The following is a 72,089-nucleotide window of genomic DNA, read 5'->3' as shown; positions in this document are numbered from 1 at the left end:
TGATAGAGTTCTCATATTGATTTTCTCTAAGTGCCTTACTCAAGGACACAATGGTGGTGGCTGTGGGGATCAAACCAGTGACCTTCTGATTACCAGCTCAGCACTTTAGCCACTACGCCACCACCTCTCCATTTAAATGCTACATAGAGTTTTCATCTCTAAGAAATATCTCTGCTTATGTAAAACGAAGAAACGTGCTCCGTCTTTTTTTCTTCTTCTTCTTTAAACTGTGCTACCTCTGGTAAGGTGATATATGAATTTATCATTATTATTATTTAACTAAATAATGGTGTCTTATCTTAAAAAATTCTGAAAAATTTGTGAGACTTTCACCTTTTTGTTGGCTATATTGATTTCATTTTATTTCATTTCTTTTATGGAGTATAACTGGAGTCAGAGCTAGTCTAAATTACCCAATTATTTTAAGACGTTGAAACTAAATGTGTGCCAGAAAAGATGAACACACCCAAACCGATTCCCCGATGGCCCAGTGGCGTGGCCCTCTGTATTCATCACTTTGTTTGAGAGGAATAGGTCAACTCTGAGTGAATGCAAATGTGGTCTATTTGATTACATGGTTCTAACTATACATCACAGCTGACACAACAAAACAAATAAGTTGTCAATGACATATGAACTAAAACACCAGCAACATGTCTGAGAGAATTGGGCACTTTGTATTGAGAGTTACAGAGTGTGTGTTTAAGAAGCAAGGGACACATTTGAAATATCAAAAAGGCATCATAAAATGAAACTAACTGATCATTGTCCAGCATAAATAGAATTGGAAATGTAAGTTGTGCTTGTGGATAAAATATTACCAGTAGTTTAAAGTTTTCGAATCTTCATCAAACTGATCTACACTCTGAAATGTATCTACTGTAGGACTTTACACAAAAACAAAGGTAACATACTCTCATAAGGAATATTCCACCGTACAAATTCTGCCCATGAATTTAATTCTGTTAAAAGTTTTGTCAGGAATTCATTTATAAATGATTGTTTTGTTTAGAAATTATTATGTTACAAGATTAAAATGACCAGGTGTACAAACAACACTACAAATGGACAGACTTACATTGCAATGTGCTACTCAATGCTTCTCATCATTTTCCACAGCCAAGGGTGGACTGGCCATTGGGAGAACCGGGACTTTTCCCGGTGGGTTGGCCGCAAAACGGTGACGAGTGGGCTGCGATAAGCTGAAACGGGTTACCGTGTTATGCTGAACAGGAGACGACAGGCTGAAGGCAGATTTTTGACCGGTGATGGTCATTAAGCTCAGACTCTGTTTTATGTCTTTGTTATATTTAGTTCCTCTGTTCTGTATTTGTTCTGTGTATCTGTGTAATACACCGACCAGCAGAACTGAAAACATGGCACTTACATACAAAACAGGATAACATGCGAACGAGAAACACCTGGAACAGATACTCAAACAGATCAATGACAAAACAGAATCTTAATTACAGTGAGTTTTCTTCCAGGTTAATAAAGGTCAAATGAAATAAAATAGTGACTTTCTGCCTACACCGCCAAAATGTCACTCTGGTGCCGATATTCAACTTGCTTCAGAAGATTCAATTACTTTATCACATGCTACATTTTTAAATAAATCTAATTGAAAGTTGAATCATCACTTTTTAATTTAATTTGGTTGAGTAAGTGGGACACTGAATTTTTGAGAGCTGGGGTTAAAACAAAAAAATCGCAGTATGATTAAAGGTTACTTTTTACATGAATGAGGTGCGACCCATTACAGATCCACTTGTGCAAGTGATCCACTCTGCTCTATCCTGCTGTATCTCTGGAGCGTGTGCAAAACTTATGTGAACTTTTTTTACTCTTCTGAGATTTAGTACAAAGCTCTAAAGAGGAAGTCAAGCCTCTTAAACAGCCCAACATTATAAACAGCACTGAAACGGAAAGAGACAATAAAGTTTTTCAAACTACACATCGCTGAAATGTATCACGACTTTACTGTAGTAACAGTGTGATATTTTGACTAAAATGTCATGGTTTCATATTAAATAATAATCTAAAGGTAGAATCTATTTGACCGATTTTTTTAACTGTGGCAGTTGTAGTTATACTGTATTTTCTAAATGTTTTAGGCTACTTTGTTTTAAAAACAAATGCTGTAATTTTTTGAAAAACTAGCTAAATTGACCTAACCATAATAAGAAGAATCCATCCATGGTCTTACCAATGCTTTGGCATTGTGTAAGGGGAAGTACATCAAGGGGTTTTAAGTCTGGACCTTCATTGGAGTAAAATTATGGACAAAGTCGTCCTCCTGTAGAAGATATGTTCTGTTCAACTGATTATTTGCATGTATTTCTCACTTTGTTTTAGATGAATAGGTCTGGATTTGTTTTTCAACTGTGAGTAAATGTTTTCTATTTTGGCGGATATGCCTTTATGTCTTTTCTTTAAAGCATATGCAATATTTCTCATAGTTTTGACAGGTTCCATCAGGCTATTGGCATGCATATAACTGGTCTGGGTGACCAGTGATATTTTCCCTAATTGCAAATAATTATATGGCTATACTAAGCTAGTGGTAGTGGGGCTCCTGGTGGCAGTGGGGGCCCTTGTGACGCTCATTAGGCATGGCCAGCTCTGGTGATGATACGTACAGTATGGCCACCAGAACAATAAGTAGGCTTTTGACCTGTAACTTTTCAATCTATAGACGCAAAGCTGCAGCAATTAAGTGAATTGTGAAAAGTGTTCAGAGATTCTGTCAAAAAGAGCACAGAGCAGCGAGAGGCAAGACCGCTGAACAGAAGGCATGGGCAAGATAGACAGTCCGTGCTGAGCACTCTATCAGGGGCGCATTTCCCAAAACCATTGTTAGACAACTATGGTCGCAAGTTCCATTGCTAGCAACATAGTTCAATGATTTGGTGTTTCCCGAAACCATAGTTCCAATGAACATTTGCAAACAGCAATGCAAAGTTGTGTGGTTGGAGCATAGTTTCTTATTAGTTTGCTGTGTGGACATCATTTAACACCGCTGAGGATTCTATATCTTTTCATATATTTCTTTAATTCTGTCAGGACTTTGACCTTGTTAACATGCATTTAATAAAATGGCTTATTCCAGAGTTTTGCAAAAAGTGGTGTACTGAAACATCATGCAATATAAAGGAATTTGTCTTACCCCAATTCACTATGGTAAGCCAATAATAATTATTCACATTTTAGAGCTGTCAGGATGGATTCGGTGGGAAATTGCATTCTTACGTCAGTCATCTATGCGTATTTACATCATGACCATAAATAAAGAAATTATGGTCCCAGAGCCCGAGTGGTGATAGGTATGGCAGTTGTAGCCACAACAAATGAGCGACATTGACCATGAATCATTCAAAAAGGCAACCCTCTAGGAAATTACCCATTTTCAAATTAAAGAAACCAAGAACCGAGTAGAGTCTGCAAGCAAAAAGGTAAAGCAACATAGCCTGCAATAAAACACGAAAGGGCATCAGACTGGCTTTTTCAGAGGTGGTGACAATTCTGAGATCTGAAAGGATTAAAACTGACCAAGAGATGGCTATTTCTTGCTCGACAGGTAAGATATTTTATTGGACTGATAGTTTGCAAGGTAGCTCTCTTAGTGCAGTAGCTCTAATGGGCCATTTTATTAAGGACAATGGAAAATAATTAAAATTTATGCTGGTAAAACTGTTTCTACACTGGTCTATTTGCCTGCTAGCTATGTGATTGGCCTAATAGTTTCCATCATTTGACTTGATCTGATTTGACTAGTTTTTGTTTCTGTTTAGTGTTTTGGGAAATAAAATCAAAAGTGCCTTTTACTCCAGGGGGCCTTTAGCTCTGCTGTACCCTATATAAGAAAACATAACTACACTCATATTAGCTACAATGTTTAACCGTTTAGTATGCATTTGTATAGTCATTTGAATTGTAATTTGAATTACTAATACAACGTGTTGGCCAATTTACTTGTAATAAAAATGACATTTAATCAAAACTTATGAATTAAATAGATATACAGTATATGGAGCTTATCATGTGGTTTTTAGTTGTCTACTGTACACCATGCAAGCAAGAAACCTTATTACCTTCACACGCATTTGTATGCTCATAAAGCACTATGATTACATAAACCATAGTTGTATTTTATTTGTTCACATTTTTTTAAGGAAAAAAAATCAATATTTCTTATACATACATATGTAAAATGTATATGTGTAGCCATTGGTTTGTAAATAATCACACAGGATACAAAATTATTTTTGAGGGGTTTATCTAATGGCTGTTTTAGAAAAAGAAGAAGAAAAAAAACAGTGGTCGATGTGACCCTATATACAGTATATAAAAAAGGAATACTAATACATTTCAGCTCAATGAAACAGTAGAATAAAAAAACTGTAAAATGAAAGGGAGGTAGTCTCAGTCTCAGTCTTAGTCCCAGCCACAGTCCATGCTTTAACCATCTGGGTTGCACCAGCTGTGTGTAAGGTCGGACGTAAAGTTAAACAAACTAGTTATTTTGTAACTAAGTCCACTTGTTCTTAGGCAAGACTTTACTAGTAGGTCATAAGCTCTCCATAAAGTCATAATCGCATAATATGACGTTTACCTTTATTGATCCAATAACCAGCCTTTAAATTTGTACACAAAAGTGTTAGAAAACCATGAATTTTATTCTGAATATGTTACAGTTGATGTTCAAACCTTGTTTGCTCATATAACTGTCAACTGAAAGAAATTATATCCTCACTGAAACACAATATAAAAGGGCAAGCCCTCACTGACTGGTCTTTTGATTCCCTTCACCCTCAGAACAGCCTGTCCTTCTCCTGCTTTCAACCCAGTGTGATGGACTTTAACCCTCTGGGTTCTGAGGGTGTTTTGGGGCCCTGGAGGAGTTTTGACATGCCTTGAAATTTGTAATTTTTCCAGTTGCTTAAAAACATATTAATGGCTAAAGTCTGATAACACTGTATTCAACACAGACTGGGCTAAAATAATATGTGAGGAACATGCATGTACATGTTTGTATTTTTGAGAAAATAATGTTTATACATGGTTTTTGAAAAAACATAAGTCACTGAAATAAGGCCATATAACACATACTAAACATTTGTCCACAAGACTTTTGAGAACTGGATCTTGTAGCCTAGAGATTTTGCTACAAAATGATGTGGAAATCATCCTGATCACTCATTCATAGAACACAATATAGTAATTGAACTTTTGTAAGACAATTTTAGTGTTGAAAGGTAATATGCGAGGAGGCATGAACTATCACAAATATTTATGTAATTCACACCTGAGGAGACAAAGACCCCTTCCCTGGGCCTATCAATGAGGAATGTGACAGAAAGAGAATGAATGTGAGGAGACTTAATGATCAAAATCAAGTTTTAAGTTAAAAGAAGTAATCTGACTATATATTTTCTTTACATAAAGACTTTACTTAATTTTAGACCTACACTACCGTTAAAAGAAGTCTCTTCTGCTCACGAAGACTGCATTTATTTGATCCAAAATACAGAAAAAACATTAATATTCTGAACTCTTTTTACAATTTAAAAGAACAGTTTTCTATTTAAATATATTGTAAAATGTAATTTGTGATCAAAGCTGAATTTTCAGCATCATTACTGTAGTCTTCAGTGTCACATGATCCTTCAGAAATCATTATAAGATACTGATTTTCTAATATGGGCATATTTAAAGTGCATTTTACTCATTTAACCTGAACACACATTTGCAAGCACAAGCTTTGTTGATGATAATGAGGCAGCATAAACGCTATTTAAAATATAATCAAAACATTCATATAATTTTTATATCATATTACATATCATATTTATATCTTACGGCATACAATTTAAATGCCTGATTTGGCCGAAACAGCATTTAAATGTAACTAAAAATTGCTTATTAGGACATATTTCAAATGTCAATACAGTCCCACTAGTAAAATATGTACATGTTTATATAAAATAGCATGTCAGCTAATTCAAACTAAACTTACTCGTCTGAAATTGTATCCTCGGCTGGATCAAATCTCTCTTCAAAATACAAAAGTTCATCGGAGTCCCGCTCTTCTTCTGAGGAAAATGTTAACTCTTCCATACTATCCTGGAGCTTTCTCGCCTGTGTATCGTTGCAAATGCGCAGAAAATGAATGAAATGTGTTTGTTTACATTATACCTCACAGTTTGCGTTGTTCGTCTCAGCACATTAGCGTATGAATGGCGCGCTCTGCTGGTGGGTGGGATCACATTATAATAATGAGATAGACCAGTAAAAACTGTACATCGCTTTGTTTCAAACAGATTGCATTGCAGGAGAATATTTGTTTTAAATTTCAATTGTTATATTTAAAAGTAGACATTTTAAGCTTTCTTTAGACATATGTTTCATGTTTGTAAGATAAATATTCACGGAGTTTCAGTTCATATTTGCGACGTGTTTCTGAAATATGCTCGTTAACACAGAGACTGCTTACAGCTCACCCATTTTATTTTCTTTATTTTACAAAAGCACAAGATTTTGTTGTTATTGTGAGTGTACACAAATAAAAGTAGACCCTTTATAGTCTCTAATGATGTCTTACACTTATCTGTATACCCAAAAATGAGTTGTTTCTGCTGTAATGACAAAAATATCCAGCAGGACGCGCCGCCGCGTCCGTCGACCCCAGAGGGTTAATGGCCGTTATAAGGCATTGCTTCCAAACAATGCTATGTCTGAAACACAACGCGGCAAGCCCACCCACTTCCCGATGAAACTGTTGGCCTACTGCTGCCGCAGTAGTGATATTACACATCTGAAACAAAGTCATTAGTTCTGGCATTGGAGGAGTCAGGAGAAAACAAAGCAAGTTCAAGGTCAGTTCTTTATTTTCCACTTCCTTTCTATTGAAACAATGGTCGTTATAAATAACCGTAAACACATATAACGTAGCACACTCTGGCTGCTGTACTCTCCAGTCTCTCTCTCACTCTGATGCTGTGGCGTGGCTCTTAAGCCTCCATCCGCCATCACTCAGCGCTCTCAGGACAGCCCTCAGATGTTGCATATACTGCTGCTAATCATTGCTGTAAATTATGATATCATCTAGATATGCAGCGGCATATGCTGTTTGTGGTCTGAGGACCTTGTCCATAAGGCACTGAAACGTGGTCAGGGCTCCGAACAAACCGAATTGGTGTAATCCGATCGGTGTGGAAAAAGCCGTCTTTTCTCGGGATATTGGAGTTAAAGAGATCTGCCAATAACCCATTTTTAAGTCCAGTGTCGAGTAAAATTGAGCCGCACCCAACCGATCGAGTAACTCATCAATTCTCGGCATTGGATACGCGTACAATTTTAATACCGTGTTCATTTTCTGGTAGTCAACACAGAACCTGACCGAGCCGTCGCTCTTTGGCACCAGAACTACCGGGCTGGCCCAATCACTGTGCAACTCTTGTATTACGCCCATTTCCAGCATTGCCTCTAATTCTTCCTGAACAATCTTTTTCTTGTCTTCAGGAAGACGATAGGGGCAACTACGAACCACCAAGGTGGTCTCGATATGGTGCTCTATGAAGTTCATGCGACCGAGTAGAGTGAAAACACGTCTGCAAATTCCTCTTGCAGCCTGGCAATATCTGTGAGCTGCGACAGTGGGTGGTGGTTTCTGCAAGGGACCGGAGTGAAGGAACTTGATTTGGGAAATACCTCCGGCCCGAGCTCCGCCCTCTCCAGAACTATCGTCGCCAAGGCTACAGGTACCGCCTCCCTACATGGTTTGAGGAGATTGAGGTGGTAGATTTGACGTGCCCCTCTCCTATCCGTTCACCTAACCTTATAATCGAGATCTCCGACTCGTCGTGTGACCTCGAAGAGTCCTTGCCACTTGGCGAGGAATTTGGAGCTCGAATTGGGCAGTACCACAAGCACTTTATCTCCCTGTGCGAACTCCCATAGTCGAGAGACGCTCCTGAGCTTGGAGCAAATTCTCCTGTGTTACCTGTCCCAAAGTGTGGAGTTTTGCTCGAAGGTCAAGAACGTATTGAATTAGATTTGTACTATTCGAAGGTCCTTCCTCCCAGGCTTCCGTATAACGTTGAGCACCCATACAGTAGCTTAAACGCCAAAAATCCGGTGGAGGCTTGCAGGACCTCTCATACTGCAAACAGCAGGGGTTCGAGCCACTTATCCCAGTTTTTAGCATCTTCATGTACGAACATACGAATTATGTTTTTTAAGGTCTTATTAAATCGTTTGACCAACCCGTCGGTTTGTGGGTGGTAAACACTGGTGCGACTCTACTTAATGCATAATAATTCATATAGTTCACATAGTGTACGTGACCTGAAATTTGTGCCTTGATAAGTGAGGAATTCCTTTGGAATCCCCACCTGGGAGATAATTCTATCATTGCATGCTGAGATGTTGCGCAGGGGCACTGCTTTTGGATTTTGTGTTGCATAGTCCACCAGAACCAATACAAAGTGATGGCCGTGTACATTCCACTCTAATGGCCCGACAAGATCCATGCCAATAGTGTCGAAGTGGATCTCGATCAACAGCAGCGGGAGCAATGGTGCTTTTGAGGTGGCCGGTGGATTCACCAACTGACATTCACGGCACGCTGAACACCACTTGAGAAAGTCCCTGTGAATGCCCCTCTAAAAGAAACGGGCCATTATATGGTTCAAATTTTCTGACCTAAGTGGCCAGCCATTGGATTATAATGAGCCATCTGGAAGAGTGTTTCCAGACGGCTCTTTGGTACTAACAGCTGAGTTGTATTCTCTTTGGTTTGAGCGTCACTCAATACAACCACTCTTTAATAATAGAAAAGTACGGATATGTGAGCACAAGACTGGGGTGGAGCTGTTGACTATCTATTACTTTCACTTGGTCAAAGGCATGCTTGAGGGACTCGTCAAGCGACTGCTCCAGAGGGAAGCTCCTGAGAATGGGAACTCCCCCATCTGCATCTTCCTGATGCCCCTGCCCGATTGGGGGCAGCCTGTGAGCGTCGGGGATCCGGACCAGTGTCCCCACCTCCATAACTGGACACCGATCCTGGGTGTGTCTGGCTTCCCAGCAGCTCCAGCTGACTGGCCCAGGTCTTCCTTCTGCACTCGTGGGGGTGGTCTCGCCAACCTGGAGGGGATAGTGGAGAGAGACGGGGGGGGGTTGGAGAGACAAACAAGAGGAAGGGTCCTCTGGAACGAGGGCGGGGTTTGGGTGCTAGAACTGGACTGGAGTGAGGGGAACAGGGGGAGGGGAAGGCACATGAGGCACAGGGGATGGAGAGAGAGAGAAGAAAGAGAGGGAACTGCTTCACCGTCTCCTGGGAACGCTGCCATGTAGTCCTCTGCCAGCTGGACGGCTTCCTCCAATGACGCCGGGCGGTGGCATTGGACCCACTCAGACATGCCTCGGGGATGTTGGGAGACGAACTGCTCCAGCACCACCAGATCAACGACTTCCATGGTGCTGCTGGGTTCCACCCGCCAGCTGTTGTATCTGTTGGAGACCACATCTGCTGGGAGGCCATGGACGCAAAAGATGTGGTTGACAACAGTGGTCAACATCTTCTGAGCAGAAGGAAGCTTGGGGAGAGGGATTAAATGGGCAGCCTTGGAGAAACTGTCCACCACCGTTAACACCACAGGGTTTCCCAGGGAAGGAGGATGGCCCGCAACAAATTTGAAGATGGTGTGGGAACAGGGGCAGGAGGGAATGCCCTCCTGGGCTGGTGGAGGCCAGCAGGGGGATGATTGTAGTTTTTATTTTGTTCTTACTGTAGGTCTTAACCCCCGATTTCAACTGGAAGTAACCACCAGTGAAAGACACCATGCCTTCAGTTAAATGGTCAAAATATGGGAAAAAATACAGCAAAGAGTGGGAACCCAAAAATGCTAATTCTCAAATAATTTACTCACCCTCATGCCATCCTAGGTGTGTATGACTTTCTTTCCTCCGCAGAACACAAAGATTTTTAATATAATATTTCACCTCTGTTGGTCCTTAAATTGTGAGTGAATGGTGAATTGCAAATGAATGGTGAATGAATGAGCATTACATTTATATAGCGCTTTTCTGACACTACACTCAAAGCACTGTACACAGTGAACAGGGGACTCTCCTCAACCACCACCAGTGTGCAGCATCCACCTGGTAGTGTTCCTGCGGCCCATCATTCATGACGTGAACACAGTGAACAAAATGTTTCACATGGAAAATGCAAACCCATGCAAGCTCTTTTATGAATTGATCACCTTCTATCTGAGCTTACTAAGAAGAGTCTCAAAAATAAACATGGCAGGCACGACTCAGTTGTTCGAGATTATTGACTTTGGCGTGACCACAGAAAGCAAACAACGGCCTCTGGTCTCCAGTTCTAGATTTAGCTGGATAATGAAAATCTTCCAGTTTTAACTATGGAAAACACTAAACAGTGATGCAAAGAAAACCTACATTAATTCGTCATGGAATAATGAAACAACGATTTAACCGTAAACATGCATCAACTAGCCCATCCATATTGCTCAATAATCAGAAAAAAACTTCAGCTGGAATCAAGAGAGAGAGAGAGAGCACACACTTGAGAGAAGTCGCATAAATATCATGTAAAGATGGATAAAATGAAAACTGATATTCAATATATAAATGTTTCTCATGTTTTAAAATTGGTCTTAGAAGCATCATGCACAACATGTGCAACCACTTCATTATGTTAATGTACTCGTACTTTTAAATATTAATTGATGACACTGATAATTAGAACAAGTATTTACCCCCCAGTATCGGCTAGATACGAGTACTACCTAGTAGTATTGATGCATCTCTATTATTTTTATTTTTATTTCCCCATTAATCTGCCACAAACATAAACTACTTGTACATGAGTTGTTACAAATTCAAAAAGTCATAATTAGACAACCTTATAAGATTCAGAATTTGATCTGACAGACAATACAATACAAAACTCAAAGAACATAATTTGAGAAACCAGGCTCAAGAGAAACTAATTCTGTCTTGGCTGACCACTTGTGACTGAATCAGGTAAAAACAAATAATTCCAACAGCAACAAAGGCCTTAGAGTAAGATATGTTGTGACCAAAGGAAACTGTTTTACCTCATGCAAATCTGGGGAATATTCTGTGAATTTAAACTGTATAAAAAAAGTCAGTTCTTGTTCATGGTTCTATCCAGATTCTGTTCCCCCTCTTCTCTCCTATAATCTCCCTCTCAACTATACAATCTGATAATACTAATGAAAAAAAGTCAAAGAAATAATTATATCCTGTATTTTATGACAGAGAAAGTCAAGAACATCAATAAAATTATATTGTTAGTGACTGACCAAATTAGTCCGTTGTATTAATGTTCTCTTCTGTAAATATTGTAGCAAGATCTGCAGGTCTTTCCTTTTGAAATTTCTTCAGCTGTGGCTCTAAAGAAATTGGAATGTCCCAACTAATTTTCATTGGCGGTTGCAGTGTCAGTGATGTAATAATATGTGTGGCTTTTGTGTGCAAAATATGCACTTCTTCGGGCCAGCAGGCCCAGGCTGAGGCTGACGCTCAGATGTCCGACATGCTTGCCCGGGCCGCCATGAGCGTGGGGTTGGATTGGAACCCTCCATCCTCCCCACAGCCTTCACGGTTGGATGATTGGTTCCTGGGGGCAGCGCGCCGTTCGCGGCCTCGCATCCCCCCGGTTCCTTTCTTCCCGGAGGTGCATGATGAGCTGACGTCTACGTGGAGAGCCCCGCTCTCCGCTCGTCTAGGTTCCACCCGCTCCACTCTCTCCACCCTCGACGGCGGAGAGCGCCACGGATACGACGCGATTCCCCAGGTCGATAGGGCAGTTGCGCACCATCTATGCCCCGGTAGCCCTACCTCCTGGCGGGGTCGCCCCGTACTCCCATCCAAGCCCTGTAGGACAACATCCTCGCTCAACGCGAAGGCCTACAGTACGGCTGGACGCGCTGTCTCCGCCCTGCATGCGATGGCCCTCCTGCAAGTCCACCAGGCCAAAGCTCTCAGAAACATGCACGGGGGTGGACCTGATCCTGATGTGCTGCAGGAACTGCGCTCAGCGACCAACCTCGCCCTGAGAGCGACGAAGGCCACAGCGCAGGCACTCGGACAGACGATGGCCACCCTAGTGGTCCAGGAACGCCATCTTTGGCTCAACCTGGTCGAGATGCGTGAGGCTGACAAAAACCGCTTCCTGGACGCACCTCTCTCCCAGATTGGCCTTTTCGGTGACACCGTCGAGGACTTCGCCCAACAGTTCTCCGCGGTGAAGAAGCAGACGGAGGCTATCTCGCACATCATGCCCCGCCACAGACCTGCCGCTACGGGCCCTGCCCCGTCTGCCCGCTGAGGGCATCCCCCTGCGAGGAAACCAGCTCCTGCTCCGCCTCAACCCGGGCCCAGCTCTCAGCCCCAGCGTCGAGCACTCCGCAGGCGGCGCACGCCCCCTGTCTCACGAACCCCCCCCAAGCGTTCCTGAGACAGCCGACCCAGAGCCGAAGACGTTAGCTCCGGAGGTGGTAAGACCGCTCCGTCCCCCCTGTGGAGGGCCGGGAGGAGAATCCTTTGTTTTTTCATTTGCCACACCCCCCTGATGGGGGCTGTGGTACCCACATTCTCAATAAAAGAGCTATTTCCTTTGCCTCTGGGTCACCTGGCCCGCAAATGCCGTTTTCACGGCAATGTGCTTTCAGATCACAACAGTCCCGGTACACCGGACGCGGAGATCCCGCCTTCCGCCTGCCCACGACTGTCCCTCGGCCGGCCGGTTCAGACGAGTCCAGAGGACGCCAGTATCAGACCTCCTCCTCAGTCACGAACCCGCCCCCTGCCGGGTGCGTTGAGCAAGGTAAGTGCTTTGAGTCTATTCTCAGCACCTCAGCCTCGGGCCGCAACGAAGCCGCCCGACGCTGCATTACCTGTTCCGCCCCGCTGCGAGGCCCCGCCAGGCACGTCCAAAATACTCGTCCCTTTGGTGCCCCAGCGCAGAGTTGGGAAGCGTGGCTTTCGCTCCCCAATGCATCACGCTGGCTACACCGGACCATTCGACTCGGTTATGCAATTCAGTTTGCCCGGCCCCCGCCCCCCTTCAGGGGCGTCCGCTTTTCCACAGTACACGGCGAGCACGCCAGTTCCCTGCGCACGGAAATCGCGACCCTCTTAACCAAGGGCGCGGTAGAGCCCGTCCCTCCAACCGAAATGAGGAAGGGTTTCTACAGCCCTTACTTCATTATACCCAAGAAAGGCGGCGGCTTACGACCAATCCTGGACTTGCGAGTTTTCAATCGGGCCTTGTTAAAACTCCCGTTAAAAATGCTCACGCAGAGAAATATTCTGGCTGGCGTTCAGCATCTAGATTGGTTCGCAGACCTGAAGGACGCGTACTTCCACGTCTCAATTCTGCCAGGACACCGACCCTTCTTACGGTTCGCGTTCGACGGCCAGGCGTTTCAGTACAAAGTCCTCCCCTTCAGCCTGTCTCTGTCCCCTCGCGTCTTCACGAAAGTCGCAGAGGCGGCCCTTGCCCCGCTACGAGTAGCTGGCATCCGCATTCTCAACTACCTCGACGACTGGCTCATCCTAGCACACTCTCGAGAGTTACTATGCACACACAGAGACCAGGTGCTCCGGCACCTCAGCCGCTTGGGGCTTCAGTTCAACTGGGAAAAGAGCAAGCTCACTCCGGTTCAGAGCATCTCTTTTCTCGGGTTGGAGTTAGACTCAGTCTCAATGACAGCACGTCTCACGAGCGAGCATGCTCAGTCGGTGCTGGACTGCCTCGCTTCCTTCAAGCCAGGCACAGTGGTCCCTTTAAAACTTTTCCAGAGGCTCCTGGGACATATGGCGTCCTCCGCGGCGGTCGCCGTTGGGGTTGATGCATATGAGACCACTCCAGCACTGGCTCCAGACTCGAGTCCCGAGACAAGCATGGCACCACGGCACGCATCGGGTAAGGATCACCCCCGCCTGCCTCAAAACACTCCGACCCTGGACAGACCTCTACTTTCTACGGGCAGGAGTGCCCCTGCAGCAGGTGTCCCGACGCGTTCTGGTCACAACCGACACCTCCCGGTTCGGGTGGGGTGCCGTGCCGTGTGCAGCGGGCTGTTGGAAAGGGGCCCTGCTGTGTTGGCACATCAATTGCCTGGAGTTGCTGACCGTCCTTCTTGCTCTCAGGAAGTTCCTCCCATTAGTTCGGGACAAACATGTCCTTGTGAGATCGGACAGCACCACAGTGGTGGCGTACATAAATCGCCAAGGCGGCGTACGCTCCCGCCACATGTCACAACTCGCCCGCCGTCTCCTCCTATGGAGCCAGCAGCGACTCAAGTCGCTGCGTGCCACTCACATCCCCGGCAAGCTCAACGTCGTAGCAGACGCCGCTATCACGACAACGCCTGCCCGGCGGGGAGTGGAGGCTTCACCCCAGTCGGTGCAGCTGATTTGGGAACGGTTTGGCAAGGCCCAGGTAGACCTGTTCGCGCCCAGGAAACCTCCCACTTGCCGCTCTGGTACGCCCTAACAGAGGCTCCCCTCGGGACAGACGGCTGGCACACAGCTGGCCCTCGGGGCCGCGCAAGCACGCATTTCCCCAGTGAGCCTTCTTGCACCGGTGCTGTGCAAGGTCAGGGAGGACGAGGAGCAAGTCACGTTGGTGGCCCCCTACTGGCCCACTCGGACTTGGTTCTCGGAACTCAGGCTCCTCGCGACAGCTCCTCCCTGGCGAATTCCTCTGAGAAAGGACCTCCTCTCTCAGGGATGGGGCACGCTCTGGCACCCGCGCCCAGACCTCTGGAACCTCCACGTCTGGTCCGTGGACGGGACGCGGAAGAGCTAGCCGGCTTACTGGCGACCGTTGTGAATACAATCAACCAAGCCAGAGCCCCTTCTAACAGGCACCTTTACGCCCTAAAGTGGCGCTTGTTCGCAGATTGGTGTTCTTCCCGAGCCGAAGACCCGCAGAGATGCGCAATTAGGTCAGTGCTTCTGTTCCTACAGGAGAGGCTGGACAGGAGGCTGTCCCTGTCCACCCTCAAGGTGTATGTTGCCGCTATCGCCGCCCACCACGATCCTGTAGACGGCAAGTCTTTGGGTAAGCACGACCTGATCCTCAGGTACCTGAGAGGCGCCCGGAGGTTGAATCCCTCCCGGCCAGGCCTAGTTCCCTGCTAGGATCTCTCGGTAGTCTTGGCAGGACTCCAGAGACCTCCCTTCAAGCCGCTTGACCCTCTCTCTTAAAACGGCCCTGCTGATCGCGCTCGCCTCCATCAAGAGGGTCGGGGACCTGCAAGCGTTCTCTGTCAGCGACACTTGCCTGGAGTTCGGTCCGGCAGATACGTCTGTGATCCTAAGACTGCGACCGGGCTATGTGCCCAAGGTTCCTACCACACCATTCCGAGATCAGGTAGTGAACCTGCAAGCGCTGCCCCGGGAGGAGGCAGACCCAGCCCTTTCGTTGCTGTGTCCAGTGCGCGCCCTGCGCATTTACCTGGACCGCACACAGAGCACCAGACGCTCTGAGCAGCTCTTTGTCTGCTTTGGGGGATGGCAGAAAGGGAATGCCGTCTCCAAACAGAGGCTCGCCCACTGGGTTGTCGACACCATCACACTGGCTTATCACACCCAGGCCGTGCCCCTACCCTTGCGGGTCCGAGCTCACTCAACAAGGGGTGTTGCGTCCTCGTGGGCACTGGCCAAGGGCACCTCCCTAGCAGACATCTGTAGAGCCGTGGGTTGGGCAACACCCAACACCATCGCGAGGTTTTACAACCTCCACGTTGAGTCAGTTGCTTGTCAGGTCTCGTGTTTTGTCAGGTCCGAGCCCGTAGAACTCGGTAACACGTAGACCGACCGGCCGGGTGGATCGCTTGCGCCCAGCGCCCTTTTCCTGACGTCAAGGTAAAGTAGTGCGCCTTCTTCCCAGTGCGCCCCACTCCGAGTCGGGCCCCTGGTCGATTCCTCCCCAGCCCTCCGGGTCCGCGGTTCAGCGGAGGAACTCGCCGACCCAGCCACCGCGGGTACCCTGATGGCTACCCTGTACTGGTATAGGTGCTCCACAGGTAAGGCCTCCTGCTCGGACTCCCCCTGTGTGTAATTCCACGGTTCTGTCCCCTTACGAGTGGACCCCCGTGTCTCCCTTAGGCAGTTACAGTTGCCTCGGTCGCCGTGCTGTAGCAACTCCCCCCTTTCGAGGCTGGATCTACCACCGCACCATACTTTCCACATGAGCCCTAAGACAGCCGTGTGACGTGTCTACCACTTTTCCTCCCCAAGAAAAAGGGCAGGTGTGGTCTCTGCAGGGTCTGGGTAAGACCCCCTTCCCTATATGCGTGTAAGGGCCCCGGCCGTGATTGCTCTATGCGAGAAACATAGAGAGAAAAGAGGCCCAGCCAGGCTGGCCCGTTCCCATGTCATCCCAAACATCGCCTTGTTCCCCTCCCAGGGTAACTAGAAGGACTCCGATGTTCTTATGGGGCATTGGGGAAGGGTACGTGCAGCCAGGTACAGATGATGCGCGGCACTGGATGAAATCCCTGCCCGCCTCTGTATCGGCGGTTCACGTACACGGTTCAGCACATGGCAAGATTGGAATGGGTCCCCTAGTGTCGCTTCTCCGACACAACGTGGAGAGAGCGATAGAAGGGGAACGTTTGGTTACGTATGTAACCTCCGCTCCCGAGGGAGGGAACGACACGCTGTGTCTTTCCTCCGCCATGTCACTGAACCGAAGTCACTGTTGTGGCCGGACCATTCCGCTCCTCAGAAAAATCCTGACTAAACTTCCGTGATTTGCCCCGCTTAAATACCCGTATGTCCGGGGCGGGTATGCAAATACTGACTGCCAACTCCCATTGGCCCTTTTCAATAGGTCAGAGGTGAATATCGGCGCTCAAGAGAGACCCCTAGTGTCGCTTCTCCGACACAACGTGTCGTTCCCTCCCTCGGGGAACGGAGGTTACATACGTAACCAAACGATTACATATAAACCAAATCATTGTTACCTTGTCTGAGTGAAATATCCTTCATATAGTGCTGGATGGGGACTAATAAACAGGCCCAGATAGACACTGCAGAATGTTTTCTCATTTTCTGTGCTGAATTTTGGACAAAATTGACAGAAATCTGCAGACCTTTCTGCAGTGTTGTATGTACATTACTAAACACATGTAGGTGATTGTGTAGCCTACCATTAAGGTAGTTGTAATGTAAGAAACTTTATAAAAGAACTTCTATAAAAAAAAGTCATATTCGCTATTCATACTCTGTCTTGTTTTTTCTTGCTATAAATGTTTATTTTACATTTTATAAAATATATATATATATATATATATATATATATATATATATATATATATATATATATATATATATATATATATATATATATATTTTTATGCTATTGGTTGGCAAATATATATATATTTGCCAACCAATAGCATAAAAATTTACACAAATATACATACATTTTGATAAAGAAACCCACCATTCTCATTAAATGTGTGTATGTGTGTGCATGTGTTTGATATCGTTAGGGGATAGTTTTACTATAACTAGTTATAGATTATTCTTATATATACAGCATATATAATGTGTGTGTGTGTGTGTGTGTGTGTGTGTGTGTGTGTGTGTGTGTGTGTGTGTGTGTGTGTGTGTGTGTGTGTGTGTGTCACTAAATGAGCATTAAAGATTCAGTATTTAGGGTAATACACTTTTGGCACTACAGGAGGGCTGTAGAGAACACACATACAACTCCTTGCAAAATATTACAATTTTAATATCAGAAGCAGGCTAGTTTCCTTTTCTCCTGCTTCTGCATGATGAAATTAGCAGGCTGATCAAGGACCTGTAATCTGATGGTCTTCTGTATAAATGTATTTTATTTTTGTAGCTTCTATACTTTCTACTGAGAACTGAAAGGAAAACAGGCAAACAGAAGTTGTTAGCAATCATGAATGCACCCCCCATTTGCTATTCAATGATGGTTAGCCAGGACAGAAACCAAAGGATGTCTGCGGCCCTCATGTGGCTGTGAGTAGAAACAACAGTTTTCCACTTCTGGTAAAGTAATGGTCTACATTAGAGGAATATTGAATCCAAAAAATATATTTCTGTCATCATTTACTCATACCATCACAGACTTGAATGCCTTTCTTTCTTCTGCAGAAAACAAATGAATACATTTCCAGAGATGTATGATGTTTTTTTGGTCATACAATCTAAGTCAAAGGAGTCCAAAACTTTCAAGCTTCAAAATGGCAAAACAAATGAAGGTACTCCAAAGGCCTTGAGTGGTTTAATACATGTTGAATATCTTTTGAAGCGATATAATTGCTTTTGGTGAGAAAGAAGGCAGAAATGCAGTCCTTTTTGACCAAAATGCTTCACTTCTGCCGATCTCAACTACGTAGGTTCATGAGAAGAAGCTTGTTAACGCGTCTTCACTCTTGACATAATTGTGCTTGCATGATCTCACAAAGTGAAAAGTTTTGGTGATTATGGACTCACCCAGAGCGTTCATGCCACTTAAGAAGACAGTCTCCTTTTCCCCATTTTTCTTCATATTTGATTTGAAAATTTTAGTCTGGTGCAGTTCCGCCCCCTGCTGGAGAATATAAGGTTTTATATTAACTGCACTATACTTGATGCAGGAACTACATGATGGCAGAGATACATCCTGAACTGTTTTTCATGCACACCTTTATATTCATAAAAAGATTAACTTTCTATAGTGAATTAATTTTTATAGTTGCTCAACTCTGAAATATTAAAAGGAGTGTCTGGTGTAAATAGCATCTGCCACACTGTGCAGCTATTTGCAGCCCAGTAGTTTGGTGGAACCACAGTGATATTCGATAAACTAAACAATTTATGTCACTGCAGTGGCATGGGATGTAAAGATGGTGTAAATATGTGTAGGGATGTCCTAGCGACACGAGTTAAGGTTAGATGTGGGGGTATGGGTTAATGTAGAGTTTCAATGGGACTCTAAGTAAACACAAAATACACACTGCAGTGATGTCTATACTGTGTGTTAGTATTTAAATATGGGTGCAAATAGTATCAGGCACTATTTGCACCAGGGTATAATTAAAATGTACCATTATTTACACCAGGGTTGGGGTGCAAATAATATCCGCCACAATTTGCACTGGAATGTAAATAGCATATACCATAATTTGCACCATCTGCTAATATTGAATCGACCATCTGCCAATACTGAATCGACCAGAAGTTGCTCTGTGAGCGTAATCACTATTAATTGTTTTTATTTTAATCTATGGAATTCATTGGTCAGAAGAAGAGGAATTTGGGCACGGTGGCTCAGTGGGTCGCACTGTAGCCTCACAGCAAGAATGTCCTGGGTTTGAGTCCCAGCTCAACTGTGCCTTTCTATGTGGAGCATGTTCTCTGTGGGTTTCCTCCAGGTGCTCTGGTTTCACCCACAGTCCAATTCCAAGTCCCCAAGAGTCCATTGGAGACCCTAAATTGCCCACAGGTGAGAGTGTGTATGTCTGTGTGTGTTGCCTTTCCAGGGTGTTTACCTGCTTTCAGCCCAATACAGCTGGGATAGGCTCCAGTACTACCCACAACCCTGCATTAAGATGTGTACGTGGTGTTTGTTGAGGTTAGTTCTTCTGTAACAATAAGCAGAAATGAGACAAGAGATGATGGATCTAAATGCAGGCTTTTTAATGGAGATGATGAAGATGGTACAAACAATGTGAAGTAATGCAAAGAACCAAATAGGAACAATCATAAATAAAGAACAATGATCACAGGAACATACCAGGAAACATTAGAACTGACAATGAGTGAGTGAAACTAGAGAGAATATATACAAACTGATGATTGATGAGGGAACAGGTGAGGTAAATGGGGAACAGATGGCTGTGATGAGGGCAGTGCAACATGGGAATTGTAGTATGGGGCAAACTAACAACAGAAAACAATAACCATGTCAAAATAAGAGTCCTTATGAACAGAAAGGTGTCAAACTGTGACAAGCAAATAAACCATAAAGCAACATTTGAAAAGAAGACATGTATGTCATAATGCAATAACCCCACCCCACACAGCACCAACATCTCCATCCCCAATTCCTGCCAGATTATAGCTGTAATCTGGATTTACAGTAGGCGGTACAGGTGATGTGCCATCTACTGATGACTAAGACCAAATGCACTTGAGCTTGTGCTACTCACAGTCCCGCTCCAGGTTTTAGTAAACTTGTATAGTGCTCCACAACGGGCGGTTCTGCCAGGACATTGGGGATGTCCCAGAAACCAGTCTGTGTTTCAAGATAATTTTCACTGACCCAGAACCATTCTCTTGCTAGAAAGCACAGACCAGTCCACATGTATTCTGTTTGAACTGTTGTGATTTTCCATAGAGCAGAATCCATCATATTCTTCGAGCTCAAACTTGCCAGATAAGTATAATGGTATCTGCAGTAATCCAGAGCTTCCTCCCAGGTCTGATTTTGAGGCACCAAAAAATAAAAAATTATTCATACAGAGGAATGTGTATTGATCAGTGCATGCTCTATCATGCAGTTTCTTCTGGTCTTTGTTTGGAAAGGCACAGTCATCTGTCTGGTTTACGGGTATACCAGTTAATTCATGTTGCAGTTTTACATCCTGCCCACTTCCAGATTCCTGATACTTCGTAGTCCCACCCAGTTGTGATACGTTTGACCAACAGCATCTTCTAAAAATTTCTGTTCCACACTCGCCTTGTTGAAGGACGCCACAGTTGTGTTAATTATCTTTGCAGAACACTCGTGCATCATGCCATGACTTGTACTGATTTACAAAGAAATGTTGTTTGAAGAGACAGAAGGTGAGTCCATAGAGCTTCATGATGAGGAGCACAGTGAGTGTAGTCTTCATCTTTACCCAGTGAAGAGGTTTTGTGAGTTTGCAATGATCATTTGAAGATGAGAACAGAACTTTGCATGATGACACAGAGTATCTCTCTTAATTAAACTGACATAAAACCAATGACACAAGAGTGTGATTATGTAACAGTAATCAATCACAGAGTATGTAACAGAGTCCAATCACAGCACACCTTTACAGGCGGGACAAGCAAATGTCAGATGCATTGAAACAAACAAGCCACTGTAAATCATCTCCTTAAATTTAAGCTTGAAAATGTTTCTAAGGAAACTGGGGGCAGGTGTAACGTGTAGGCAGGCGGACAGGCAGACAAGAGCAAGCAAGGATGAGACAATAATGTGTGAGAACCCAAGTCCAGTTATTTTATTGAATCCAAAGTGAAAACAAAAAGAAACCAAAAACCAAAAGTCTAGACTAGAAAATGATACAAACTGGAATAGACTATATAGTATATTTGTATATATTATAGTATATTTTATATATCAAACATAGACAAAGTACTTGTATAGAATAGTTTGAGCATTATTTTAATCCAGGAAAATAAGGATGAGACTGTAAGGTCTTCGTGACCTTGCTGAGAGAAACCTGGGCACTCAGCCATGATAGAAAAGTACTAGGAGAAGAGTACTCTTCAAAGCACTGAATGGCATAGCCAAGTTATCTTATTAGACTGTTATATTCTATTTAATTAGAATGTATACTATAAGCTAATTGTTAAGATTCCACCATTAAAAAGAAGCAAGAGAGTCTGTGAGATAAAGGTGGCAAACAAAGATAATGGAAAAGCATGCTTATTGGCTAAAATGGCAAAGAGAGGTGTGCTTATGAGGTAATAACAGAAGTGTATAAACAAGTAACCTTTGAATGAGATGATGGACGATACAGCTGGCATCTCGGCTTTGTTTTGCTCAATAAAGTTTAACCTTTGCCACCTGGAACACCTGGATTTTTAGAGTTTTCTTGCTAAGAAGGAAGAGACTTCAGTATTTCACAAAAATAACAAAACTCAACAAAGGATAATGGAAAACATGAGGGCTTAAATACACAGACATACACAACATATACAAAAAAAACAATGACAAGACTGAACTGATAAACCGATAACAAGAATATAAACAAGAACCAATCAAAAGACAAGACTAATAAACATGGTGGAACATGAGGGTCACATGAAAAACAGGGAAATCCCATGACAAACAAGGAATAGGAACAAGGAAGAGAATCGAAACTTTCAAAATGTAAGACATGAAATCAAAATCTAAAAACAAACAAAAGCAAGACACCCAAAACAAAACAGGAGTACAATTCGGATCTGGGGGGGTGGAGACTAGAGGGCACTGGAGACCATGGCAGAGCTGGCGGAGGACCCGGAAACCAGGGTGGAGGGCCCAGAGACCAGGGCGGAGCCGGTGAGAGGCCAGGAGACCAGGGCAGGTTAGGCAGATGGCCAGGAACGTGGCCAGACAAGACAGACATGGGCCGGGGAGCAGGGCCTGATGAGGCAGTGTGGCGAGGCTTACGAGGCAGTGTGGCATAGTGGACTCTCAGGGGGCGGAGCCGCTGGAGACTCAGGGGTCAGAGACGCTGGAGACACAGAGGGGCAACAAGAAACACGAGAGCCAATGAGATGTCAAACTGTTGTACCGCTTTTTGATGATACACATTTTGAATGTTTAAATGTATGTGGGATTTGAGTTGTACATTGGATGGGATGATAATTTTCAAATAAAGGTTTCAGTATAGGTCTGTTGCTCATGCAAAGCTATCATTAGGCTTAGGAAGACTTGACCTGTGTCTATACCTTTTCTGCTCTAAATTGTTCCAGCACTGGAATGTAGCACAAAAAATAAAAAAATAAAAATTTCAATTTTGTATCCATTCCGTCCGTGGTTATAAACCAAATTCTAGCTAACTTTGGAATTTGTCTGAACCAAATTTGAATATGTTCACGGATGACTTACAGGAAGGTCAGCAACCACAAACGTTAGAAATTGCAATAAATTTGATTTTTAAACCTCCAATAACAAAGAACCATGTAGCTTTAAAGACTATATACCATGCGAATAGTCAATTGGCAGTCTTTTTGCTTTAGCTGTATGTTTGCCCTCAGTTTCTCTCACTCATGCAGCATGAAGGATTTACATATTTCCATTAATAATGGTATAAACACACTGTTTTTATATCCATTCAAACGCTCACAGAATAAAGGCATCTCTGACTCTTCCCAGGACATGTTTCTGTTGACCACTCTTTCATCTGGTTGACCAAAAGGGAGGAAACATCAAAGCAGGGGATCCATATGTTAAAAATCAGAAAATTGACAATAATAAAAAAAAAACATGTTGCTTAAATAATACCTGAAATAGGCCTACTTCAGGAAATGGGGGTAGATGCCCCCTTTTAGTTACTACTGGGGAAAGATGACCCCATATTATGGTAAACCTGTCCCAGCTAACATCTGACTGTAACAGTGATATAACAATTTTTTTTATTTTATGTTTTACAATTATGTAGGCTACTTTGACAATTTAGTTGAATTATTAAATCCATCCATCCATCCATCGTCAACCGCTTATCCTGTGTACAGGGTCGCGGGGGGCTGGAGCCTATCCCAGCTAACAATGGGCGAAAGGCGGGGGACACCCTGGACAGGTCGCCAGTCCATCGCAGGGCCACACATAGACAGACATACACTCACACTCACCTCCACATCCACATCCACATCCACATCCACATCTAGGGCAATTTTTTTGGAGACACCAATTAACCTAGCCTGCATGTCTTTTGGATGGTGGGAGGAAGCCGGAGTACCCGGAGAGAACCCACGCAGACACGGGGAGAACATGCAAACTCCACACAGAAAGGCCGGGGCAACCAGGGTTTGAACCCACGACCTTCTTGCTGGTATATATTATAAACAGTCTTTGAATATATACATACTTATATATAGATGCACCATAGATGCCCATATTCTTAATTGAAGGGATGCCAAAATAGCTAAACTAATTCAGATTTAATGGTTGCAGTCAGCATATAGATTATGATGGATTGTGAAGACATTTAAAATGTATCTCACTCGTGGAATCATTAAATAATAAATTGCAACCCCATGAATTATATTACTGATTAAAATATTAATAACACCAACAACTGGGGGCCTTCTGTCTCAATTCTGAGAGGGGCATTTAGCCCCAAGGTCTTACTTTTACTTATTCACTTCAACATAAAAACGTAAAGAAAAAACAAAACTATCTAACATAAATTCACAGATCCCTCTAATCATTTGGTACCGTGCACTGTGCATTACATACATGTAGCGGACCGGCCGTTAAAGCGCACAGTAGGCATATCCCGCTATCGACAATCAGCGGCAGCGGCACGGACACACACGGCACGGACACACACCACCACCATTGCGCGGTTAGATATGCATCATCATTCGTCAGAGGGCGAACCCGCCTCGCCGCTCGTGTCCATATCGCTGCCTTCCAGATGTTTACAAGAGTTTTATCCGGATCAGCTGATTCCGCCATGTGTCTGCTATGATCAACAAGTGTTTATGTAATATGAGCAGTAAGACGGCGAAAGTGCCTCTAATAACATGGAACCCCAACAGTATAGCCCGTGTTTCTTCGCTTCATGGATTATGCATTCTTATCGTTTAATACCTGTGAGTATTTCCGTCAGATGCGTCTTGAAATTTAGGAATTTACACAGACGTTCTAGCGTTCAAAATCAGCATGGGGATGTAAGCCTTCATGTGTGTCTCCCCCTTAATTTGGCAATTTAATTTCTTGAGTTGCTGTATTATGTAGACAGCTAGAGAAAGTACCGCTAGGGCGCAGTTAGGTCCGATAGAGACCGCCTGTGTGTGATAACAACCCATGTCTTTTGCTCCACGGGTTCATATCTGTTGTGCACAGTAACGGAAGCGCACGGGTCACAGTCCTAGAACACCAGACAGAGCGAGGTTATAAAAGCGGTGAGTACGAGTTAACGTAGGCTAGTATATTCTAATGGAACTTCTGAGATAAATATAAGGTTAAAACATGTAAAAGTTTAAGCATGTAGTGAAATGGAGCATTGGCACTGATTTATTGTATGTGTCTGTCTCCCACCTCTTTGGGGAGAAACGAAACTTAACCTACTGTCAACTTATTTCAAAGAAGAAACTTCTAAGATGCTTGAAAATTAATTACAAATCATCAATATATTGGCTAAGAATAACAATACAAATTATATTATATATTATAAAAAATAATAATTTTAAGTTTTCAAATAATTCTTATATGACCTGCTTATTTTGAGTCACTTTTACACAGAAACAGTTTTATGCATGCAAGTAAAAACGGAAGTCTCTGCTTGATATAGCCCATATAAAATGATGACACAGACTTTCCTTTTTTTTAGTGCAGGGGATTTCAAAGTTTTTTATGCCAATAAACGATGACCTTCCTAAAGTATAAAGGCAGATATATCCAGTATTTTATATATAAAGCTATTATACTGTGTGAGAAAAATATTAATCATGGTATTATAATATAAAGATGACACATGATTGCGAAATTAAATTATTAGCTTTTAAAACATCATTATATTAAAGCCATATACATATATATTGCATGTGGAAAATATACATTTTGCATTAAGTTGACAGCATATCTTTTTTCTGCCCACTATTGGAATAATGTTAACCTGATGGATATAATTCAATTAAAATGTATTTGCATGGGGCTTTTAACACTAAATATCATCCCAAAGCTAACCTTCTGTGAGTACCTCTAAAGAAAGAAACAACACAAATTGTTCTTGAAAGTATGTACTTTGCAAGGATGGAGAGATGAACATGTAGAAATTACTTTTTTTTTTTTTTTTTTTTTTTAGATTTGTTCAAATTTCTTATTAAAAAACATTATTTTAAAATATTCTAGAAATCCTATATTAAAAGTTCTGTAAATATGATACACAAATATGCCAGAATGGGTAACAGGGTTATAGATTTAGCCAAAATTAAGCTCTCAGGAGGAGAGAACACTAGATTTTGGCTTGAAAGTTGTTGGTAAACCAATATTTCCCATAAATTTAAGGGAAAAAATTGTATGATAATTTTTCTTTCAACCACTTTGGTAACAGGGTTGAATGGTTGTACTAGATGTATGCAATGAATCAGCACTAACATATCTGTACTGTATAGATTGAGAAAATGGAAGGAAAGCATTTAATTGTTTTCCTGGAATGCTGTAGAAAGCATCCAAATGATGTTTCCTCCTGTGTCCAAATTTTGTGAAATGTTGCATTTTTTCATTGGGGTATAGGGTAATAGGTTTGCAAACAAATAATGGGAGCTAAATATCACACAGGGGCATTTTAATAAAATAAATGCTCATCATTTCTCCTTCTCAGGCTCAGAATGGCAGATGAATTAACAGATCCTCTCCTCTCAAACGCTGAAGCTCCTACTGATGACCTATCTGCATGTCCCACCAGCCCCAAAGTGGCCATCCTCGGTTCCGGAGACTTCTCTCGTTCTCTAGCTGTGCGGTTGATAGCTAGTGGTGTGCAGGTGGTGGTGGGGAGTAGATGTGTTAATCGCATCCAGTCAGGGCTGTTCCCTGATTCAGTAGAGTTGATGAGCCAGCAGGGGGCATTAATGCAAGATGTGTATGTTGTGTTTATGGCTTTGTTCCCTGAGCACTACCCTTCCTTGCTGGGACTGCAGTCTGCACTTGCAGGGAAGGTGCTCGTGGATGTAAGTAATGCAACAGAGATAAATACCCGTGGGTCATCCAATGCAGAGCGACTAGCTGAGCTGTTTCCAGACAGTCTGGTGGTCAAGGGTTTCAACACAGTGTCAGCCTGGGAGCTGCTGACTGGGGCTCATGATGGAAGCATACAGGTGAGAGCTGTTGTTGTGTTGTCATGTGTACATGGTGGCCCCAAAAAATGGGGTTAATATGTATTATTGCTCATGTCTTAAAAATGCATAAAGGCCTTTGCACGATTTTTGGCATAATTCTATGACGTTTGGAAACAACAAAATGACGTCACTGTGACAACATCGTGGGCAACAACTTGCTACAAATAAATAAATAAGTAAATAATTTGGCCCCAAAACAACAGAGCCGAAAGAGAAGCATGTAAGCTTAATGCCATTGAAAACATAAAATATTTACTTATTTATTTTTAGCAAGTTTTTGCTCCCGATGACGTTACACTGACTTAATTTTGTTGTTTAAAAAAAGTTGTATAAGTACACCAAAAATCGTGCAAATGCCTTTATGCATTTTTAAGATTTGAGCAATCAAACATATTTGCCCCTGAACATGAATTGAAAATTTATGTTCAGTCTGCGACACCTGGACAAGAATAACGTGGACACCGTCCGTAACCATAGCAACAGCTCCAATACTCTCACATGCGCAAGAGTTTTTCACATTTAGGCTTAAAAATCTTATGAATAACCCTTTTATATTATATATTTTTACATTATATTTTATATTTGTGCCACGGGAGCCTTTCACAGTTTCTAACCGTGGATTCTAAATTCTTACAGTTAAATTAACCATGATATTTTTAATCACGTTACTGTTCCTCACTCCATGCAAAATCCCACAGTTTAGTGCTCCGCACCGCTCACACACTCTGCTTGAAAACTAGTGCAGGGTCAACTGATGTCTGTGACCTTTGATCTTTCATTATTTTAGGTCCTGATCTGCAGTGACAGTACAGAGGGGAAAAGGAAAGTTCTGCAGTTGGCTCGGCAGATGGGGTTCCACCCGGTAGACATGGGTGGCCTTTCCGCTGCTCGAGATCTTGAGGTAGCCCCTTTGCGCCTATTCCCATCTTGGAGTGGCCCGATCCTTGTCACCTTCCTGCTCTTCCTGTTCTTCTATGGCTACGGTTTCTTGCGGGGGATTCTGTTGACGTTTCTTGCCCAAGGACACAATGCTTTTTACCGTCTCGCCCTTGACCTGGTGAACGAGAGCCTGTCATCAGTCGCCTTGGTGACCCTGGCACTTGTATACCTGCCAGGCTTGTTTGCTGCATGGTTGCAGCTCTGGAGGGGCACTAAGTACTGCCGTTTCCCAGCCTGGTTGGACCGCTGGTTGCTGCGGCGAAAACAACTGGGCCTGCTGAGCTTCCTGTGCGCAGCATTGCATGGTGTCTACAGCCTTTGCCTGCCACTGCGCAGAGTTACAATGTACAGGTTAATCAATGCCGCCTACAAACAGGTGCGTGAACAAAGACCTCACTGAGAATTAATTTTTTTTAAATTTAGTGACTCATTTGTGCATTGCTTAGATGATATTTTCACAAAACTGTAACATTAATCTGTGACCTTTTTTATAACCATTGTTTAGTACAATGGATCTCAACCCTGGTCCTGGAGTACCCCAACACTGCATGTTTTGGTTATCTCCCTTATCTAACACACCCGATTCAACTCATCAGCTCATTAGCAGAGGCCCCATGACCAGAATTGGGTGTGTCAAATAAGGGAGACATCCAAAATGTGCAGTGTTGGCGTACTCCAGAACCAGGGTTGAGAACCACTGGTTTAGTACTTACTTAAGAATGTAAGAGATGTCTGCTATGCATTTGCCTGTATGTATCAGGTTAAGGCCGGTATAGAGGAGCCATGGGATGAGCAGGGTGTTTGGCGCTCTGATCTCTACCTGACTTGTGGGGTGTTGGGTTTGGGTGTCCTCTCTCTACTGGCCATCACATCCCTTCCCTCAGTGGGTATCACCCTCAACTGGAGAGAGTTTACCTTTGTCCAGGTGAGCCCTTGCATGCCAGTACACATAGGCTGTCAAGTTACTCAATTAATCACAGCCCGTACTTAAACTACGTAATAAGAAATGTCCTTACTATAGAAGCAATTCAAGCTTGATGTACAACCTTGGTGCAGTAGGAGGCAGTCAGCGCTCCAGCTGTATAGGCAACATGCCTCGTCAAACCAAGGAGCAGGCAGCAGATCCTTCCACAGCTGGACTGAGCTGAGATCTCAAGATTTTAAAAAATTTCAGTCTACATTTAATTTAGCACATCGTCATAAAAACACAGGGTTTAAGACTAGAGACACTGAAAACTAGTGAAACGTGATACAACCAAAGTGAGATGCTCCAAATGTACCCATCAGATGCACGAGTACATAGACCAACATCAAAAAATAGAACAGATGGATTTCGGCCAATAATAGGGTCATGTTCAATGATATGGAAATAAACCAATATTTGTAATTTTAAAGATACATTTTGTATTGCCTTAATGCTTTACTTGTCTGTTGTATACTGTATGTATATAACAAAACACATCTGAATGATAATATTTACTATATATTACATGCATGATTATTTTAGCGATAATTTTCAAATTTACCTTTATTTGTGGGGGCCTTTCATAGTAAATATTGATATACAATTAACTCTATTAATTAATCTGCACATCATGTAATTAATTAGATAAAAAAATGTAATTAACTAACTGCACTATACATCACCTTTTTCACACTTTAATATTTTTACCACATTGGCTGAAGCTTTGGTGAACCTAATGCCTAATTTACACAATTTACCACAGCCTTTTCTTGTATTGTTTTAGCAGAAATTTAGGGGCAAAGTCCTATTTTGGCTAATATTTACACGTTGATGATCAGGGCTTTTTTATAGATCTTGAAGGGATTTTTCAAGCCGCTGACACCCCTCATGATATAATATTGGGAGGAGACTTTAATCTTTTGATGGACTCAGTCCTTGATCATAGTGAAGCAAAAGTGTGAAAGCTAGAGCAACATTGATGCTTCAGAGGATGTGTATAAATCTTGGTCTAACAGATATTTGGAGACATTTGAACCCATCTGGTAGGGACTATACATTTTTTCATCAGTCCATAAGATTTATTCTAGAATTGTTTTATATTAAGTCCCTCATTTCATGTTGTTGATAGCTCAATTGGAAACATTTTAGTCTCAGATCACGCCCTGGTGAATTTAGAGGTGTTGCCACATGTGGAGAAAAGGAAATCATATAGTTGGCATTTTAATGTATCCCTTTTGCAAAATCCTAAATGGCAATAAATGTTAAAGGCTGAAATCAATGTTTATATGGAGACCAACTGGTTCTCAGTATCCTCTGTGGGCATGTCTTCGGAGACACTTAAGGTGGTTCGTAGGGGCCGTATAATACAGTGTGCCTCATTCACCAAAAAATCCAAAGCATGAGAACTCGTGGAGTTGGAAGGGAAAATTAAAAGTGCCAAGGCAAAGCTGAAGCACCGAATGTACTATGAAGGCCTCAGAGAATTGACCCATTTGAAATACAGATATAATACTATTTTGTCATGGGAGGAGTAGTTTTGGCTATTCAGGGCAAGACAATCATACTTTGAGTCGGGGTTCAAGGCAGGAAAACTCTGGCTAGATATACAGTATAAGATGGAGTAGGGCTGGGCGATAAATGATATCAATATTTATAGCGATAAAAAAACTCCACAATATCGAAGATAAGCTTTTGAGTAATCTTCGATATTTAGCCTGTGTCCTACATCTAGACATGCGTGTTGCTAAAAACACTAGCAGTTTGGCTTTCTTGTCGTATGTTATCACTGGCGCGTGCTGAGCGAATGTGAGCGAGCGTTGGACAGCTTGGTCAAACGATATAATAAGACCTTAAAAAAATATGATTCATAAGTTTGTGCACGAAGATGCTCGGAATTGGGATAGGTGGCTCAAACCCTGTTATTTGCAGTACGAGGGGTCCCGCAAGCCTCCATGGGGTTTTCCCCATTTTAATTATGTTAAAATGGGGGAAAAAAATCCAATCCAATCAACTTTATTTATATAGCACATTTTCAAAAACAACAAGGTTACCAAAGTGCTGCACAAAGAATAAATAGAAAATATAATAACACATAAAACAGATAAAATATAGGGGCCATTTTAATGTGTGGAGCAAGTCATTCCACAAAACACACAGCGCAAGATATTTATTATTTTTCACCTGAACCATACTCTGAAGGGCCCGTTTTCTCTGTTTAGCAGCATGTCTCAGCCTTGCCCTCTTCTTCTCTTCAGCTGCCTGTTTTTTGAGATCCTGAGCACTACTGGATCCTTTGCAGCCACAGTTGAGTCTCTCTTTAAGCTGACTCCACTGCTGCTGGCGTTTGTTAGTGGTTCCTGCTGAACGGATGTTCTTGCAGAGTGTGCGATCCACCTCCCCATATTTTACATCATCTCGTCTGAAGAACTCGACTGCCAACTTCTCCCTGGATTGGAGGGTGTACTTGACGGTCTGACTGGCTATTGAATGTTACACATTATGGGAAAATATACTTTCTTATGGCGTTTGCCTAGTCCCATAATAGCGCACATAAAAGTCAGGCACGTGTACATAATAATAAATAATGGGGGTTAAAAGATGATTCTGTGCATATATGTTTTTCTTTTCTGTTTAATGTGTTAGAATCAATAAAGTGTGTTAATCGAAAAAATGTATTTATGGAACAAGCACAGTTGACATCATGAGATTCACAAGTACTTGGCAATGTGTCAACTAGTGGCAAAACTATAACCAACTATATATAAATAAAGTAATTTGAACCAAAGGTCTTATTTAAGTCATATATCTAAAACTGCCATTTTAAAAACCCAAAGAAAAATCCTACATAAAAAGCTCTATAAAAGGCTTTTCACACCAGAAAATTCTTAAAAGGTGCTTGTTTTTCAGCCAGTGCAATTTTCTGAAATAGTCAGTAATTGTAAGGTGTATATAAATCTTTTTTTTTTTTAAACAGGCACGAGCAATGTATTCAGTATTACAGCACAAGCTCTGTCTTATGTCATTCATACATTTTTTGTCTCTCTTCAGTCTGGTTTAGGCTACACTGCTCTGACTCTGTCCATCATGCACACGCTCTTCATCAGCTGGGATTTTGCCTTCCATATTGAGGCATATCCATTCTACATGCCACCAAGCTATGTATTAGCTGTAGCTCTTCCCTGCACTGTTCTGGTGTGCCGTTGCTTCCTGCTGTTGCCATGCATCTCCATCAGACTGGCACGAATCCGCCGCGGATGGGAGAGTAAACGTAACTGTCCTGTCTTACAGCACCACACTGTAGTGGCTAATGGAATACCATAGGAAATCTGAGAAGGAGAACAGACATCTGTGCACTGACCTGATGTAACTAAAGCTGCAGTGTGTAATATATGCACCACTAACTTCAAACAGTCCTCCCAGGCTAAATACAAAGTTGAACAAGGAGTATTTTGAGAGGAGGGAACGTTTTTTTCCTGAAAGTAATATTTGGGAACAGTGACGACTGTCAAACATATAAAACTGTTGCATGTTATAGATTGAGAAGTAATCGTGCAATCTTAACACTAACCCTGCTAAGGTTGAGTATTGGATACATGGATGTGACCATAGGTGTTATCAGGTTCAGTCAGTACCAGCAGAGGTCTTCTCACAGAAGCACACAGACAAGAGCTCTGCACACATGTCTACAGTACTTCAGGACTTCAGATCAAATCTCCTTGTCCATGTATTCATGTTCATAATGATACAATAGCCAATCAAGTACATCATTGTTGATGTTTACACACCTCTAGAATATTTCTAATGCACAGACTCATTCAAATAAGGTCAGTATCACAGCTCCCATACACAGGAGAGACTCCTCAATCATGCTGAGGTATTTTGACCTTCAATAAGTCCTGACTGGACTTCTGATCTTGTTTTGTAACTCCTTTGTAAGCCCTTTTTTTTGTAATTTGTGCCTTTACTGTTGTAAACAAACTCTGTGTGAACACAAAATAAAAATAAAAAATATTAAATAGACTGTTTAACCAAAAATTGCAATTTCATTCTATGCCATTTTGATACTTTTTGGAGTTTTTTGTTGTTTTTTAGTTTTTTTCTTCTCTCTCTTTAGAGCTTAACAGGCACTGGACACCACGCACTTTAGTTGAACAAAAAATGACAGTCTGAACATTTTAAATAACTCCTTTTTTGGGGGGGCCTGGGTAGCTCAGTGGTAAAGATGCTGGCTACCACCCCTGGAGTTCGCTAGTTCGGATCCAGGGTGTGCTGAATGACTCCAGCCAGGTCTCCTAAGCAACCAAATTGGCCTGGTTGCTAGGGAGGGTAGCGTCACATGGGGTAACGTCCTCGTGGTAGCTATAATGTGGATCGTTTTCAGTGGGGCACGTGGTGAGTTGAGCATGGATGCCGCGGTAGATGGCGTGAAGCCTCCACAAGTGCAATGTCTCCATGGCAACATGATCAATAAGCCACATGATAAGATTGCGGGTTGACGTCTCAGATGCGGAGGCAGCTGAGATTTGTCCTCCGCCACCCGGATTGAAGGAGTCACTACACAACCACGAGGTCTTAAAAGCGCATTGGGAATGGGGCATTCCAAATTGGGTGAAAAAGGGGGAAAAAAAATCTCCTTTTGTGTTCCGTTTGTGCACAGGAAAAAAAAAATATTTATAAAAATATATGATAAAAAATTAGGATAAAGTAAATGCCTTGAAATGTGGGGAAATGGAGGTACTGACGTTCAGGAAAATTTCTATTCTATTTTTAATTTTTTTGCTTCTCGTACCTCCACTTAAGTGATTTTTTTTTTTTTTGCATGTTTTATTTTCAGTTTCACTTCCTCAGTCTGAAAAACTGCAGATATTGAGAATCCATCTTCTATTGCCGCTTGTCCTATGTAGGGTAGTGCTGGAGCCTATCCCAGCTGTCTCAGGCCAAAGGCAGAGAAACACCCTGATCCACCCTGGCCAGTCCATCACAGAGCAGCACACACAGTCATACACATTCACTCTCAACCTACAGGCAATTTAGAGTTTTCAAATCACTTATCCAGCTTGTTTTTAGGACTGTGGGGGAAACCGGAGCACTTGGAGGAAACCCACGTGAACAGAAGCAGAACATACAGAAATGCCCTGTGTGAGCCAGAATTTGAACCGGGGACCTTCTTGCTGTGAAGTGACAGTACTACTAAATGAGAATGTAGTACAGAAAAGATGTTCTAAATTAAACCTTTCATCAATTAATCAAGTTCTTTGTTGTGAGAGCATAATTCATGCCTAAACTTTATTTAACAAAAAACAATGACAATTACCACCTCTGATTCACTTCCAAGGTGTCATTTAAATAAAACAAGTTATCTGGTGCAGTTAATATTATTCCCAAAGCAATGAATTACTCTGACAACAATAAATCAGTTGTCCTCAAAATAGAAAAACTGCATTATAAAAACTTAAGTCAAGTTCAACATGAAATTAAAATAGATAATTTGTTCATTACAACAGAACAGATGTGTGTACTGTGTATGGTAAATTAATACTCCCAAGAACTCTAGTGTCACATCTTGTTCATCATCACCATGCCGTCTGGGGACTGGCCTTGAACTTTTCATAGTCTTCCATTCTGAAGAAAGCCAGTTCTGTCTCATTGGCTGTTAAAAGAAGAAAGGTGATGAGATTTCACTTGGTGCACAAACAATGAATTAGCAGTAGTGGACAAATTTGATTTAGCATTCAACTTGCATAAAAGCACCAACGGTCTAAGAAACAAACAAATATATTATCATCATATACATTGTACATGTGTAATATTCAATTAATCAGCAGTTTTTCTGCTATAGTATCAATAAATTAGGTTGCTATAGCATGAAATGTTATATTAACTGTAAATGTTAATTTGCGGTTCAAAAGAATCCATATCTACCCTAGGGCAGGTGTTTTTAAATTGGGGTCCGGGCAACACAAGGGGGTTGGGAGAAAACATTCAGAGGTGTGTGTAATTTTTTTTACAAAAAACAAAATTGAAATTTGTTTACATTATTACCACTTATTTCTACAATTATTTAGATAATTTTATTCTATTGGCAGCCATAGTAAGAAATAAAAACGTGTTTTTTAAAAAAATCTGCATTTCATTACATGTTAAGATATTGCAATCTAAAATCCTGTTTACCATTTTTCTCAGAAAGGAGGATATTCGGGGGTCCTTGGCGTAAAAAGTTTGAAAACCCCTGCCTGAGGGCATAAGTTTATCCCCACTACCAAAACAAACTCATATAATTACAACAGACAGTCAGGAATGCTGAGAGGATTATTGGTGCCCCCCTGCCCACCCTCAAAGGCCTGTACATCTCCAGAGTGAGGAAACGTGCAGGTAGAATCACTCTGGTCCCCAAACACTCTGCCCACTTCCTCTTTAAACTGTTGCCCTCTGGCCGGTACTGCAGAGCACTCAGTGCCAGGACATCCAGGCACAAGAACAGTTCCAACCCTCAGGCCATTTACCACATGAACAAGTAAACTGCCTTCAGGACTCCCCATAGTACAATAAATACAAAAAATACAAATCTCATGTATATATGTAAATTCACTCATAGTTAATTCAATAACTGTACATACCCCTACCTTGCACATGTACATACACCATTCTGTTATATGTCCTATTATTTGTATGTCTATTTATACTCTACCTTGTTTTATATTCTGTGTCTCACTGTAATGATCCGTGTGCACTTGTTTCTCCTATCACCAAAACAGGCAATTTTTATTCTGATATCAAGCTTTAAATTACATACCAACATCACACGCTCGTAACCTGCTGCCACCACGCAGAATCAACTTCTCATCATCCTCTAAACTCATTACAAGCTCATTTGTCTGGAAAAAATAAATACAAATATATATATATATATATATATATATATATATATATATATATATATATATATATATATATATATATATATATATATAACATGGTCATTTTATTCATGCTGTGAAGGCTGCATTTCATTTTTTTACTTTTGCGGCTAAAAGTTGAAGAAAAATATGGAGTACAGCTCAAGATTTTTAACTGTATATCATCACATTTATTACAACAGTAGCCTAATTATCTAATGCAGTATAACATGACAGATGTCACAAATTGTTGACATAAAATCAAGTTACCTTTGCTCCATGTGCCTGATGAATGATTTTCATTGTGTCTGCAACAATACAACAAAAAGGAGTTTACTTCTACAACTGTTACTATTATTGCAGTTAAAAATAAGCGCAGTGCAGACTTACCATAGTCAAATTTCTTGAAGGGTGGAGGCAAACCAGCTCTAGTCGAAACGTCTTCAAGAAGAGAAGTGTTTAGTAACTCTCACTGTTTAATATCAAGAACCCATCTGATTTACTAGATTAAAAATAATATTGAATCATGGTTACAGTCTGCCCGTTATCATCAAGTCTTACCTTGCTTAACAAACGAAATAAACTCTTCCACCGTCTGGTCTAAACTGACGCCTTTGAAAACCACAGGTTTAAAGTTGCGATGCTCAAAAGACCGAACCAGACGCACCGTCAGAACCGCCTGTTCGGACATCACGAACACGTTCCGCTTCAGCACATCATAAACCACATCACAAGACTAAATCACAAATGATCGAATCAAATAAAACGGCAATAACAGAAAGTACTGACACACGACTTCAAAGTGTATTTATGTTATTAAAGGCCATTGAGTGAGAACTTCCAGAATGTTCAGAGTGCAAATCTAGACCACAGTAATCGCTCCAGCTTCATAGATCAGGAAATAGAAGTAAGTCTCAAGCAATAGATCAGCGGCACAATCGATGTATCTTGGAACTTGACTTTACCACAGTTTGGAGCATCTTAGAGATATATCTACGCAGTCCATTTATATAATGTGCTGTGTAATGTTTTTGTTTTATATAATATAATTTATAATAAATTTGGATTCATTTATAGGCTTGAAGCAGATGTGGGTCCCCCGTATTGAGACATTCATATTGGTGGTATTGGAGACCATGATGGATCCAAGAAATAAAGTACAAGAAATTTCTAACAATGAACAGGACAATAGGTACAGTGAGAAACAGTGCAGCGCCGACCAGTACACAGTAGTGCAAAAAGATGACAGTTTCTAAAAACGTAAACATAACATACTATGAGATAGTGTTCTATGCACATAGCAGTTATTGAGGTAGCAGACAGTTATAAAGTGACAGTAATTAAAGTGCAAATCGGGACACGTGTGTGTGTGTCAAACCAGTCTCTGAGTATTGAGGAGTCTGATGCTTGGGGGAAGAAGCTGTTACACAGTCTGGCTGTGAGGGCCCAAATGCTTCGGTACCTCTTGCCAGACGGCAGGAGGGTAAAGAGTTTGTGTGAGGGGTGTGTGGGGTCGTCCGCAATGCTGGTTACTTTGCGGATACAGTGTTTTTTGTAAATGTCTTTGATGGAGGGAAGAGAGACCCCGATTATCTTCTCAGCTGTTCTCACTATCTTCTGCAGGGCTTTGCGGTCCGAGACGGTGCAAGTCCCAAACCAGGCAGTGATGCAGCTGCTCAGGATGCTCTCAATAGTCCCTCTATAGAATGTAGTGAGGATGGGGGTGGGAGATGTACTTTCCTCAGCCTTCGAAGAAAGTAGAGATGCTGCTTGGCTTTCTTGGTGATAGAGCTGGTGTTGAGGGACCAGGTGAGGTTCTCCGCCAGGTGAACACCAAGGAATTTGGTGCTCTTGACGATCTCCACAGAGGAGCCGTCGATGTTCAGTGGAGAGTGTTCACCTTTTGCTCTCCTAAAGTCAACAACCATCTCTTTTGTTTTGTCGACATTCAGGGACAGGTTGTTGGCTCTACACCAGTCCGTTAGTCGCTGCATCTCCTCTCTGTATGCTGACTCATCGTTCTTGCTGATGAGACCCACCACGGTCGTGTCATCTGCGAACTTGACGATGTGGTTCGAGCTGTGCATTGCTGCACAGTCGTGAGTCAGCAGAGTGAACAGCAGTGGACTGAGCACACAGCCCTGGGGGCCCCAGTGCTCAGTGTGGTGGTGGTGGAGATCCTGTTCCCGATCCGGACTGACTGAGGTCTCCCAGTCAGGAAGTCCAGGATCCAGTTGCAGAGGGAGGTGTCCAGGCCCAGCAGGTTCAGCTTTCCAATCAGGTGCTGAGGAATTATTGTGTTGAATGCTGAGCTGAAATCTATGAACAGCATTCGAACATATGAGTCCTTTTTATCTAGGTGGGTGAGGGCTAGATGGAGGGTTGTGGCGATTGCGTTGTCCGTTGAACGGTTTGGATGATACGCAAACTGCAGTGGGTCTAGTGAGGGGGGCAGCTGGGTCTTAATGTGCCTCATGACGAGCCTCTCGAAGCACTTCATGATGATTGGTGTGAGTGCGACGGTAGTCGTTGAGGCAGGACACTGAAGACTTCTTTGGCATGGGGATGATGGTGGTGGCCTTGAAGCACGTTGGAACGACGGCGCTGCTCAGAGAGATGTTGAAGATGTCGGTAAGAACATCTGCTAGCTGGTCTGCACATCCTCTGAGCACTCTGCCAGGAATGTTGTCTGGTCCAGCAGCCTTCTGTGGGTTGACTCTGCGTAGAGTTTTCCTCACATCCGCTGTGATAAGACAGAGCACCTGGTCGTTGGGAGGAGGGCTGGTCTTCCTCGCCACCACGTCGTTCTGCACTTCAAACCGAGCGTAGAAGTCATTCAGCGCATCTGAAAGGGAGGCATCTTTGTAACAGGCAACTGATGTTGTCCTGTAGTTGGTGATGGCCTGGATGCTCTGCCACATGCACCGTGTGTCACCGCTGTCCTGGAAGTGACTGTGCTCCGGCCGTGTGCGCGCTTTGCCTCTCTGATTGCCCGGGACAGTTTGGCCCTAGCTGTTCTTAGGGCTGCCTTATCGTCTGCTCTGAAGGCAGAGTCTCGGGTCCTCAGCAGCGTGCATCATCCACGGCTTCTGGTTGGAGCGTGTGGTGATGGTCTTGGAGAAAGTGACATCATCAATGCACTTGCTGATGTAACTGGTCACTGATGCTGTGTATTCCTCCAAGTTGGTAGAATCGCCATATGTTGCAGCCTCCCTGAACATGTGCCAGTCAGTACACTCATAACAGTCCTGAAGAGGCAGAGATGGCTCCTGCTGGCCAGGTTTTCACCTGCTTCTGAAGCGGTTTTGTGCGTCTGACGAGTGGTCTGTATGCTGGAATGAACATAACAGAGATGTGGTCTGAGTAGCCGAGGTGGGGGCGGGTCTCTGCACGGTACGTGCCTGGGATGTTTGTGTAAACAAGATCAAGCGCGCTTGCCCCTCTCGTTGCAAAGTCCACATACTGATGGAATTTAGGGATCACTGTTTTGAGATTTGCATGGTTGAAATCTCCGGCGACAATAAACAGTCCGTCGGGGTGAGCGTTCTGCAGTTCGCTCATAGCCCCATACAGTTCACAGAGCGTTTCCTTAGTGTTAGCGCTGGGGGAATGTAAACTCCGGTTATAATAACAGTGGTGAATTCCCATGGTAAATAAAAAGGTCTGCATCTAACAGTCACAAGCTCCACCAGCATCAGGCGACTGGAGGCCTGGTCTCCGCAGCAAGCCGAGTACGCGTAGTGCCTCCTGCAGGTCATCATGCAGCTTGGTTTTTGCATGAGTCTTATATTTCAGTAGTGTCTGGCGATGGTAGACACGAACACCGGTTGCTCCGATGTCCATGTGCCGCAAAAGTCTGGCTTTTTTAACAAAAATAGCAGCATTTTTGGATCCGGAGTGGCCGCTGCGTACTACCACGCCGCTACGTACTACCGCGCCACCATCTTGGATCATAAATGGGAATGGCATCCATATGTCATTGTGTCACAACCTAATTTTGATGTACCGGTTTATGTGGTTAAGTTGGAAGGGTGTAAGGGTGTGGAGAGAGTGTTGCATTGCAATATGTTAAGCCCATGCAAGTTTGAAACAGCCTTGCCCCTAGGGGAGAAGGAAGTTTTCCCTCCAGATTGTAATATTACATGCAGAGTAACTGGTGGATGTATCCATGGGTGGGAGGGTGTGTTACAGGTTCAACGGCATCTGCCCAGCATGATGGGGGGACGGATTGTGACGTAAATGTTGTTGGAGCAGTGACACATGCGTCCCAGAGGGAAGGTCCCACAAGCCCACACCATCTGCCAGTGGAAATGGAGGAACTACGACGGTCTACTAGGGCCACTAAGGAACTGTTGCCTCAGCGGTATCGAATGTTATACTGGGGGGAATGTGAGGACACATTTGGAGTAGGGGGGGTGGTTGTAAGCTGTTGAATATAAACAAGAGGAGGGACCATGGGTTTGCAGCGTTTCCACCCTGTCTCATTTGGTGGTGAATAGGACCGCACACCTGTTGGTCATTTGATTAATGTACTCAAAGTTATAAAGCCGGTATGTTTCCTGTGTGGGGGGGATTTGTGTTTGGTACTGTTGAGCTCCAAACCTAACGCTGCCGTGCTGGGACGTGGGTCGTTTATTGTCGTATTGCGTTCCTTTGCAGGGGCTAAAGTCTCCTATTAAACACACTGTTTTTCTTAAGTAGGGCAAATAGGTTTGTTATGAAATGTTTTCAAATTGTGCTCACATTGAATGAACCAATCACAATGGAGATTTATTGTAATTTTTTTATAGAATACTTGAGATGTTAACATATTAGCAATCACTAAATGTGATTGAAATAAACAGAAAAATGGTTGACTTTTTCTGAAGTGGTTATTTGAAATAAGCATCATCTTCATTTATTGCCCAAAAAAGTATCTGGCTGTCTCTAAATTATTTGCATTATAGTTGACAAGTTGCCCCGTGTCTATTGTGCCTATATTTACACCATGTCAATATAAACACTCTGGGGGCCTTTTACCCCTTGCCACCTTTTTTACAAAACTTAAATTGTAATACAAAAAACGCCTGTTGTCATTTCTTTTCATACTTATTATTTTTCTCCATCAATATTCAATAAACATACCCCCCCCCCCATTGTGTGATACATTCTCCAGAAAAAGGGACAGTTCACCCAAAAATTCAAATTCTCTCATTTACTCACCCATATGACATAACAGATGTGTACAAATTTCTTTTTTCTGCTGAACACAAATTAAGATTTTTGGAAGAATATTTCAGCTCTGCAGGTCCATACAATGCAAGTGAATGGGTGCAAAAAAATGTGAAGCTCCAAAAAGCACATAAAAGGAAACATAAAATAATCCTTAAGACTCAAGTTGCTAAATCAATGTGTTCAGTAGCAATATAATAGGTGTGTGTGAGAAACAATGTCCTTTTTTACTATAAATTTTCCTCCCTGCTCAGTCAATCTCCACTTTAACTTTTACTTTCACATTCGTCTTCTTCTTGTGTTTTTGAGGATTCACATACTTCAAGCATATTGCCCCCTACTGGGCAGGGAGAAGAATTTCTAGCAAAAAAGGACTTAAATATTGATGTTTCTCCCCCACACATATCATATCACTTCTGGATATGTTGATTTAACCACTTATGGATCACTTTTAAGATGCCTTGATGTTCTTTTTTAAGCGTCAATTTCTGCACCCATTCACTTGCATTGTATGGACCTACAGAGCTAAAATATTCTTCTAAAAATCTTAATTTTTGTTCTACAGAAGAAAGAAAACCATAAACTTGATGGCATGAGGGTGAGTAAATTATAAGAGAATTTTAATTTTTGGGTGAACTATCCCTTTAAGGTATGTCTTTAGCCCCGTTGTACTGTATATCTCTGTCAGCCACCCTGTATATTTTATCAAACAAAGGATCAGTTGTTTGTGCAAACCATTATGCAAATCTACTGACAGAAACCAGAGGACACGTCAGAGTTGCAATGTGTAACTGTCTGGTTTGAGTAAGGGGTATCTCTATATTTGCACAATAGTTTCAATCTGGCATCCCTGGCGTGACCCTGTGGCCCAGATACAAGAAGCTCGTGTTACAAGAAATTCGCGAAAGTGATTGGACAGGATGGCTCAGTACATGCTGAAGAAACCAATAAGACAAAAGGGGCGTCATCATGAGCTTGACAGACGACCGAAGGGTAAGCTTGAGTTTCGCGCTGCCATCACACAAAGCGGTTTCTGGAGCGTTGCACTTTAGTCGAAGAAAACATCTATAATCATGTCTGAGGTCAGTATTTTAAGCAAAACGTTTGTGTTTTTACATTTGGTCCTGTGCAAAATGTTCTCGTGCTTGTTTAGTAGGCCTATGCGAAGCACAGATAGGTAGTCTCGTTTCCATTTCTGTTATGCGTGTTTAAACGCGACGCTTTTGTTTGATATGAGAGAGCTGCTGCTACACGAACCCTTGGACTCTAGATCGATCGGTTAAAAAGAGTCCACTTAAATAAACGACAACAAACAAAAAAAAAATAACACTGTAATGTATGAATGTGCATAATACGGTAGTGGTTTATGAGAACCGACTTTAACACATTGACCGTGTGGGTGTGGCGCGATAGTGAACGTCATTCTAGTGTAGGATGTACATGAGGGGCCGCTCACATTCTTGTACGTTCTTGCATTCCGTTTTGGCTGTTTTAATATTGTTGCTCTATGTAAACGTGTGTCAGGAGTCCGTCTCGGATAAAAAAAAGACAATTCAGTTTTCATTTACTCACCCTCACGTTGCATCAAAACCCTTCCTGAAAGTCAAGAGTTGTTCGTCAGAATTTTAGCCTCAGTCACCATTCACTTTCATTGTTTTGAAGAGAAAATAAAGATGCCATAAAGCGATGACCGGGTTTGGGTAAATTACTCAAAGTAATCCACTACAAATTACAATTTTTTCTCATTGTAATGATATAAATTCAGTCAAAATAAGGTCTGATTACTTTCGAGTTACTATCTAAAACTGATTTCACAGATATTTAGATTTTCTGCTCAGTTAACTCAAAATAGTGTCAAATTTTCCTCCTCGTACGGTTTCACATCCTTGAGCTGTCACAGAAACACAAACTGATGTTCATATGGACATAAATATTTTACAAGTATTATATGTTAGTGTTATTTTAGAAATATGTGTAACCTAGGGCTGTCAACGGGGTTGAGAAATTAAACTGACTTTTATTTTGATGTTATTTCCGTAGTTTACAAGTGGGCGCAATTAATCTGTGTTAACCATACAGCACAGTGTAAGTTATCGCAAAGTACATCCCTGGCTGTTAAAAAAAGAGCATTTCATTTTAAATTAATGTGCAGAGATTTAAAACAACATTAGTTGTTTCATGTTGACAAATGTTTAGTAATAGTAAAAAAAAAGGGGGGTGGGCAGTTCTGTGTTAAGATGATGTGCCACAGTACTAACCCAAACTCGTTTGTTCGATAACAACAGCGATACCTCAGTTTTATTCATTCATTACACTTGTATGTACAATAGCACTATTCCCAGATAGCAGTGCTATTCGGCTGAACTTGGTGGTGAAGTGGCTCAGACTACGAGCACAGGGGCTGTTCAAGCAGACTGAGCGAAACAGAATGGAACAGAACGTGATCTCGAGATGCACATTTCCAAATTGAACTCCTTTCCTGATCAATAGTTTTAAAACCCATTGCTTAATCTGAGAAACACTGATAAGAGAGTAAGATGCCAGAGACCTCACCCTAAGGGGCTGTTCACACAGAACGCTTTTGCAACCATCCAGATTACCATTTTGTTTTTTATATAAACACGCGCTAGATGAACGTCTTTGTTTCACAGCATTTTGTTGTTTAATCAATGTCTCGTGCAGGAGCGCTGTGATTTTTAGATGCCGTGTCCAGTTAAAAATAACTTCTTCAACCTTTAAAACACCTTGAGACCTGCTTTCTGAGAAACTGTTTTTGTTGCGCTGCACTGCGCTTAGCGTTTTTTCCCCGTATTGTTATCGTCAGTGCTTGGCACGCAACCAAAATTTTAATGCCCACTTTTAACATTCAAATGTGCATTTTTTTTTCTTAAATGTGACGAATATTTGGATTTTTAATTTTACAGCACTAGTGTAACCCAAGTAATGTGCTTAATTTAATTGAAAGTCAGTCACTGTAATCTGATTACAAGAATCTAAAATGTAATGTTACACTACGTTTTTGACAAAATGGTAAATTTTGTTTACTATTTACTACTGTTTCTTTAAATTCTGTTGCGCTCCGTCTGTCTTAACACTGTGTGAACACACTCTTACTCAATAATACTTATTGAATTTTTTAAACAGCAGGGCATTTTAGAGAAGTTATTAATTTGTTTAATATGCACTTTAGTTCCATAAACATAGAGCTTGATAAAAAGGGTGAAATTAAGTACAATGATAGCAAGTGGGAAGGAGAGTTCGTTTTTTTATGGCATGTAAGACGAGACGTTAATGATTTTTATCCCAAAAAATACTTGTCTGTTAAATGTAAGAAATTCTGAGTCAACACTCTGAGAAAACTGATAACATCTTTGTAGCACTGAGGTTTATTGTAGCAGTTTATGTGGTTACTGTAGCAGGAAGTTGGATTAAAAGAAGTTGGTCAATGATGAGGAGCTTTGGTGTGCATGACACGTAATTAGGTCAGAGGTAGCAGCATAGTAAAATGTGTGTATCTGTGTGTGACTTAGAGATGGAGTTTGGCACCATGATTGGAGAACATCTAAAGCACATTTGATTGTATGCTGGCTTTTGTGCTGTGCTTACATAATCATTCTCTCTGCCCCCCACCAGCACAGTGGAGCAAGACCAAGAATGTAAAATGGCCATGAAAAGAAAGTCCTTTTTTGTAAGAATTAAGAATGAGAGCTGAATGAGTACTGAGCTGTTGGCTGCAGAGTTGGCTCAGACTGATTGCGTTATCCATAGACTTTGACCCATGTAGAATAGTCCAACTCTCAAACTCCCATTTTATTTTCTCCAGATAGAAATGTAGTTTTATCAGCAATGAGAAATTAATATTTTAGCCAGAAATAAAGCTGTCTTGACTGACCTACCATGAGCTCTGAGGTTGTTAATCGGTGGTAGAGGGTGACGATATATCGATTTTATAGATTCATCGGCGCCGATCGTTGCTTTTTGGAACCATCAGTTGTTGCCAAATGTCAATGCTGTTAGACTTTGTTCAGACTTTTTTTCTCAAAGTAGATCTTTTTAGGCAGACTGTCTGCACTTAATTGCAAGTGATCAAATTAGATTTGTGCATTCAGACATAACCAGCCTATCTGCGTGGGTTGCTTTTGTAACAACATAGGCGTACCTATGTAACAATGCTTAAAATGAAGGTGCATCATCTCGCTCTCCAAATAAGCGCCCTGTCCAGTCGCGGTGCAGAAATCCTCAGTCGCACAAGAAGACTCCGCGACAGAGGAGACTAGTAAATATTGTGATGTTCTGTGCTGCAGTCACCGATTTGACGTCATCGTTGTGTGTTGCCTTTAGAGTCACGCAAAAGACCATTTGAAATCCAATGAGCATCCAGAGTGTCCGGACTGAGACACATCTGAAAAAATCTAAGTTCAATCACATTTGAAACCACCTCCCGATGAGGTTTGAATCAGATTCTGAAAAATCCGATTTCATGTGTTTTTTGTGTTGCTGTCCAGACTATCAAACACTCCTCTGGATACAATCTGGATATGCAAAAAATCTGATTTTTAGTCACAGTCTGAACAAGGCCTTAGTAGCCGATAGGTTTTTTGTTATTCCTGGAGGAGCCTACGTACAGGCAGAGCAGTTTGGTTCTGCTGTATAACAGCGTCGTCCTAGAGGTGAAATAATCACAAACATCTACAAGGAATTTACTGTATCTAAATCTTTAATCATTGACCATTTTGATCAATATTTTTATCCCTTAAAGCAGTGGATCCCAACCCTGTTCCTGGAGGCCCCCCAACAATACACATTTGTATATCTCCCAATTCAAACACACCTGATTCAGCTCATTAGTGGAGACTCCAAGACCTGAATTGTAGGGGTGTAATGATCCAATGGCCAACGATCCAGTGTTATCAATACAATGCATAAATACAGATATAGACACTATATTATGCACCTTTATTTTAATACTCTTATGTCATCCACGTCCTTACACATTTCCGTCAGGCGTTGAAGCAACTGTATTATATTCATTTCACTTTGAGCGCTAAAAATGCTTTTCATGTGGGACACGGATAGTTTTTGAAGCCAAATTGTGCTCTGCTATCCATTCGCCGCGTCAACCGAGCTTCCCACGAAATGAGCTCCATTGACAGGATCCGTGCGAGTGCATCAACCAGGCACTCCTTAAAATGTGAGCTCTCGCGACAAATGTAGATATCGTTGAGCATGTGAACATTTTAATTTTACGCAAAAACTTTCTATTTTAAAGCACCATGGATAAGTTCAACCATGTGAACCATCTTGACAACGGCGACATTCTGAACAGCACTAATAAGGGAAAGAGAAACACCTGCTCAGCTCCAGTGTCAGTTATAAGACTTTACACATCAACAACCTTACTAACATTTATCCCAGTTAAATGTAACAGAATTTTTCATTACAACTGTGGAAGTTGTCACCAAGAAAACCATGGATGGCATGCATAGTTGGAAACAAGTCATGGGTATGTAAGTATATTGAATTGGACTAAACTGAAAAATGTGCTTTAATTAAACGAGTGATGATAACTTGTGTGTGACTATTTGTATATTATTTATCTGTATATATTTTTTCAACATCTGAAGGACCTTATTTTGTTGTGGTTGTCATAATGTGGATACAGAGAGCTGAATAAAAGAATATTTTGGTTGCATTTTGAGGGCAAAAAATTTGATTGATTGTGTAAAATAGGCACATAATATCGGAATATCTATCGCAGGCACATGAATCGAATCGTATCGTGGCAGACTTTGAAGTATTGGCAAATATCGGATCGCAGGCTGAGAATCGATTCAAGATTGCATCGTGATGAAATGTCTGATTAACACCCCTACTAAATGGGGTGTGTCAGAAGAGGGAGATAAACAAAATGTGCAGTTTTGGGGGCATCCAGGAACAGGGTTGGGAACCACTGCCTTAAAAGGCACCAAAAAATGTTACTTCTCTTATCATTATTCAGCATTATTTCATCCCAGATGTGTATTACTTTCTTTCTCAAGCAGAACATTAAAGGAAGATTTTTAGAAGAATATTTCAGCACTGTAGATCCATACAATGCAAGTGGATGGTGATCAGAAATTTAAATAATCCATATGACTCCAGTGGTTAAATAATGTTTTATAAAGCGATACGAATGCTTTGGGTGAGAGACAGATCAATATTTAAGTCCTTTCTTACTATAATTGTTTACTTCTTGTTGCTTTCCTGTGCAGGCAATCAGTTCTTCCTCATGAGAGGAATCTGTTCAAGCTGCCTCTCGCATGTTGTAAGTGCACAGGTATGTTCACGTGAAAAGTTATGTGATGCATCCAGAAATGCAGCACGATTTGTTTACAAGAGAACGATGTGCACAAGCTTAATTGGTTTTGCTTTCATTCGAACATGGCAGCGTGCTTGCGGCACGCGAAAGGCAGTATGAACTGATTCCCCTCAAGGGTGCAATGGAGAGCGACAGAAAGTAAACAATTATAGTGAAATGGATTTTTATTGATCTGTTTCTCACCCAAAGCATTGACATTAACCACTGGAGTCATATGGATTATTTTTACTATGTTTGTCTGTGTTTTTTGAAGAGAAATTGGCAATGGATTTTACATAGAGACTGGCCCAAAAGTGCTTTCTATGTGGTGCTACTTCGTTGAGTAGCACCACACAATGACAAGGTACTGAAACTAGCAAAACCATTTCTTTATTTTTCTTCTTGGCATTTGTACCAGTACCATACAACTCTACTCCCCACCTTCTCAGTCAGTCTATGTATTTCGTAATAAATGCAAATAAATGGTATTTTATACTTTATTTTTATGGTCTTGTCAATAGTGTTGTATTATTTCTGATTCCGTACTGATATTGTATTGAATACTGATTCTGATTCTTGCCTAGAATGTGGTAACATAATGTGAAGTAGTGTTCTGTCTTATCAAGTTGTTGGTTTTCCTCAGGCTGAGTTTCAAAAAGCGGCAGAGGAGGTCAAACATCTGAAAACAAAACCGGCAGACGCCGAGATGCTGGAGATTTACAGTCTGTACAAACAGGGCACCGTAGGAGATGTAAACACCGGTGAGCTTTTCCTCCAATCCCTAAACCTTCTCACAAGAGTTATACTGAATAATTTAATAAAGCCTAAGTTTATCAAATTGCAGTACATTAACTATAGTGTGTGTGTGTGTGTGTGTGCGCGCCCGCACGCGTTTCTTTCTAGCTCGACCTGGCATGTTAGACTTTACTGGAAAGGCCAAATGGGATGCCTGGGAGACAAAGAAAGGTCAGTTTCTCCTCAGTACCAGCAGATGGCAATAAGATGACATGTTACATGACATAGCAGTATATAAATAAATGGGCATGAAATATTGATTTTCAGATTAAATTATTTAATTAGCTTACTTGTAGAGATAACAGAGTGATACAAAAGAATTGGAGCATATAAATAGAAAAGATTACCCGGATGACCATTCAAATATCCTTTTTAGGATCATTACTCAGAAATATGTTCTTTCTGTACTGGAAAAACAAACCAAAAATATTGATGACTCATCTTAGACTCTGAGACGTATACACATTACATTTTTTCAATAAAATGCTGTCTAGAACAAGAACGTCCCTCTCCCTAATATCACTTGCCAGCGACTAGCAAGAAGCAAATCAAGGCTGTGAGGTCAAGCCATTGCTTAGGGACTTTAACATACTAATCTCTAAATGATCACCAAAAGCAATGTTTCGCTTACTCCGTGTCTCTCTTTCTCACCCATTTTTCAGGCATGAGTAAGGAGGATGCTGTGAAGGCATACATCGCTAAGGTTGAAGAGCTGAAGGGGAAGTACGGAATCTAATGAATGGAATCTGCCTTTTACCTGTTCCGTTTTCCCATCAATCGCCTTAATGCCTCCAGTGTGTCCCCTCTCAATTGTGTTACGGTTACACTGGAGCATGCAGACTCTGTGGTCTGTGTTAGGCACAGTCCTCGCAGGCCAAGAGAAATAGTCCACCAGCAACCTGTAGTGAAAATGGATTTCCCATTTTTTTTAATTAATGCAAGTTTTTGCAATGCTATAAAATCAAGTTTTTCCAAAACCCATGTGTTTACATTGTGTTTTCTTACAAACAGTGACTACGTTTACATGGACACCAGAAAGCTTTTTATTGCGAGAAAGCTGCTTAAGGCTTAAAATTGGTGTATGCATTTACATGAGCTGTGTTGCTGCTTTCTCTTTACTCCTGTGTACTGTATGTACATAAGGTTTGGCCAGTAAGCAGCTTTCTCCAACATAATTTACCTCTGACGCTTTTGTAAATAACAAACATGGCATCCGAAGAAGACTTTACTATTTTTCTCTCTGTTGCTTCACTTTATTTCCAGATATTTCAGATTTGTTGCTGTGTTTCATCAATTTCTATCGCAACCTGCAGCTGAATTGCATTGCAATGGTGGGGTTTCCCTCTTATGTAAAACTCCAGGATTACCTAATATACGAGCACATATAGGGAACATGAAGACTATTATGTTTGAATGACTTTCCAGAAGAGGAATAAAATATAGAGTTCTGGATTAAGACAGATGGGAGAAGATGCCAAATTTACTGTCAGCAGCTAGAAAAGAAACCCCCTCACAGCTGTGGTAAATAATTTTTTTTAAACTAATTCCAGGTTAATATAACAAAACATAATGTTATAAAGTTATGGTGTTTTCACACCTAGTTCATTTGAGCACTCCAAGCGCTCTCAAGAGCGGTATAACATGTATATTTGAACAACCCAGACCCCCTCTAAAAGGACCCAAAAGCGAACCTTACTCAGACCACCTCTTAAGGTGCTTTTGTGGTTTGACTGAAGTGAAGAGGTTCCAGTCCGATTTGCATTTTATGACATAAGTACCTCGTGGCTCGTCTACATGGCTGCATTACATACTTCATATTCCAGTCACAATTTACCGTCCACACATGGGAATTTTAAGCAAATACAGATATACTATGATTACCATGACATGTTTTCGTCTCATATTCTGTTCTTATATTATTTGAGCACCTAAAATGAACAGATATTTTATCACTAATTTTTAAAGCCTTAAATGTAATCATATAGCCCAATGTTATTATATGATTTCAAGTTAAATATCAATAAATTACTGCTTAAGGTGTAGACCTGTCTGTAATAAGCATACATGAACCTTAAGAAGTATGACAATTTATATGACAATTGTTTATCATAATAATCAATTAAGCAACTATTTATGACAATAATAAGCGCCCTAATAATCGTGACAGCCCTAGCTACAATGGGGTCTGAGTTCTTAAAGGAATAGTTCACCCAAAAAGGAAAATTTGCTGATAATTTACTCACCCTCAGGCCATCCAAGATGTATCTGAGTTTCTTTCTTCATCAAAACAGTATTTAAGATTTTTAGGATTTCATTTCAGGCCTCTTTAAACAATGCAAGTGAATGTACTCCATTTTTTGATGGTCCAAACTGCAGATTTAGGGTGCATCAAAATAATCCACACAACTCCAGTTGACACATAATGTTCTTCTGAACCCAAACGATTGATTAATCAATACTTATATATTTTAACTACAAATGTTCACTTCCATACATCTCTGTGACGCGCTCATGAGAGGGATGACGTAAGGTAGTTAGTAAGGTCACGTGGAAGAGCCAGGAAGCTATTCTTTCAAGGATCTGTGGTGTAAACAACATAGGGCCTGAGACCACATCAATGTGAAGGCCAAAAAATAATCTGGGTCCTCTTTTAAGTCCACTTACATTGTGAACACCAAAAACACTGAGGTAATTTGCAGCTGGTTCCCTTTCTGGTTCACTTTAACCGAACTGGGTTTGGTTCACTTAAAACATTCTATATGTGAAACCAACCTCACACTCAATATTTTAACAAATGATCACATAAAAAAGTTTGTTAGATTTATGCTGATAAATAAGGTGGAAACAGTCTGATTGTCATCCAGAATGGACTTTGACAACCTTTGCCAGTCAGTAATACTGATAATAGACAAATTCATTTAGCCATCCAGATTTGCAGGTCAAGAGTTCACGAAACTTGAACCTTTGTACGCAGCGAACTGGAAAGATTGCGTTCCCACTCCCAAGTTCGGATGTGTTTAACATTGACATTTTACTTTCTTTTAAAATTTTCTAACCCTCATGTCATCCCAGATGTGTGACTTTCTTTCACCTGCTGAACACAAATAACACAATTCAAAAAATACATATTTTAAAGCGTGTGATGTGTGTGTGTGTGTGTATATATATATATATATATATATATATATATATATATATATATATATATATATATATATATATATATATATTCATTTTTGCATTTTATAATTCTTTTATAAAAAAAAAATATTTATTTGTTAAAATTAGAAGCCCTCACATGTAACATCACATCCTGATCTGCTATGTGCTGTCCGAAACATTTTGCATACTTAAAACATAATGTGACAGCCCATTAGTTAAAGGTGATCTCAGTAAAATTTTAGAACACATGGAAGGGATAATGTATACAGTCAGCCACACATTATCATAAAAATAATCCCTGAAATTAATTTATTCTGATAGTGAAAGTCTCTGGTTACAAGGAATTACTGAGATAAAGCAAGTCATGTGATCCTAACATGGCAGCCCCCATAAGGAGACCCTCACCATGTAGAATAAAACAGCTTTTATAAGGTTTCTGATTTGACTGGAGTCTTCATCTCACGTGAGTGCTCATGATATATTTATATTTTATATTTATGTTTCAAAATAAAATTTTCTTTTGGGAGTAAAACTTTTCTAATGAGGATAAACATGACTGGGTGCACCTTTAAAATCATAAATTGTTTAACGTGTATTCCTCTCTAAAAACTATTTTTCTTGCTATTTTTTTTATCCTATTACAATAGGCTACCTATTGTGCTTTTTACTAACACTATTTAGACAAGCAATTTGCCATTTTGACTAGATAAATTCAACCAGTAGGCAAACAATCGTTCGCGTGACATGAGCGCGAAGCGATCGCCTGTGTTCCGCAACTGCTTTCAGGTCCTTGAATAACGTATAACGTGCGAGAAGGCAAGCCGGTGGACTTTCTGATGCCCTCCTAGGTTAAGATGGTGACCCCCTAGTGAGTTGGTGCCCTACTGCGTAGTCTGCTTATAGGGAGCGGCGGTACTGAGTACCCATTTAATCAGCTATAGTTGACATTTCCTTGCAAAAATTGCCGTTTGTTTGCAGTGCAGTCTGTTACCAGCAGGCTATCAAGGGAATGGATTCATAGTGCACGAGTTTTATTATCCACTAAATAGTATTTTTTATTTAAAATAGTTTTTGAGGAATTCATGTTAAATTGGCTTGCCATGGCTCCTCGTTGTGCAGATGCCTTCTCGAATAATATCTGATAGTTACAGAGTAGCCGACCTCCGTGACCGGATAACTAACACGGAGATCCCGTAACCTGCCTTTCTAAAGAGCAAGACGGGCGGGACAGAGAAGTCAGCTACTTTTCATCTGTTTCGGTTAATATTACACTGAAATTATACTGTACTTTCGACTGGCAGTGCCTTGTCTCATCGCGCTTCTCCTGTCTGCTGCTCAAGTTCAGTATGACGGCCATAAAAATCAGGGTAATGTATTTTAATTGTTTCATTTATGTGTATGTTTAATAGGTTTGTAAGTGGAATAATTCGTTTGCTAGACGACAGGGGCAAAAACGTTTCTTCTAATAGCTCAATTTCGACTCGACTGACTCAAGACTTGTCAATAACTGCATAAGTTGAGGACACCGACCAACAAAACAACAAAAAAATGTAATATAAAAAAAATGCAAAAACAAGCGAGAGACAGAGTTTTGCAGAATAGAAAAACACTTTGATCGGAAACAGGGTGAATATGGGTAAAGAGGGATACTTTTAGAAATTCTACATTTCTCTGCACTTTTAACTATGATCCAAATACCATATGACCTGACATTATACCTTTTTGGAAAGCTTAGCATGGCGCTTAACTTAGTCAAAAGCAAGAAGTTAAGAAATACTAAATACTAGGAAGAAAACATTATTATTTTTTTCAGGCAATGAGGGGGGCACACTACATTTTGAGTCTGTAACAGGCATGGTTGTGTCCAGGACTGTATTTAAATACAGTATACTCTAAGTATGTAACTTATTTGCAACATTGGCTTACATAAAGGTAAAAATATTCACTGGTTAAATTCTTAAGTTAACTTTGTTGATTTAAGTTAAATTAACAAATTAATGTCATTAATACTCCTTAAAATATCCAATAAACATTACTATAAAACATTTAAAGACTATTAAATAATATATTTATATAAAAGCATTTGAGAAAGCATGTACATACACAGCACAACAAAAAACAATTCATCAAAAAGGGGGATAATAGGTTACATTTATTTGTATGTCATATTCGAAAATACACTGCATTGTGTACTGCACTACACATGTAAATATGCTACATTATGCACTGCGCTACAGTGCTGAAGTATTTAATCATTCATATTGCTTTGTAAGTTAATCAAACTCAGAGCCCATTTTTAAATCGACTGTTGTTTATGCTGTCCCAATTTGCCAGTATCACCCTGTCCCCAAGTGGAATGAGGAAAAACAATTCTACAAATGATTTGAACCTTCTACATTTATTGATACACTTTCAAATCACAAATAAAGACATGTATAATTTACAAAATTTTATTTTACCTTATAACCTTTATTGCTAGATTGATCTCAATTATAGAGATCTTCCTTAACTTTGTGACAAATGAGACATAGGAGGTTGGTTTAGATCCATGAGCAGAATGTCTTTAATGCAGCACAACTCTAAAATCAAAATGCAAAAAACAGCCATGATGATCAAAAACAAAGGGTATCCAAAGATGTGGGGAACAAATCCAATAAACATAATACAAAGAGCACAAAACAGGTAAACATGCAACATCCCAATGGTAACGCAGACCTGCAATCTACAACAAACAATACCTCCCAATGAAAGGACAACAAGCAGAGAGCGTTTATATAGGCTCAGTAGTAATCAAGTAAATATAGAACAGGTGAGTGAGATAACGGCAGATAATTCAAACTCAGGCGACAATGACCTCTGTTGGTTAGATGTTGGCAGGGCAGGAAATCTGACAAACATTGCTTTTCCATTCGATGGGAATGAAATGTTCTCTGTCACACATTTCTGTTTAACATCATCAACTATAGGAACCCAAAATGTAACGTGTATACTTCACAAAGATTAATTTAGTAATGATGTTTAATAGAAGTGTGAATCTTCTCTGGCTTCTCACCATTCAAATCGATTACGATTCAAAGGGTAAAGATTTGCTTATAAACCGATTCTCGATGTATCACACTGCATCTTGTCCTCCCCTTTCTTTCTTTTTTCAGTTTCTTCAAAATTAAATTTTTACACTTTCTTTCAGCTTTTTATTTAACAGCTGTTTTCAAAAGTCAGAACGAGTCACATTACATAAACTGGCCTTTTACATTCAGTATGATCGGTGAACAAAACATGGAATATCCACAAGATTAAATAAACAATTCTATAGTTTAGAAGAGTATCACAATTTTTCAGTTTTTCTTTAATTATATATAATTCTATAAGACTGTTCTATTCCAGGGCGAGAATGCTGTGCGCGTTTGGCTGCTGCTTCGCACCTGGACTATCGTTCGTTCGGTCCGTTTTTGTTTGTGCCTTGTTTGGATTTAGTTTTTTGATTCCCCAACGTTTTCTGTTTTGGACTCTTGGATCCTGATATTTTGATGTTCCAATTTTGAGCTGCCTGGAAATGTTCGGCCATCGGCCTGCTGCGAGCTCTCTCCCCGCTTTGTCTGCCACCTCTTTCGGCTTGGCGGATGGGTGAGTTAACGCTCTGTGTCAGTTGTGCTGATCGTTTACTGTTTGGATGGGTTGCCTTCATTTTGGTGAGCTCTATATTGATGTGATGGTTGGGGCTCTAGCTAATGTGCTAAAGCTGGTGGCCCGCATTACATCTATCAATGTAAATATGCCTTGGGCATTAATGCTCATTCTACCTTTATTTTGCTTCACTTTTGGTGACAAAACCGAAATGGAAATTGGATACTCACCATCTCAACTCAGGGCTTTAAACTGCCATCTGCGCCTTGATTCTGTGACATATGTGTACTGTCAGATGCTTGGAATTATGGGTCATCCACAATATATACACCGCTCATCCAGAAGATCTCTGAACATTCACTGTTCAATGCCCGCTGCTATCCCATGCATCTGGTCTAACAACAGGGCTCCACCTAAGTCTAAGCTCCCTTCTAGTACCATCATTCGTCGATGAACCCTGATGATGTTACACTTTGCTCTTCTGAATTATCATTCCATCTCTGATAAAGCCTCTAACCTCAATGACATAATCACTGATAATATTCTTGATATGATACTGCTCGTTGAAACCTGGAAAGTACCCAATTATTATTTGGAGCTGAACCTTCTTGCACCTGGTGGATATAAACACCAGTCCAGACCTGAGGTGGTTTGGGCATCTGGTAAGGATGCTCCCCAGGGAGGTGTTTCAGGCACGTCCAGCTGGGAGGAGGCCTCGGGGAAGACCCAGGATTAGGTGGAGAGATTACATCTCCACACTGGCCTGGGAATGCCTCGGGGTCCCCCAGTCAGAGCTGGTTAATGTGGCTCGGGATAGGGAAGTTTTGGGCCCCCTGCTGGAGCAGCTGCCCCCACGACCCGACTTTGGATAAGCGGTTGAAGATGGATGGACGAATGGATGGATTTGGTCTCCTTTTGACACTGGCATCTCTAATCATATACTTATTGAATTTAGTTTTAGTCTACCTGCTCAGAAAAAATGCAATAACAAAATGATATCCTATCGTGACCTTAAATCTGTCGGTCACATTATTTTCTGCTTCCTCTGCAATTTCTGATGTCTTTGTCTCCTGTCTTTCATTGATACTTTCTAAGTACCACTCTGTTATTTCAGAAAATTTGCATGAGCATGTTCCTATTAAGACTAGGTCTGTTCCCTCCTCTCACACTTTCCCCTAGTATCTGAGATCCGGCCCTTAAAAGTCACCGGTAGACAGCTTGAGATGTTTATAGGAAAACGGGTCTTACTGTTCACCATCTAGCTCTCATTGAACACCTTAACGCATGCAAAATTGCTCTGGACTCTGCATGGTCTAACTATGCCTCTACAGTTATCAATAAAGCAAGCAATAGGCCCAAGGTTTTGTTTGACATAATAAATAAAATCACCAGCTCATGATGTCCATGCATCTGATGAGCTTTGTTCTTTCCTGAATTATTTCCAGGACAAGATGAATGCTGTCCGCCAGTGCTTTATAGATGAGGCTTCAGATTTTAGTTTTATGCCAGACCACTCTTGTCAATATTTGTCTAGTTTTACTCCTAGAAACCCCTCCTCTACAGTGATTTAATTCTGAAGTCCAATTTTTCATCTTGTCGACTTTATCTTGCTCCCACATCCCTCCTCAAACTCTGCCATTCTGTCATCTCGGCACCTATCTCACATTTCATAAACTGATCTCTAGCTTCTGCTTCTCTCCCTTTACCACTTAAAACTACGTAACTCTACTTAAACACTACTTAAAAAAACTTGGACCCTACAGTTCTTGCTAATTTTCGCCCCATCTCTAACTTTTCATTTCAAAAAATACTTGAGAGATGTTGCCTCCCAGATACAATCTTTCCTTGTTCAAAATGATCTTTTTGACCTCTTTCAGTCTGGCTTTCACTCACTTTACAGTACTGAAACCGACCTTGTAAGGGTTGTCAATGTCCTACTACTCACTGGTATTATTTGAGCTTAGTTCTGCTTTTGAAACTGTTTCCCATGAATTACTTCTCTCCCACCTCTCGGATGTTTGTGTCACTGGTGTTGCTCTCGCCTGGCTTTCTTCATACCTCATGGATAGACAGTTTTTTACATTTCAAAATTACAATGCAAAATTATCAGTCACCTACTGTTCACTGAAATTAGGTGTCCCTCGGGATCGGTTCTTGGACCTGTATATATATATATATATATATATATTTACACTGCCTTTGGGTCAACTAATTCACCGCCACTGTTATGCTGATGACATTAAAATATGTACAGCTTGTATCTGCTCCCACTCTCCAGACTGGTCCACTATCAATATTTATTAATGAAATAATACAAAAAAATGGCTTGACTCAAACTTCCTAAAATTTAACATGGAACCAACACTTATGGAAAAAAAATATTCCTTATGACTTTGTTTGGGATATTGATGTTACTTTCATTAAACTATCCAATACTGTTAAAAATGTAGGTATCATCTTTGATCCCTCCCTCACTCGTTGCTCGCCTTCATCCCTTTATCAGTCTCAAAGATGCCGAAACACTGGTATATCCTCACGTCTTGACTATTGCAATGCCCTCTTCATTGGTTTACCTGCAAATCTATTGCTAGGTTGCAATATATTCTAAATTCTTTCACATACCAAGCACTCAGCTCATATTAATCCATTCCTGTTTGAACTTCACTGGTTACCAGTTTTGTTTCTCATCAAATATAAACTAATCCTGCTTACATTAAAATCACTTCATGGTCTGGCACCTCACTATCTTTGTAGACCTGGAGACCGTGTGCAATGGCTTAACCAATCCGTGTCGCGCATGGTTCATAACAAGGTTAGACATATTACTGGATGCCACCCCTTACTCGACTCTTGCCACCCCTGGTTAAAATTCTTTCATGTTGTTTATTGGTATGTTATCATGAATAAACTCTCTCCCATTGCTATGAACGTGGGTTTGTGAAAGAACTTTGGGATCATAGTTTAATTCTGGCACAAATGGTCATGTGTTTGATAGTCTGCAAACAGTCGTGTTTGTGCACTTGACTCTAGTGTATGCACTTAATGCATGTCTTTGTTTCTATATCGGTCTAAACTGAACTCCGAATCAATTCTGATTCCTTTTGAGAATAGATTTAGAAAGAATCACAATGCATTGCTGAAACTTTTTTCCCCCCACCCCTAATGTTTAACCATTTAAAGAAGTTAATATAGATATAATTGGAATAAAGCTTAACTGCCCCACTTTCACCCTGCAAAAAAAGGTGACTTGTTTGAGTGTCTTTAATACAATGCCCATACTGTACATGATCAATGTAAAAAGGTGTAATTTTGTGGGAAGGGGAAAACATCAGGTAGACTTTTCTTGTGCCTTCCATCACTTCTTCAGTCAGAGTTTGGCTGTGAGAGAGACGGTCGAGTGTCGAAGGGAAGAAATTATATGAATATATATGACTTGGTGTTTGTTCCCCCATTACAGATTTAACAGATAACCAACCCTGCATCTGTCTACTTCCCTACTATAAAGTATGCCAAAGCAGTATGTCAAGGATGTCCGAGAGTGAGTATTATAAAACTAGGCGTGGGGGGAAAAACCCTGATGACCTACTACATCTGGCGAGATTCTGATGTGTGCACTAACTGGACACTTTACTATCCCGTGAAGCCATGGGATCTAAGAAGACGTCATATTCAAAACACTGAAATTCAAAAGCAATTTAAAGCAACCCTCCAAGACCTTGGACTCAATTTTAATACAGATTAAGTGCTCTAGATACCAAGAAAGTTGTACTTTGTGGTTAAATTGTACTTGTTTGACAACACCAAAAATGATTTTCACTGTTCTTGCTGCTACAGCATACATATGGGTCACAGCACAAAGCCATCATTACCAGATGAACGTTCAAAGTATTCACTACTCACCTGCATACCTAAAGAACATACTTTAGTGATTGTCGAGAAGTCAGTTCTTATGCACATCCAGTACATACTCTTAAACTATGCAAATTCAGATGCAGCCCAAGAATGATCTGCCAGCTCAATAAAACAAAATGAACTCTATCTTTGACCATCTGTCATTATTTATAAGGGACCAAAAGGAAGGGGTTACAATCCCATCCTTCATGCTGCTATAGATTTGCTCCAGATATCTGATTTTACTCACTCTCTCTGTTTCTAGGTGGGATCTGTTCCACAGGAGAAGTCCACTCCTCTTTTTCTACACTTATTTTGCCGCAGTCTTATTATCCTGTGTACATCTCTGTCTGTTGTTTTGTCATCTGTGGCTATTTGTGATGGTTACTGGCTACTAGCCGGCCGCCAGATGTTTGGCCTGTGGTATTTCTGTTCGCTAGAGAAGCAGCAGAGTTTTCAGTCTGGGTACCAGGGCTTTAAGGCTTCCTCTAACTGCACAAGACATCTGGAAGATGCAGGGGTGGAAGGCTTAGGAATGGGGCTGGCAGTGTGTCGTTCGGCGATTACGCTGGCTGTGGTTAGTGCCGTATTTGGACTGGAGTTGCTTGTGATGTCACAGGTGAGCGAAGGGCGGGACTCTAGTCGACGCTGGACCCTGGGGGCATGGCTTGTGCTGCTGGCGGGTGTAATGGCTGTGGGAGGTGTCGCAACCTTTGTACTCTGGTTGGGGACATTTGCTACACTCTTTGGCTTCACTCTCACATTCTGGTGCCAGTTCACAGCTACCTTCCTCTTCTTCCTCAATGGAATAGCAGCACGACACATACAGCATATTGCACCACTGTGGTCTTTTAGTGGAAATCCTGACAAACCGATATCAGTTCTTCCCTAACAATAAACGCTCAGGATTTTTTAACCTGCATTAGAAATGTTTCCTCTTGAGCAGTTCTGACCTGTTGAAAAGAATCTGCATGCTTCTTGATACTGATTAATGTTTTGACAAATTTTTGTTTGGTTGTATTATGTTTAATCATAACATTTTCAATACATATTGTTAAATAATGCTTTCACAGATTTTTATTTTTGTGTCATTAACTTTTATTTTCATTTAATGTACTGAACTTGTGCATTAATCCTAGTTGAAGATCATATCCAATATTCATCTTTAAATAAACATGATTAACTCAAAGAGATGTCTTTTACAGTTAATTTGATAAAGAGGTCTCTTGCTTTTACATTCATTAAAAAAAATGGATCTCTTGTCTTTACAGTATACTTACTGGATTATCCCATGTCAACTCAGCCAGAGGTCCGTGGCTAAAAATGTTGTTTTTGATTATTTGTTTACTGGTAAAAGAAACCCAAATGATAATGAAAGCAAAAAAGTATGTCAGGGATCAATATTTACTGAGAAATCCATTGTTTTGTAGAGGGGGATCAAAACCATATACCATAGAGTCTTCAAAATGAAGATGCAAAAAGGAAAATTTGTTCTGAACCATTCTGAATCTAAAAAAATATTAAAGGAATAGTCTCTCATTTACTCACCCTCATGCCATACCAGATGTCACTTTCTTTCATCTGCAGAACACAAATGAAGATTTCTTATAGAATAATATTTCAGCTCTGTAGGTCCACACAATGCAAGTGAACGGATTCCAAAATTTTGAAGCTAAAAAATGCACATAAAAGCATCATAAAAGTAATCCATAAGATTCCAGTGGTTTAATCCATGTCTTATGAAGCGATATGATAGGTGTGGGTGAGAAACAATATTTAAGTCCTTCCTTTGTTTTTGGTGATTTAATTTCTTTGTGCATATCTCCACTTATTGGGCAGGGTGAAGAATTTAGAAACTAGAAACTAGAACCTATATTGATCTGTTTCTCACCATCGCCATATAATGCAAGAAGGGGTGCTAAAGTCAAATGCTTTTAGTAGTAGATTTTTTACACATCTCTGTGTAAAAATACAATTGATGCTAACACTTTTTTTTTGTTTTGTTTGTTTTTATCTGCAGTTTTGCTCCAAAGTCACAGACAAAATAAAGTATTTCGTAAATATTGATCCATGGCATTTCATATTTTGGCATTCATCATCCTTTCTGTTTATATATATTTTTTATTTATAATGTATTAACAAAATCAAACATATCAGAAGGGTATGTTTATAAAATGTGGTTGATTTGACATGGAATAAACCTAATTCATTTTTATGCATTACATAACTTGCCAAATGACACAGGATAATAAGTGGATATTAGGAGTTGCACAAAGAATCATCATTATTATCTCAAGCTATGTTTCCACATGGCCAAACAGGGACATGCAAGAATACAGATAGTAGTAGCACATGTTATGCCCTCGTTAACTATAGTGTTCTTTTGTCATATATAATTTAGTAATAATAATTTGGTTTCATCACATCCAGGCATTTTTAATGACCAGTTAAAACACTAAAACCCATCTTAAAAACCCTGGATTGAACAGAATCAAACAGCCTAGTGGCGCTTTACACACAAGAATTACAACACCATCAATAAAAGGAAATGACAGGAAAGCAAAATGAGATGCTAATCAGTTCCATAAATAGACAGTTACAGTATGGCCATGAAAGTTTTCCATTGGTGAGAGTCAGTCAGTTGGTTATACATATTCTGATAATATTAGCTGATTTGGTTGTTGTATTCTATAATTTTTGTGCTTCTGATCAGAGATGGTGTTAGGCCTGTTTCACACACACTGCATCTGTGCCGCATACTCATTTAACAGGTTACAGCAACCACACTGTGCACTACATCCCATGAATGTCCCAGATGCACCACGGAAAGTAGAGATTCAGCCTATTTTTGCCATGTGGCACATACTGAACTCAGCAGTAAACCTACAAAATGTATATAAAATATAAATTGATCAATTGTCACACATTATACATACATTTCTGCATATACATGGTGAAATTATTTATTTTTCACATATCCCAGCTAAGCTCAGAGTGCAGGGTCAGCCATGATACAGCACCCCTGGAGCAGATAGGTTCAAGGGCCTTGGTGGTGTTGGGGCTTGAACCCCCAACCTTCTGGTCAGTAACCCAGAGCCTTAACCGCTGAGCAACCACTGCCCACACCAATTTGCAATACAGGCTTTCATGAAGCAAAATAAAATACTGGAGTGTAGGGTTTAACAGATAGGGTCACAATACCAAAATTTCAGAAGTACCAACACCAGTAACATTTTTATATGATTCTCTATACAAATTTTGACACCACAATAAAATTAATAATACGCTAGCCTATTTAAAAAGTTAAACAGCAATGTAAATAATAAATTAAAACAACTGCATGTTTCCTTCGTGTTTTTCAATTTAGTACATACAGTATCTCACAAAAGTGAGTACACCCCTCACATTTTTGTAAATATTTGATTATATATTTTCATGTGACAACACTGAAAAAATGACACTTTGCTACAATGTAAATTAGTGAGTGTACAGCTTGTATAACAGTGTAAATTTGCTGTCCCCTCCAAATAACTCAACACACAGCCATTAATGTCTAAACCGCTGGCAACAAAAGTGAGTACACCCCTAAGTGAAAATGTCCAAATTGGGCCCAAAGTGTCAATATTTTGTGAGGCCCCCATTATTTTCCAGCACTGCTTTAACCCTCTTGGGCATGGAGTTCACCAGAGCTTCACAGGTTGCCACTGGAGTCCTCTTCCACTCCTCCATGATGACATCATGTTAGGATGTTAGAGACCTTGTGCTCCTCCACCTTCTGTTTGAGGATGCCCCACAGATGCTCAGTAGGGTTTAGGTCTGGAGACATGCTTGGCCAGTCCATCACCTTCACCCTCAGCTTCTTTAGCAAGGCAGTGGTCATCTTGGAGGTGTGTTTGGGGTCGTGATCATGCTGGAATACTGACCTGCGGCCCAGACTCCGAAGGAAAGGGATCACCCTGCTGAAAAATCCAGCTAAAACCAGCCTAAGCTGGTTGGCTGGTCTTAGCTGGTTTAAGATGGAAGTAGCTGGTTTTAGTTGGTCTCCCAGCCTGGCTTAGCTGGTTTTAGCTGGTCTCCAGCCTGGCTTAGCTGATCAAGCTGGTCTCCCAGCCTGGACAAGTTGGTGGCCAGCTGGTCTCCCAGCCTGGTTTAGCTGGTTTTAGCTGGTCTCCCAGCCTGGCTTAGCTGGTCAAGCTGGTCTCCCAGCCTAGCTTAGCTGGTTTTAGCTGGTCTCCCAGCCTGGCTTAGCTGGTCAAGCTGGTCTCCCAGCCTGGCTTAGCTGGTCAAGCTGGTCTCCCAGCCTGGCTTAGATGGTTTTAGCTGGTCTCCCAGCTAAAACCAACACTGACCAGCTAAGACCAGCCTGACCAGCTAAAACCAGCTAAGACCAGCCTGGCCAGCTAAGACCAGCCTGACCAACTAAGACCAGCTAAGACAGTACCAGTTACGTAATTTTTCTGTACTTTTTGGTAATTTCATGACTTACTAACTGGTAACATAACTACAACGTCGCAGGCCCGTAATTTCATTACCATTAAATTACCAATTCACAACGTTGTCATTACGGGCTCCTAATGTTGCAAGATAACCAAGAACGTTTCAGTTACGTAATATATTCGTAATTTTGTGTGCAATTGTATGACTTACTGGCAATGAGACTGCAATGTCCCAGGCCCGTAAGTTTACCACCTTTCACGTAATAACTCAAAACAAATTGCATTTGTTTGTTTGTTTTTGTTGCTGTAGCATAACACCAAGTGTTGTACATCTGGAAGACAGTTACATTTTGCAAAAAGGGGTCATATGAAATAAAATGTTAATAGTAATGTATTTCATGCATTCTTTGTTTTGTATCTGTTTGCTTTACAGTCTCAGATGATTAATTATTTGGACATTACATTTTTTAATCCTCTGCAACAGAATACAAACCACAATTTGGGATCCTGACATGTCAAATTCCTATGCTATGTGGAGGTCCTCTGGATAAAGACAACACACACATATATTCAACTTTATGAAGGCACTTTATTTAGACCAGGATACACAATTTCTGTATCAAACAGGCTTCTTAAAGGTTGCAATATATTTATCACTTGATATGATGCACATATTAATTTGATACAGGTGTGTAATGCTTTGTAGTAACTTGTAAAAAAATGGCCAAATTAACCCCCTATTGTCTGACCTAAATTTAGGCAATGTATAGGATCTTCACACGTAAGAATGCCCACTGACATTTTTTCCATTCCCCCACACATTAACTTTGTGTGGGGGAACAAAGTTGACTTTGACATTAACTGTCAGGGATACAGTAGGACATTTAATGATAACAAGGCAGTAAGTATACTGTATGATATGACATTTTGAAAAGGAACCACGATGCACAAAATTGCTAGTCAGACACTGAAGAGAAAGAGTAAACCTTCAATGAATCTCATAGAGGCCGCAGAGATGAGAGCGGAACCAGCAGCTAAGAAAAAGGTTAGTGTTGGTCAGAACGTGTGTGTGTGTGTGTGTGTGTGTGTACATATATATATTTACATAATTATAATTACATATAATTGTACTTGTTTACAGTCAATGATGTATGTTTAAGGTACACCTCACAGACCTACCAAATGATCTAAAGGTATGGAATGAAAGAAAAATTCTACAGCGTGTGATAAATCAGCCGAGAGAAGAGAACACGAATCTAAATAAAGAGAATGAGAGGCTGAAAAATGAAATGCTTGAACGTAAGTACTGTACTAATACAATTATATATATATATATATATATATATATATATATATATATATATATATATATATATATATATATATATATAATTGTATTAGTACAGTATATACAGTATATATATATATATATATATATATATATATATATATATATATATATATATATATATATATATATATATATATATACACACTGTATATATATATATATATATATATATATATATATATACACTGTTCCAAAAGTTGCATCAGTTCCAGGAAGTGACATCATCTGCCTTTCATGAAGTTGATGTAGAAGACAAGTAAGTGTTCTCTTCTTTTAATGAATTTTCTTTGATATATATATATATATATATGGGTCATTATACGAAAACGTGCCATTTTGTGTCCCTCAGAAAAAAAAGCTCTATAAAGCTTAATAAACCATAAAACAAATAAAATATTTTATAATTTAGTTTCCATAATATGTCTCATAATATAAGAATAAATTAATTTCTGTTTCTTTTGTTTTTAAAGGATTTTAATCACATTTTTGTGCAAAGCATCTTGCAGAAATGGTGAAAATGGCCTGTCCCTCAGTATGATTTTTCTACTTCTACTTGCTATTGAGGCCAAAAAAGTCAAACTATCATAAAAAAACATATACTTGTATAAAGCCTTAAGTGTCAGTTCATTAGTCATAAATGGATTTTATTCTTAACATGTGTCAAATTTAGAAAAAAAACACAATTTAGTCGGGTCCCTAGGTTCTTGTCAACCCTGTTACTTTTTATGAAAACACCTCTTTAAAGATAATGGACTGTTCCAAAAGTTGCATCAGTTCCAGGAAGTGACATCATCTGCCTTTCATGAAGTTGATGTAGAAGACAAGTAAGTGTTCTCTTCTTTTAATGAATTTTCTTTGAGTTTATGTAATGTCTGAAAGACGGGGACACGCTCATTGTGTCAGCCCTGTTACCAGAAAAGCATACGTTGAAAAGTTATTTGTACATATTTAAAAATGTACATATATAACAACATTTAAGCCTCTCATGAAGGCACATAATGTGGTGTCATTACCTATACCTCATGGCTAGTAATGGCCGCCAATAACATTTTTCGTCAACCCTGTTACCGTCAACCCTGTTACCATTCCAGGGTAACAGGGTTGACGAAAGTATGCTTTTGTGTGTCTTACCCATGTTGTATACCCAAGAAGGGTTAAATCAAGGGCAACTGCACTTGGTACTTCCATATTTGAAGATGTTTTGCCTCTCATCCAAGGGGTTTCTTCAGTTCTAAATGACTGATGGGGAGTGCCAGGTATTTTACCTCTGTGGGGTTGTCACCCCTGAGCCAACCCTTCTTGGATAACTATGACCTGGATGACTGAGAATTTTCACAGACGTACTTTTCTTACTAATAGTATTTACATAATATACATGTTTTTACAGTTTTCATCCCTAAAAATCATTTTTTTTATTTATTCTACTGATAGGTAGGCTAAAATGTGTTGAGGTTACTAATGATACTGATACACACAAGTGCATTGGGTTTTATAAATGTGCTTTATAAACCAAAAGTCATTACTATTTTTATTATGAGAAGTTAATAATTGAATGAATGATTTTGTTAGGATGCCTCTTTCTGCAGCTGAGAAACAGCGCAGATACAGACAACGTAGAGATGCTGATCCTGAGAGACGAGAAGCATATTTAGGAAAAGAGAGGGCAAAATGGAGAAAGGACAGAGACACAGGGAAAAGCGGTCAGTTAGTGAACTAAATGACAGAGAAAGGAGAGCCAAGCGGCGAACTGGAGAGCAGCACAAGTGAAAAGCAGAAAAGCTAAATCAGCAAGTGCAGCAAACATAGATCAGTGCATGACGCCACCTCTAAGTCCAGAACCAGGTGTAGAGCCAGCACCAGGGCCCTCAAGGTTAGAGTTAGAGTAAATAGAAGTTATGGCTTTTGTTCAATGTTTCAATTTTGTAAATTTTGATTTAAAGTGTGCTTGTGTGTGCTGTGTGTGCTGTGTGCGCATGTTCGTGTACATGCATCTCCCTATTTATTTATGATAATTTGATTGTCAGTACAAGTATTTCATTAATCAGTGCTTCATTGTGTTGCAGGCAACGTGATCAGGGGCGTTTAAGGTCAAAGAAGGAGAGAAAGAGGCTCCACCATGACCTGGGGAAATTGAGGAAAAGCCTGGAAAAAGAAAAACAAAAGACAAATAAGTACAAAAAAAGATACTTCCGCCTAAAGAATAAAATAACATCCCCTTCTTCTAAAGTCAAACATCAATTGAGCACCGCAGCTGTGCAGTCGCAAGCTCGAAAAACCCTCAAATTTCATTCTGCACTGTTGAGGGACATAAAAAGCAAATATACAACTTCATATGATGAACGAGAGAGGCAGATTATCTCCAAATTGGTATCTGGGAAGATTGTGAAAAAGTACCGCATGCAGAAATATGGACAGAGTGCCATTGGTCTTCCAAGAAGAAGGTGGAAGACTTTAGATGGAAATGCACTTTCTTTCTCTCGTAAAGAAAAGCTCCGCATTCCAACACATATAAAACCAAGTATCAGAGCCTTCTATGACCGGGATGATGTCAGTCGGGTCACCACTGGGAAAAAACAGACAATAACACGAAACAAAGTAAAAAAACAGAAGAGATTTCTTGTTGATACACTGTTAAACCTTCACAGAAAATTTCTGTCTGAAAATGCAAACAGAGCTTTGTCCTACACTCTCTTTTGCAGACTTCGTCCCTTCTGGGTTGTACATCCAACCATTCAAGACAGAGACACTTGCATGTGCAAAATCCATGAGAACCTCGGCTTTGTGGTTGACAAGTTGAAGCAACTTTGCTTCCCAACTCAAACCTTGAGAAGCTAATAGAGGAGGTATCTTGCAGCACCAGCAGTAAGGAGTGCATGTATGGAGAGTGTCCCAAATGCAAACTGAAAAGCTTCCCACTGGATACTGTTACCAATGCATCAATGCACATAACATACACACAGTGGGTACTGGAGGAGAAAGAGAAGAACAGAATGCCAAAAGATAATGAGGCTGTGTCATTCAAAGTGACAGCAAAAAAACAAATCGAAAGCTCTTTAGAGGAGCTCATTGAGCATTTCACGTGCCTGCTGCATAAGTTCAAGAAGCATGTGTTCAACATCAAGCAGCAGTTCTCATTCTCCAGAGAACTAAAGAGAGGTCTGTCCTCACATGAGTGCATTATACATGTGGACTTCTCGGAAAACTACTCGTGCAAATACAGTGCTGAGATCCAGGCTGTACATTTCGGTGCCTCACACCAACAGGCAACAATGCACACAGGTGTGTTATATGTTGGTGACAATGCTAGCCCTCTCTGCTTCTGCACCATCTCTCAATCCAAGCAAAAAGGTCCCCGGCAATCTGGCAACACCTTGAACCAGTACTGGACTACATACAAGCCCATCATCCATCTGTGTCTGTGGTCCACTTCTTCAGTGATGGCCCTTGTACTCAATACAGACAGAAAGGTAATTTCTTCCTGTTCAGTACTGAGTTGAGCAAGAGGGGCTTTGAGAGTGGCACCTGGAATTTCTTTGAAGCGAGCCACGGGAAGGGTGCTCCTGATGGTGTTGGGGGAGTGTTAAAAAGACTGGCAGATCAGCTTGTGAGTCAAGGGCGTGACATCCCTGATGCCATCACTCTCTACCGAGCGCTGCTGACCACTGGCACCACAGTGAAGCTCTTTTATGTGGAAACCGAGAATATTGTGGATGCATACCGTAACATTCCAGCAAACATCCCATCGGTCCCTGGGACAATGCGATTACACCAAGTGGTCACCAACAGAAAAGGCCACTTAATCTCCAGGGATGTCAGCTGTCTGTGTGCTACACTGAATAACCTGTCCTGCACATGTTTCAACACTCACCACTTCACCTTCCCTCCACTGTCAGCTACCTCAAGCACACCAGTCAGACCTCAACCAATCCAGTCAGAGGTGCACCTGACAGAAGAACTTCAGGGACCCCAGGAGATCGACTGGAATGACGACCAGATTATCGGAAAATGGTGTGTCCTGACATATGACAAGGAGATCTACCCAGGAATCATCGTGGCAAAAGATGAAGGATATGCCCAAGTGAAGTGCATGCACTGTGTTGGCCCGAATAGATATTTCTGGCCAGCCCGTGAGGACAGCATCTGGTACATACTTGATGACATTTTAAAAATGATTCCTGCTCCTCTTAATGTGACAGCACGGCACGTAGAAATACGGAAAGACATCTGGTCAAAACTTGTTGGGTAGGCAGACAGGAATGTTACATTAAGTGATCATTAGTGATCATTGACTTTTGTTTATTCTGTTAAGGCCAAACATGTTCAATTGGTCATTTAATTGCAATGTTATTTTAATGTTTTAATAAAACAATTGGTTTACATTTACATCCACAGAATCATCATCATTTTTCATAATTTTTATGCTAAAATATCTCAATAGAGCTGTCTCCAAAATATGCTGATTAGTCATGTTGAATTAAAGGTTTATGAATGTCCAAATTAGACTCCATTACACCCATAACTGTTACTCAAACAAGCAGTATAACCAATACGGCAACTGTTGTCAACCCTGTTACTGATGTGTCAACCCTGTTACTTGTATAACATTCTAATATCATTTAAAAAATGAAAATAAAAATGTAATCAACTAATCGTAAATGTTTAGTAAGAGAGGCTAATAATCCACTCAAAGTTGAATTGAGGTGTTTTTTTTTTGTTTCCATAATTTTTTCTTAAAACAGAAGATGCTGGGAGAGTGTCATTTGGAAATGAACGTATTCATCCTCTAAAAGAATTAAAACTTTCAATATTCTCAATTCACAAACACTCTTAATGTAACAAGGTGGGGTTTATCTTTCACAGTATATCAGATTTGTTATGTATTTAAAACCTTTTCAAAAAGTTATTAATATGTCGGTAACAGGGTTGACCAAACACACACATTTACGTTGGTTATATGAAAAAAAATAAAAAAATAAGATAGCCTGAGATGGCACGGCACATTTTCCTGAGAGGTAAGGATCTACTTCATCCAAAAAGGGGCTTAAAGATTTTCAAAACAGTACTTTGAAAATCAAACATTAAAAGTGGGAAATGGCACGTTTTCGTATAATGACCCATATATATATATATATATATGTTTGTGTGTGTGTGCGCTTACACTAACCACAGTTTGGTCTTTCAACTGTTTTTTGTTTTGTTTGGTTTGTTTTTTAATTTTTTTCAAAATATATTCACATTTAATTTTACTTTCACACAAATCCCAACTCTCCTTCTGCTATAGACCACTTAGGGAGATTAGAATTGATTACATAATATAAAGCACAGACTAATGACAATGTTCCACATTTCCTTGCCTTTTTAAACTTAAGACCTTTAGAGTTTTTTGGTTGCTCAGTAGTAATATTTCTGCCTATTTATTTCAGCCCATGAAATCAAATGCAGATGTCCCTGAAATAAGATTTAAATCTAATTCATTAATTTGTTTGTCATTATCATTATTATTGTTGTTGTTGTTGTTGTTGTTGTTGTTGTTGTTGGTGCAGTTTACAATAGCTTGTGGAGTCTGTTGCAGATGTTCATGATGTACATTTTACATGTTGTTCATATCTATGAACCTATGATATAGATAAAAAAACAAAACAAACTTGTGCATTGTACTGAGGACCACGATCACGAACGGATGGATGGGGCGGGGCCCTTGCACTGGGCCCCGCACCATGCTTGTGACGTCCCTGATTGTTCTTGCATCTGAACAAGGAATAGTCTGCTTTCTAAAGGTTTTTCTGATGTACAGTATTAAGTGACTTGTTTCTAATATATGAATTTCTCTCTTACAAATGTCAAAGATTCCATCTCATGTTCCCATCTCACATGCTCATAAAGTAAGTATTTGCTGCTTTTTATGTAATGTCTGTGCCACATGCTATTATGTCACATACGAAGCATAACTATTAAAATAATGACTGTTTTCTTGAGATCATTAGATAAACTTATATTGTAACAACAATTGTCCAGTACTATTGCTAACATATATCCATTTACTGTATTAATTTTAGCCTTTGGAATCAAATGAAGATTTCCTTGATGTAAGTTATGCATTTTTAACTATTGTTTTTATTATAAATATACTTGTGCAAGTTAGGAACATTATTCATAGCATCCTAGTGATTTGAACATGACTGTGGTAGATAAAGATTAGTTCACCTAAAATAGATACTCTCATCATTTACTCACCCTTGTGTTGTTTCAAGTTTGTATGACTTTTTTCTTCAGCATAACAGCAAGATATTTTCTGATGGAGATATGGTGAGTATATGCATATACAGTGCATCTGGAAAGTATTCATAGCGCTTCACTTATTCCACATTTTGTTACGTTACAGCCTTATTCAAAAATTGATTAAATTAATAATTTCCTCAAAATTCTACAAACAATACCCTATAATGACAACGTGATAGAAGTCTGTATGAAATCTTTGCAAATTTACTAAAAATTAAAAATAACAAAATCACATGTACATAAGTATTCACACCCTTTGCTCAATACTTTGTTGAAGCACCTTTGGCACCAATTACAGCCTCAAGTCTTTTTGTGTATGATGTTACAAGCTTGGCACACCTATTTTTAGGCAGTTTCTCCCATTCTTCTTAGCAGGACCTCTCAAGCTCCATCAGGTTGGATGGGGAGCGTCGGTGCACACCCATTTTCAGATCTCTCCAGAGATGTTCAATCGGGATCAAGTCTGGGCTCTGGCTGGGCCACACAAGGACATTCACAGAGTTGTCCTGTAGCCACTCCTTTGTTATCTTGGCTATGTGCTTAGCGTTGTTGTCCTGTTGGAAGATGAACCTTCGCCCCAGTCTGAGGTCCAGAGCACTCTGCATCAAGGATGTATCTGTACATTGCGGCATTCATCTTTCTCTTGATCCTGACTAGTCTCCCAGTTCCTGTCACTGAAAAACATCCCCACAGCATGATGCTGCCACCACCATGCTTCACTGTAGGGATGGTATTGGCCAGGTGATGAGCGGTGCCTGGTTTCCTCCAGACATGACCCTTGACATTCAGGCCAAAGTGTTCAATCTTTGTTTCATCAGACAAGAGAATTTTGTTTCTTGTGGTCTGAGAGTCCTTCAGGTGCCTTTTGGCAAACTCCAGGTGGGCTGTCATGTGCCTTTTTCAGAGGATTGGCTTCCGTCTGGCCACTCTACCATACAGGCCTGATTGGTGGAGTGCTGCAGAGATGGTTGTTCTTCTGGAAGGTTCTCCTCTCTCAACAGAGAAACGCTGGAGCTCTGTCAGAGTGACCATCGGGTTCTTGGTCACCTCCCTGACTAAAGCCCTTCTCCCCTGAACGCTCAGTTTGGCAGGGCGGCCAGCTCTAGGAAGAGTCCTGGTGGTTCCAAACTTCCATTTACAGATGACGGAGGTCACTGTGCTCATTGGGACCTTCAATGCTGCAGAGATTTTCTGTACCCTTCCCCAGATCTGTGCCTCGATACAATCCTGTCTTGGAGGTCTACAGACAACTTCTTGGACTTCATGGCTCGGTTTGTGCTCTCACATGCACTGTTAACTGTGGGACCTTATATAGACAGGTGTGTGCCTTTCCAAATCATGTCCAATCAACTGA

General features: G+C 40.8%; 4 protein-coding genes across 6 annotated transcripts; 3 read left to right on the top strand and 1 right to left on the bottom strand.

Annotated features, from left to right (window-relative positions):
• Positions 1-24,389: 24,389 nt before the first annotated feature.
• On the top strand, positions 24,390-32,766 carry steap3 (STEAP family member 3, metalloreductase). Of its 3 annotated transcripts, none has more exons than XM_052147833.1 (6): positions 24,390-24,603; positions 24,857-24,915; positions 26,337-26,829; positions 27,638-28,165; positions 28,550-28,714; positions 31,009-31,940. In XM_052147833.1, exons 3-6 carry the CDS (start codon positions 26,344-26,346, stop codon positions 31,021-31,023), a joined length of 1,194 nt encoding a protein of 397 aa, XP_052003793.1. In that variant the 5' UTR covers positions 24,390-24,603; positions 24,857-24,915; positions 26,337-26,343; the 3' UTR covers positions 31,024-31,940. The 3 variants fall into 3 exon arrangements, with proteins under 3 accessions (XP_052003793.1, XP_052003792.1, XP_052003791.1); XM_052147831.1 differs by having other exon boundaries at positions 24,398-24,603; positions 31,802-32,766; XM_052147832.1 differs by lacking the exon at positions 24,857-24,915 and having other exon boundaries at positions 24,394-24,603; positions 31,802-32,766.
• A 1,249-nt stretch (positions 32,767-34,015) lies between these two features.
• On the bottom strand, positions 34,016-36,533 carry c18h2orf76 (chromosome 18 C2orf76 homolog). Its single transcript, XM_052148869.1, has 5 exons — positions 36,211-36,533; positions 36,040-36,090; positions 35,920-35,957; positions 35,547-35,628; positions 34,016-34,403 (listed from the first exon to the last, which is right to left on the bottom strand). Exons 1-5 carry the CDS (start codon positions 36,338-36,340, stop codon positions 34,327-34,329), a joined length of 378 nt encoding a protein of 125 aa, XP_052004829.1. The 5' UTR covers positions 36,341-36,533; the 3' UTR covers positions 34,016-34,326.
• Positions 36,534-41,825: 5,292 nt separating this feature from the next.
• On the top strand, positions 41,826-48,969 carry dbi (diazepam binding inhibitor (GABA receptor modulator, acyl-CoA binding protein)). Its single transcript, XM_052147815.1, has 4 exons — positions 41,826-41,942; positions 47,841-47,958; positions 48,101-48,163; positions 48,655-48,969. Exons 1-4 carry the CDS (start codon positions 41,934-41,936, stop codon positions 48,726-48,728), a joined length of 264 nt encoding a protein of 87 aa, XP_052003775.1. The 5' UTR covers positions 41,826-41,933; the 3' UTR covers positions 48,729-48,969.
• Positions 48,970-52,224: 3,255 nt separating this feature from the next.
• tmem37 (transmembrane protein 37) lies at positions 52,225-59,889 on the top strand. Its single transcript, XM_052148946.1, has 2 exons — positions 52,225-52,521; positions 58,935-59,889. The coding sequence occupies exons 1-2, from the start codon at positions 52,501-52,503 to the stop codon at positions 59,559-59,561; spliced, it is 648 nt and encodes a 215-aa protein (XP_052004906.1). The 5' UTR covers positions 52,225-52,500; the 3' UTR covers positions 59,562-59,889.
• The last annotated feature ends 12,200 nt before the right edge of the window (positions 59,890-72,089 follow it).

This window comes from Xyrauchen texanus, chromosome 18 (assembly GCF_025860055.1).
Source record: "Xyrauchen texanus isolate HMW12.3.18 chromosome 18, RBS_HiC_50CHRs, whole genome shotgun sequence".
In the NCBI taxonomy this organism is placed as follows: Eukaryota; Metazoa; Chordata; class Actinopteri; order Cypriniformes; family Catostomidae; genus Xyrauchen; species Xyrauchen texanus.
Note: the sequence above shows the minus strand (reverse complement) of the source record. Positions and strands in the feature narration are given on the sequence as shown.

What these genes read in the sequence shown, in the direction of transcription:
- c18h2orf76 (XM_052148869.1), bottom strand. Translation starts at nt 36,340, where the DNA reads ATGTCCGAACAGGCGGTTCTGACGGTGCGTCTGGTTCGGTCTTTTGAG. An exon ending in TATTTCGTTTGTTAAGCAAG is followed by an intron (nt 36,091 to 36,210) that starts GTAAGACTTGAT and finishes CTCTTCTTGAAG; the next exon opens with ACGTTTCGACTAGAGCTGGT. An exon ending in ATCAGGCACATGGAGCAAAG is followed by an intron (nt 35,629 to 35,919) that starts GTAACTTGATTT and finishes TATTTTTTCCAG; the next exon opens with ACAAATGAGCTTGTAATGAG.
- steap3 (XM_052147832.1), top strand. Translation starts at nt 26,344, where the DNA reads ATGGCAGATGAATTAACAGATCCTCTCCTCTCAAACGCTGAAGCTCCT. An exon ending in TCAATGCCGCCTACAAACAG is followed by an intron (nt 28,166 to 28,549) that starts GTGCGTGAACAA and finishes TGTATGTATCAG; the next exon opens with GTTAAGGCCGGTATAGAGGA. An exon ending in GAGAGTTTACCTTTGTCCAG is followed by an intron (nt 28,715 to 31,801) that starts GTGAGCCCTTGC and finishes GTCTCTCTTCAG; the next exon opens with TCTGGTTTAGGCTACACTGC.
- dbi (XM_052147815.1), top strand. An exon ending in CGTAGGAGATGTAAACACCG is followed by an intron (nt 47,959 to 48,100) that starts GTGAGCTTTTCC and finishes GTTTCTTTCTAG; the next exon opens with CTCGACCTGGCATGTTAGAC. An exon ending in TGCCTGGGAGACAAAGAAAG is followed by an intron (nt 48,164 to 48,654) that starts GTCAGTTTCTCC and finishes CCCATTTTTCAG; the next exon opens with GCATGAGTAAGGAGGATGCT.
- tmem37 (XM_052148946.1), top strand. Translation starts at nt 52,501, where the DNA reads ATGACGGCCATAAAAATCAGG. An exon ending in TGACGGCCATAAAAATCAGG is followed by an intron (nt 52,522 to 58,934) that starts GTAATGTATTTT and finishes CTCTGTTTCTAG; the next exon opens with GTGGGATCTGTTCCACAGGA.